General features: G+C 42.9%; 3 protein-coding genes across 4 annotated transcripts; 2 read left to right on the forward strand and 1 right to left on the reverse strand.

Moving 5' to 3' along the window:
* Positions 1-3,280: 3,280 nt before the first annotated feature.
* gsna (gelsolin a) lies at positions 3,281-21,763 on the forward strand. Of its 2 annotated transcripts, XM_070850114.1 has the most exons (17): positions 3,281-3,425; positions 10,185-10,381; positions 11,885-12,039; positions 12,267-12,428; positions 12,616-12,765; positions 12,845-12,934; positions 13,429-13,561; positions 13,766-14,070; positions 14,170-14,303; positions 15,479-15,569; positions 15,785-15,811; positions 17,344-17,514; positions 18,429-18,603; positions 19,284-19,405; positions 19,515-19,592; positions 19,686-19,746; positions 20,790-21,763. In XM_070850114.1, exons 2-17 carry the CDS (start codon positions 10,186-10,188, stop codon positions 20,957-20,959), a joined length of 2,220 nt encoding a protein of 739 aa, XP_070706215.1. In that variant the 5' UTR covers positions 3,281-3,425; position 10,185; the 3' UTR covers positions 20,960-21,763. The 2 variants fall into 2 exon arrangements, with proteins under 2 accessions (XP_070706215.1, XP_070706216.1); XM_070850115.1 differs by lacking the exon at positions 15,785-15,811.
* Positions 21,764-21,868: 105 nt separating this feature from the next.
* stom (stomatin) lies at positions 21,869-32,246 on the reverse strand. Its single transcript, XM_070850325.1, has 7 exons — positions 32,053-32,246; positions 30,912-31,021; positions 30,545-30,617; positions 27,005-27,087; positions 26,662-26,865; positions 24,415-24,549; positions 21,869-24,245 (listed from the first exon to the last, which is right to left on the reverse strand). Exons 1-7 carry the CDS (start codon positions 32,111-32,113, stop codon positions 24,057-24,059), a joined length of 855 nt encoding a protein of 284 aa, XP_070706426.1. The 5' UTR covers positions 32,114-32,246; the 3' UTR covers positions 21,869-24,056.
* A 34,607-nt stretch (positions 32,247-66,853) lies between these two features.
* On the forward strand, positions 66,854-71,573 carry barhl1b (BarH-like homeobox 1b). The gene is made up of 3 exons (XM_070850968.1): positions 66,854-67,304; positions 69,810-70,032; positions 71,273-71,573. Exons 1-3 carry the CDS (start codon positions 66,854-66,856, stop codon positions 71,571-71,573), a joined length of 975 nt encoding a protein of 324 aa, XP_070707069.1.
* The last annotated feature ends 313 nt before the right edge of the window (positions 71,574-71,886 follow it).

A 71,886-nucleotide genomic window follows, 5' to 3' on the forward strand; every position in this document is an offset into this window, starting at 1 on the left:
TCCATGGAGCCATGCTGCAAGCATCACTTATTAGAAAAAAGTAAGAGACTGGTGCAATTTCTACTAAGTAATTAAATGTACTGTTTTAGGCTGGTAAGCTTGTAACTTTTGCAAATAAAGTAAAAACCTCATGCAGGGGTTCATGGGAAAAAATGCTTTGTGTCCAAGTCTCAAGTCTCAAGTGTACAGCTCAGCCTGTTGAGGGTTGCTGGACTTCCTGCCTGTCTGTCTGAAACAGCAAGGCACAAAAACAAGATCTTCTTGTCATTTTCATCCATGACTGGAGCGCTTCAATGTGTGCATAAATTACAGCTCCTGACTTTAGAAAGTGGCTGACATAGACAATGCACATCAGTGAGAGTATTTCAGTATTGGCTAAAGGCAGCATGTGATTTACATAAATCTATTATTAACATTTTGTCCCCAAGGAGAGTTAAAGTATTTTCCTGCTGACCTAAGGCAACATGTTGTTGCCATTCCCTATAATTAGATACTGTCAAGCAAAACATACTGTTATAAATCAGTCTACCATCTTTACAGCTACTCATTATCCCTGAATACATTCATATTCTCTAAAGGTACAAAAATGACAGATTAAAGTCTAATAAATCATCAATTGTTGCTCATTTTCACATCTCTTACATCAAATGTCCTGTTAAGCAACCAGCTACCTTGTCATCACCTTTCATTCATATCTATCCATCCATCCATTGTCTGTACGGTTTATCCTTCAGGGCCACAGGGGAGCTGGAGCCAATCCCAGCTGACTTTGGGCGAGAGGCGGAGTACACCCTGGACTGACAGGGTGACCACCAATCAATCACAGGGCCAACACATAGAGACAGACAGCCATTCACACTCACAGTCATACCTACAAGCAATTTAGAGCCACCAATTAACCTAACCAACCTTTTGTTCTTATTTGTCCAGTAATTATGGCAGTAGGAGGGAAGGATACAAACCAACCTCTGTTATTCTGATTTCATCTTTTGTCCACTAGAGGGCCACCAAGATTTGAAAATGTGGGCTGACAGAAGGGTGAAGGGCCAGCAGGGTAATGTTGGGAGTCCCCATCATGTTCTATTATGTTAGCATACTATCAAAAAAAATAAAAAGGACTAAAAAGAACATGATTAAAAAAAGGAATGTGGAACATATGTGTTTAGATTTTCAACAACAAGTAATTAAAGCAATAGATGTTTGTCTTTTAGTATTACATGGATGAATTATATGGGATTTACAAGAGTCAGTTTAATCTGCTACCATAATCGCTGCATACACTGGTGAGTTTCTGTCCCCAGATGTGCAGATGGAGCAGCTAATGACACATAAGGTGGCGGTCAGTGTGACCTAATGTGACTATTCTGTATGTTACTTACAGTAAATCATGTAACTTTCATGATCAAAATGTTGAATTTGTGCTTATATCCCACACTGTGGCTTTTTTTTGTCAGACACTGCTTAGACCCACCCAGGGCTAAGCAATGCCCTCGATGTCTGGGGCACCCGAGTTGATGCAATTAAAATAAACGCCATTCATTTTCAATGCTACAAATGATCACTAGTCATTTTATCATTATTAATATTATTAGCAATTGTGCAGGAATGTGCCTTTCAAGGGGGAAGAAACAATGTTCAACAATGTAAAAATGTACAGTTTTGGTGGCAGCCTGATAGATGTGGATAACTGTGGTCTCTACTTCCTCTCTTATCCATAAGTATTTATAGTACAAACATTAAAAGCATTCTGTCAGTGGCCATGTTCACTATATGATACTGTGCCCTGCTATGGCAGTTAAAGCTGCTAAAATGCTAATATAATAAATCATTTCTGCATCAACTAAGTTTATAAATAAACAATGGACTAGATGAAACATTAACAACTAGTTCCCGTTTCTAGGATAATGGAGGGCAGTGTCTTCTTCTTGAGAGCTTCTCCCACGTTAAAGACATTCTCTGCATGGTTATTTGCTATAATGTTTTAGTATGTTATTTCCTGATATCTGCAGCAGTCACCACCTATGACTGGATCACTGAAATCTAAAAGAGCTGATGTTTCCAGGATTTTCCAGTTTTAGACGATGCTTTTGTAAAACATACACATGTTGTCCACGCCACACCCCCCAGTGCTGACTTCTCTGGCTGGCATGTGTCCAAAAAGACACATTTTTGCTTTTAGAACAGAGAAAACATCTCAAAATGATAACTTAACATGCTCTTACAAAGTCAACACATTGTAAGCTGTGCTTCCTTTTCACTTATAGCATTTGTAATTATTCAATAATGCTTCCCCTAATTTCATTGTACCGCAATGACAATAAAGGCTATTCTATTCTATTCTCTATTCTATTCAAGGCCCAGACGCAGTGTTCTTCAGGTTCTTGCTGTACATATCACTATCATATTATGCATATAACGTTATAGTTTGGCAAGAGGAGAATATACTTCAGTCTCAATCAACGATGTTTCATATAACATGTTAGGAAATAGATTATGAAGTTGCACACCCATTTTCTCATGCAGGTGTTTAAGCAAAATCTTATGAAACAAAATTATGAAATCAAATTATTTTAATGTGATTAATATGTCTCAATCACAAGAACATGCAGAAATCATGTCATCTTTGTTTAAATATAACAGGGCACCAACCCCTGACTCTCTGTGAGCACATGGAAAAACCTAAGCAACTCCATTCATACAGTAAATACTGTAGCATGCTATGAATGCATCATAGTGAAGATAGGTTCTGTTTTATCTGTAGCTCACTGAGTCACTATTTGACGATCAGCTCACATTTACACGACCTATGCACCGTTTGCAATACACAGGCTTACCTTGTTAACATCAAGTGGTACAGGCAGGGGCACTGTTGTACAAGATTCACTCTCTGCTGGACACCGGAAGTACAGACTGAGTCCTGGCTGAGCTTAAAGTTACAAACCTTGCAAGAAAAAACACGTATATATAGAGATGATGAAGATCTGGGATTTTAAAGTATGCATAATATATGGATATACACATTTAATTAAAGCATAATGTTCACCTTTACGAAACATTCCATAAAAAATACCATTGCAGTAAAAGCTTTAGAAAAGTAGGCTTAGTATTCATAGACAGTCAGATAGATAGATAGATAGATAGATAGATAGATAGATAGATAGATAGATAGATAGATAGATAGATGCAAACTGTTGAGATTGATGCAGATCATTGTGCATGAGCCGGCCGCCCCTCTGCAGGCGGTGCAGGCCAGGGGAGTGTCATAACGGGGAGTGTCCCGGGCCACAAGCATAAACAGCAGCTCTGCGCTCCGCCGCCCCGCCGACGCGACGCCTCTCTGCTCCCGCTGCAGCTAGAAGCGCTCACCGCGGCTCAGTCAGGTCTACACCGGCCGGTCAGTCCCCGATCACAACCTACACGTTCAGGTACGTCAATCCATTGTATTCAATGAACAAATCCAGCCTGTAGCACCGATTGCAGGACGTCAGTTTGATACCTTGATTATGGCTGCAGTGAGTTGACCCGTTAGTTTCCATGCAGACTGGCACAAAGGTTTGATATGCAAGCAGCGGGTGTTGAGAGTGGAATATTTGGCTTCTCTCTGTGCGGAAAAAATGTTTACTTTAAATCTTTAAATCTTTCTTTGTGTGACTCATTCAAAGGAGTGTAAATCCAGATTTGATTGTGAAAAGTGCAAAGCTGCTGCTGCCATATATGGACAGGCAGCACAGACCCTGGATGATGACTCAAAATACTGTGTGGTTACATTTACATACATCATACATCTTGTCTTTGCATACATCTTCCTCAGCTGAAGTGAGTTCAGGCCTCTGTGTGTAATAACAAATCCCAGAGCAAAATGCTTCAATGTAACTGCATTAGAGTTTAAAAGTAATTTGGTTGAGCATCTCAGGTAAAACCTGTGAGATTTTCCTCAGTAAATGTATATGCACATCTCTATTTGAGGACATCTGTGGTTGCCATAGAAACACCCAAGTAAATAATAACACTGTTCACTGAGGAAGTTACTCACAATATCCTGTATATGGTTGTTTGCAACAGCAGATGTGCGGTGAGTGATTCAGAGAGGGTGGTTGATATGTTTCAGTGTGTGTGTGTGTGTGTGTGTGTGTGTGTGCATGTGATAGAGGAAGGCAGAGAATGTATGAGGAAGAGCTATAGACAGACCTTTGTTAGCCAACTAGAAAGCGCTGTGTCAGATCCGCACTCAGCAGATGGACAGAGATTAAGGGATGCCTGGACCCTGTACTATACCCCACCTCATACTCAGATGTAAGCCTCAAACAAGTGTGTGCACGCTCTCTGTCTGTGGGTGCGTGCTAAAGGGCAGGACAGCTGAACTGGTGGGTGTTTGTATGCGAACTCTCCATATTTGGAAGAAGGAAAAAAGAAAGGAAATATTGCTTGCTGAAGCTAGAAAATCATAATTAGGGAGAGTGTCCTCACACGAAGAATGACAGCATAGGTCTTATTGTAAACATGCTTACATCTCCTGACAAGCAGCCTCTTGTGGTCATGCAGTCATGCAATTACCGTCCTCCACGTTCTCTTTCTGTGTAGAGGGAGGGTGTGGCTGGCATGTCTGCATTAACTAGTCTTAGTCTGGGTAACCTATAACCGTTGTTTCAGCATTTAAATCACAGTACTTTAGTGTAAAGCAGGTCATAACTAAATAATGAAATATAGCATTTGAATACAGACTGACTTAGAAATCAAAAGACTTCTAGCCCAGTTTTAACCAAAAATGTCAAGATGCTTTTTGGCCTGAAAAATCAATGCTTATTAAGAATTGTGTGAATGTGACACTGGTTGGCTGCCTCTAACAGTGAAGGCAACCTTTCTTTAGCCTTAGCCAAGAATTTGTTGCCAAAACCTAACCAGCCGACGTGATTTAAGTGGGTTGTATGAATACCTGTCCATGGTCATTGTGTTACTTACAGTAGATTGCAGTCAGCACGCCCCCAGTTTGGACAAGCAGGACAATAGTACATGCGGGTACAATATAGCAGTATAGTGCTGTGGGCGGGGTCAGCAGAAAACATATTTAGCCACCTAAAAAAAATGAACACCAGTTTAATATATGCTATATTTAGAATATTTTCACCGCTTTACGTTACCATCAGACAACCCTTTTAATCAGGGAACTGAAGCTGTTACTGCAAAAATGTGCATTTCGAAGTCTGCAGACTCCATTGACAAAAACAGCTATTTTTTCCGCGTAGAAGATGGGAGGTGGAGGTGGAGTTGCTCGACTACCTCTGTCTCGATCGGTTATTTTGTTTGTGTTATTGTAAGACTTTGGTGTTGTCAATGGTTAGTTCAGATCTTAAACAACATTTTAGTTTGTTGAGCGCAGCAGTGGTCATCCAGCAACTCCCCTGCTGTACGAGGTAAAATTACTGTTCTTGTCAATGGAGTCTGGCGATTTTGAAGAGAGCATAGCGATGAAATGGATTCCCTTCCCAGATGAAAAGGCTGACCTCAATCCTCCGCGACACATTGCTTAGCATCCATACAGGTAGACCTGTCTGTTTTTCCGTACTGGGGGCATGTAGACCACGGTTTCCTGTAAGTAATACTCTATCAAAGGGTAAGTACTTAATATAATTCACTATCTCTTAAACCATCAGAGGTGGAGTCATGCTTGGGCAGGACATTCACAAAACACTGTTAACGTCGTCTAGGCTACATAAGACAGTAACTTTTAAAATCATTCAAACAGATGAAGACACTGTGATTCAGTAGAAAGGTTAGGATGTTTCCCCATCAGCTTCAAATCAATGTCACCTGGTGACAGTGTTTTCAGGTAGATTGTTTGTGAATCAACCTTCTCATATCCTTTAATAACCATCCATATATCAGGACGGTTATTTATAAAGTCATAAACAGCCGCTTTGATTGCCTTTGTCTTACACTGATAAGACACTGATACACTAATATAGAGAGCCGAGTCTGTGCAGAGTGTTATCTGTCCAGAGCAAAGCTGGAGGGCAGCTGCACAGGCCTCAAGAGGCAGAGAGCAGCATGCATGGAGAAAATGAGTCATCGAGAATCCCCGTCCTGAAGGAAGAATCCCTTTTCTTGGGAGAAAATCAGCATAGAAGGCCACACAATCATATCTCACAGAGAAAACTATTATATGTTTGTTTTTGAAGTGGGACACCAACAGGCTCATCACAAGCCTCATGAATCCAATGTTGCTATCTGCACAGTGGATCAAGTTTTCACGCAGGCCTCAAGCGAAGGCAGACACAAAAGACAGGCTGGTGAAAAATGGGGGAGGGGACTGTCAAATAACTGAGGCTGGAATGACACACTCACTCCATGTTGATCTGGAGGCAAAAGAGGGGACAAAGAGTCTGCAGTGAGGGGGTAGAAACTCCACAAATACCTCAGAGGTGTGGGGTGGTCTCCAAACACCATCTGTTTTTCCCAGCATGCCTGTGAAGAAGCACAAACCAACAGTCACATGACTTGTTCTATTTAAACTGTTAGCTGTGCGTGTGTTGAGCCAAAGAAACAACCCCTCCGTGAGTCACTTTATCCAACGGTGCTGCCAGAAACACTTGATGGTTAATGTTTCATTCAGCGAAAAAAGTGTAGCTCATTGATTTTTCAAAGTGTGAGGTGATACAGATGCTTTGTATCCCCTCTGATGTCTGCTTTATTAAGTCACAGACGGGACAAATATCGAACTGTAAGGTAAAATAGCTTAGATGTGCACAGACAGAACATTTCTCTCCAGCAGAGAGGAAGATCACAGTCAAAGGCAGTCACATTTATTTAGCGCCACAAAACAAAGATCTTCGGAAGAAGGAGTTGCACAAAAATAATGTGTTGCAGAGTGAATGTATTCGGCTGTTGCTGGATGGAAAGACTTCTCAGGCAAGTCGGCTTTCCTGGATTTCTTTTTAAAAAGCAGCTCTATTTTCAGGCATTCAGAGAGCAACACACGCGGGGTGTTTTGGAACATTTATCACTACGGTCGAATGACTTTCACAGACACTTTTGTCATGAAACACACACTAGACAGAAACTGCAAAACTGCACTTAAAGTGGAGTTACAAAGTGAAAACTCTGACGTTGCTTTCACTGGTGTACTGTATGTTTGTGTCATGACTACAGTTTTAGACGTTAATGTGCCCTATGTTACCCTCAGAGACTCAAATTTAAGTTCACTTCTCTGCTGTACGTGCAGGGTGTGTCAGATCGTGCTAATGAATGACTGTATATCAATTCAAGCAGAAGTTACTGATCCATTACCAGTTGCTTGGGAACAAAAAGCTATGGTGTTCTCTCACCACAGTTGTTTAAAATGTTCTTCAAATATTTAGGAAGTAGCAGTTTTGAGGATGTGGTAGCAATCTCATTTAGATGCATTTTAGTATTTTATTTGTTCAAACCAAGTGCTAGCAGGGGTCGCTTGTGTCACTAAAGTCATTAATGTCGGAGAAATCATGTAAAGAAATAGTTTAATATTTTGGGCTTAGCTTATTAGCTTTCTATGCGAGGAGGTGAGCCTGTTTTCTTTTCCTGAAGTTTGTAGTGTACAAGTTAATCACTCATTTTAGTAACCTAAATGGCTTAATCATCTTATCTTGACCGTCTAGGCCCCCTTGTCCAATCACCGGCCCGAACAGATCTAACAGGAACTCACACTGATTGTTCTTTAATAAACTCAGCTCACAGGAGGACTGAGGTTTACCCAAACATTTAAATCATATGATCACCATTAATAAATGTTTCTTAGTTACTGTTATTAAGTAAGAAAATAATAGAAGGAATAGAGGAATAATCATTCCTGTGTCCCAGAATAAAAGTGCTCAGTGTTTAATTTAAATCAATTTATTATCTCTAAACCGGTATTTGGCTATTGGTGTCTCTGTTTCCAGGCTTGACAAATTAGGGACTAAACATTGCTCATACTCACCTAAGGCAGAGTTAAATCTTCCTGCGTGACTACAGACGCTGCAGATTCGCTGTCTACGTTTTGTGGCATTCAAGCTTCTCCAGGCTGGAAACTCCTCGAGGCTACTTTTAAGCCAATGTAGGAAAATTCTGCTTTCCACATCCTCCATCAAGCTAGGATGACCCCAGCCAAACTTGGACACAGTTGCAGACGTTGCTTTGTCATGGAAGCTCAGACAGCGCATGACCTCATATGACTCCAGGGTACCCTGCTGTTTAGGCTACATTTTCACTGTTATGTCTCTATAGTCTCAACCGTAGAGACATTTGAATGTCTTTGTTCACTTTCTATTCAAAAATCAGGAAAGTTAACTGTGAAAATGTGTTGCTGTCAAAATAATGCACTTTTCCATTCTGAAACATACCATAGCTACAAAAGTACACTGCTGCAGTGAGTGTGGCTGTTACATAGATGAGAGCAGAAGGAGGGGGGGGGGGGGTCCCCACATTTGTTGGCTTGGTTAAATGAATTCTGAGCCACTTCCCCCTTCCAGGGTCAGGAGCAGATTCCTGCCATGTTTGTGGGCAGACAGCCGCCTAAAAGAATGGGCAACTCTTGCTTCGATGTGGACAGTTAGTCATGCAAATTGAGAGGCAGCTGGTCCAAGCAGCATTCCTGTGGAAAATTGCATTCTGTGTTCATTTTGAACTGCATGACTCCCAGTTTTCACATGTTTTTTTTGTAAAACCTGACCCTAAGCTTTGTCAATAGCTCTTTACAGTTAATGGTTTGAATATCTTATAAGCACACCATCATTTAAATGAGTGAGAAAAAATAAAGAACAAATGCATCATGAAAGTTCACATAAGCCCCTTTCATAGAGTCAGGTTCTAATTTGAGAACACTGCTTCACTTCAGAGAATTTGTTTGCCCTCTCTCTGCTGTGTTTTCTGTGGAGTCATTTTATGAAAATTACTACGGTACGATTTGGAATGTGTAATCTGACGCTGCAGACATTTAAGTCTAACCATAAAACAGTTGCCGGAGGTGGGAAATGTATTCAGAGTTTTTAGTTAAAGCTGCAAAACAAGTTAAATCACCTTGTGGAGTTTTTTTGCTAACAAACGTATGTTTGCACTAGCTGTCTCTCATCTCTGGAGAACTTGAAACCTACATTGTCTATAAAATAGATAGATAGATAGAAATACTTAATTGAGCTGTCAAGCAAAGTAGTGTTAAAAGTGTATTATTAGTTGAAGTACAATGCAAATAAAATACAGGTAATTGTCCAAATGTTTTATATCTTACAAATAACAGTACTTCATTCTCTCTATGCAGGCCAGACTCCAAATACACAGTTTTTAATTCTCCTTGAAACACACCCAAACTGATAGTCATCTGATTTACTTGTTGGTAATTAATAAACTATCCTACAAACAGCTTCCACACACCCATAACAAAGAGTTTAACAAAGAGTTTAGCGGGATGCTCAACTCCCATTTTAAAAATCTCAAACATCCACACATGCTGTTCAGTAATCCAATGCAGCACAGACACCTACTTGAAACCCTTGATCAGGCGCCACATGTCTTCATGCTGTGTGATATGGCTGAAGTGAAACATGATGCTGTGTGCTGTGAGACCACAAGATTTGTTAACTGGTAGAGATTTAGAGTATTTCGATTTGGACTTGGACTATGAATTCTAATTGAAAAGGCTGTGTTACACATTAATCTAATAAAAGATTTTGGAAGTGTATTGTCCTTTTTTTTGAGCTTGACCCATGCCGATTAAATTGGCAACATTTTTTGAAGAACAAGGAGAATATCTTATACACCCGTCTTTTCCTACATATGACTGCACACTGTGTTTCTTTTCCAACCATCACTGGTTATGACAGCACCTGAGTCATACCAGCAGGGACTTCCACTTCCTGCTCTATAGAGGAAACACCCCGAGCACAGGGCAACAGTGACTCACTCTGCTCTGCATTAATATCTAACTATAACCCTAAACTTTATCTTTGTATCCATGGCAACAACTCAGCCAAACGGGGTGCGGCTTTATGTTTTCCAGGGCAAACATCTCACAAATGAGGAGTCCCAGTTAAAAGGTTACTTCAAGGCTCAACGACCCTTATCTCTGCAGTGTTTGGCCACCGACCCAGAGCCTTAAACCACAGCTTGTCACACACCTGTGCTGTATGTTTAGGGCCCAGCACTGAATCTCAGACGTGTAATTTTCCTGCAGGCAGGATGGCAGCACATCACCCAGAGTTCGAGCGGGCCGGACAGAAACCGGGCCTCCAGGTGTGGAGGGTGGAGAACTTTGACCTGGTACCCGTTCCCGAGGCACTGTACGGAGGATTTTACACCGGAGACGCCTACCTCATCCTCAACACCATCAAACAACGCTCCGGGAACCTGCAGTTCGACCTCCACTTCTGGCTGGGTGAGTGCAGTGAGAGGGACGTTATCATGTATTTATTGCAGGGAAATTAGCAGAAGTTTTTTCTAAGGTTTTTTTATTGTTGATATTAGATTGAAGATCACTTTGCAGCATTTTCCCTTCTTTGTAAATGTTTTTTTTCTGTAAAATTTAATAAAATGTATACAAGGTCTCTAAAAAAGTAAACTGGTAATGAACTTAATTATTATTATTATAGGGGTTATAGGGATTGTTTTAATGTTTAAGTGTATGTTGTCTTGTTATAACCTAAAAACAATAAAACATTAAAAAAAGAACTATTATTATTATTAATCTAGCACTTCTTGGATGGTTAAAAAAACAGAAACAATAGAAAGCACAGATAAGATCTCAGCGATAATCTAAGACAGAGCAGATAACTCAAATGATAATACTTCCAAACAATGTTCAAAGCAACCAGAGGAAACATTTGTGCATCCATTTTTCCTTTTCTTTGTATTTGTCTTGTTTCCATGGACATGTGGTCAAACATGAAAGCGCTGATCTCAGTTTTCCAGTGCAGCTACAAACCTGCTTGACTTGCACAGCAGATGACCGTCTGTATCCGAGCTCCTGGAAAGTAATTTGACTTGACAGCGCAGCTGCTGATGACAATGTGCATGTAACGTACTGAATCTGGGAGGATGAGGAGAGGAAAACATGTTGACAAAGGAAATAACAGATAACACTGTATGCTGTTTACTTGGGACGGCCTCTGAAACTTAAAGGGCTAACAAGGATACGGTTGAATTTTATAGCTGACATTTTTTTAATGATCTAAAACCAGCTAAAAACAGCTGTCGGATAAAATTATACTCAAGTACAGTACCGGAGAAAATGTAGCTGTATTACTTTCTACATCTTTATTGTAGAACACTCTGACAGTAACTTATTTTCTTAAAAATCACTCTACCTACAGTATCAGACATACTTACATAGATACAGCGGTCTGAATACCACTGAAATAAGAAAATCAGCCTTGTTTGAGATGAGACATAGGATCAACCCATTAAGGTGTTTTCAACCTTTTATCCATCAATGTAACATGCAATTTTCACTGATTTAAGATAAGTCCTGTATTGACAGAAGACAGTGTATCTGACTGGGTCAATTCTCTGGGATTCAGCTCAAGGCAAACATGAAAAGGAGAAGCTGAGCTGTGTCTTTTTTTTTCAATTATTGATTTCATGTGCTTTTGGTCAGCTTGATTGATCATGGAAACAGCATTTACCAATACACAGGATCTGATGTAACCCTCCCACATGCTGCTGAACTACTCTGTGTGACCAGAAATAGAAAAATGTTGCAACCATTAATGCGTCTGTTGGGATCTGACCCCCCCCCAACACATCGATCTCACTCACTCACTGCTCCCCTCACTGGGGGAATTCATCAAACACAAAATGTGGCTCACTGGGTAAGACGTACAGTATGACTGCATAAGGACCAGGATTAACATGGAGCATCTCTGTGCTTCCACGTTTGCAGGTGATTTTTGCACCCAGGATGAGAGTGGCTCGGCGGCCATCTTTACAGTCCAAATGGACGACTTCCTTGGGGGGAAACCCATTCAGTACCGTGAGGTCCAGGGACACGAGTCCAAAACCTTTCTGGGCTACTTCAAGTCTGGAATCAAATACATGGTGAGATGTCATGTTTGTAGCTGCAAAACGTCTATTAAGATACATGTTTTTTGAGCTTTTTTGCTTTTGTTTAACATAAAACATGCATCCAGTATATGTAGAATAGAAGATCCATGTGTCTAAATTTACCAGTAAAAAAATACTTCTTCTTTTTATTTTGTTAAGTGCAGAGCCACTTGTCCTAAAAGGCAGGTATTTTATTTTGAAATACAACTCTTATGTTGCAGAAAGGCGGCGTGGCTTCTGGGTTCAAGCATGTCGTCACCAACGAAGTGGTCGTGCAGCGATTGCTCCAGGTCAAAGGCCGTCGTGTTGTCCGGGCAACGGAGGTGGCAGTCAACTGGGACAGCTTCAACCAGGGAGACTGCTTCATCCTGGACCTGGGGGATGTGAGTCGGACTGAGCAGAGCCGTCGGATCAGTATTAGATACACATAATAGTGTGATGATGTGACTGAGTCCATTTAGCAACCACAAGCTATGAGGATAATGGGAGACGTGGTCTTAATGCTACTGGAAGTTCCCTCAGGAAAGATTTCACCCACCTACCTACTTTTCTCTTCCTTTTGCCCTACAGGAGATTTACCAGTGGTGTGGCTCCCAGAGCAACCGCTTTGAGAAGCTGAAGGCTACTCAGGTCGCCAAGGGTATCCGTGACAACGAGCGCAGCGGGAGGGCCCGGGTTTATGTCTGTGAGGAGGGTGTGGAGAGAGAGAAGATGCTGGAGGTGAATTCATCAGTGAATTATGAGATCAAATTAAGCTTCAAGCTGACTTACGTGTTAAAACCTCTGCGTCTGTCCTCAGGTGTTAGGCCCTAAACCAGACCTGCCCCCCGGCGCCTCTGATGACATCAAAGCTGATGCTTCAAATAGGAAGAGGGCCAAACTCTACAAGGTGAAAATCTGATTCTAAAAGTAGTATTTGAGGCTCAAACAGTTTCACCACCACTTAAACTAAGTTAAAGGGACTTTGTTCCATGTTCTCTCTTCACTTTTGCAATTACTAGAACTTTCTTTGCTGTGAAAAGGCTCTTCGTGCTGTTAATTATGGGGATCACTGTCCTCTGGGGAAACATAACTTTTGAGTTCACAAAATACACATTAAATAGTTTCAAACAAATCTCCTATTGAAACATTTTCAGTGAGAATTTGTTAAACATCTAAAATGTTGTGCTTTATGTAAAAGAGTTTAATTTCAAAGTCATTACATTGTGGCTTCTTCTTCTTCTCCCAGTTCGAATTTATTTATTATTTAATATTATTTATTTACTAGTTATTTAATGGCAGCTGATATTTACCAGGTTAAAAAGCCCAGGTGGAGGCACTGCAGCCGGAACAACCTGTTACTTTCAGCAGCTCTTGGATGGTAAACTCTGTCCCCTTCTGCAGGTGTCCAATGCCAGTGGAGGCATGACCATCGCGCTGGTGGCAGCTGAGAACCCGTTCGCCCAGAGCGCCCTGGAGTCCGGCGACTGCTTCATTCTGGACCACGGCTCCGATGGCAAGATCTTCGTCTGGAAAGGTCAGTGCAGGGTGCTGCAGTGGATCCGCTGTGAGTTAATTTAGCAGAGTAAGAATGAAAAGACTGATCCTCCTGTCATGTATGTAAACTAAATATGAAACTAAATAAGTAACAAAATATTCATAGCACCATTCATTTATTATGTATGTACATGTTCTGTCTTGATTTGATACTTACCTCAGCTATCTTTTCTCTGGCTTACAGGCAAAGACGCCAACATGGACGAGCGAAAGGCAGCAATGAAGGCCGCGGACGAGTTCATCAAGAAGATGGGTTACCCCAAACACACTCAGGTCCAGATCCTGCCAGAGCATGGCGAGACGCCGCTCTTCAAACAGTTCTTCAAAAACTGGCGGGACAAAGATCAGACTGAGGGCCTGGGCGTGGCCTACATCGCCAACAGCATCGCCAAGATCGAGAAGGTGCCCTTCGACGCCGCCGGCCTGCACGACTCCCCCGCCATGGCCGCCCAGCACGGCATGGTGGATGACGGCAGTGGAGAGAAACAGGTGAGAGGATGGAAATCCCTTCTAGCTTGTTGATCTTGTGCTTTGGACTGTGCCCAGAGATCTTTCATCGTTGAATTTATTTATTTTTTTTTGTGACAGATCTGGCGCATTGAGGGGTCCGACAAGGTGCCGGTGGATCCCTCCACATATGGACAGTTCTACGGAGGAGACAGCTACATCATCCTGTACAATTACCATCATGGCGGACGCCAGGGACACATCATCTACATGTGGTGAGAACAACAGAAAGATAAAGATGGATTAGGCAAGATTTTGTTGTAAAATAGTATTCCTGTCTTAACTGCCTGAATCACAAAGTTAGGTGTCATGTGATTCATATCAAATCTGCTTAAATGTGCTACCAATTTTCTTTTAGTGCACATTGACGAGAGACAATTAAAGGCACCCTTTGGAGTTTTTGACCACTGGTAGTGCTGTAGAGTAACATTTTAAAGGGTGGTTCCCTGTTTTCTTCACATCGAGGCACATGCACGTGCATTAACACGTGGGTGATGTGATGAAATGCAGCAGTGAAGACTGCAAGCCTGCAAAGATGGATGTAAACAATGCAGGTTTCAAAAAATTGAAGAAAAACCAGCTCTGCAAATGTTTTATTGGAGAGTAACTGTACTCAAAAGATACTTGAAAGTATCCACCAAATGGTGTTTCTCACCAAAGAGTTTTGGTGAGAAACACTGATTATAAACAGAAACCGTGCTTACAGGAAAACCCCACAGGGCACCTTACAATATAAATGATGTGCAGAAGTGAAAAGCAAATAGTTTTCTTCAAGTATTGTAATTAATGCAGAATTTTATTTTTTACAAGCAGTGTAGTGTTTACATTTTGGGATAATTTACATTTTAACTACATCACATTTTCAGTTGGAAAATTATACCTCGAAGATTAAGGCATCAGAGACAAATGTACAGGAATCTCATAGGCATTATTACATACATAGGCATGAGGCACCGTCAGACATAACAGCAGTCTTTTGATATATTTGATTTCTGCTTTTAACGTGAATAACATTTTGACTTTTATGTTTCTTAATGCTCAGACCTTTAAAAAAAAAACACATCTGTGTTGAGAAATTAAAAACAAGTAGAATCGAGATATTAGCAGGCTTGGAAATCAGAGCTCAGAGGAACACAGTGAGTTCAGTCGTCTATAAAGCAATTACAGTCAAAGCTGTTACAGTCAAAACAGCTCATGTGGCCATACCACATGTTGACGTTAGAACTGCTTTGACGTCTGTTCTAAAAGTAGAACACAGAAGCCCATTTTTTTGTCTAATTTCAGCTCTAATTGGTGGGATATGGGGTTGTTTTGTGAGCGCATACTGAGTCCCAGTTTGTGCCTCTGGGTGTGACAAGTTCAATTTATTATTTATTGTTCTGTTTCCCAGGCAGGGAATGGACTCCAGTCAGGATGAAATCGGGGCCTCTGCGATCCTCGGCGCCCAGCTGGATGAGGAGCTCGGTGGTGGTCCCGTGCAGGTAAAACGCATGGTTCTTTTGGTGGCTTTAAGTTTTCAAGAGCTCATAATCATCCGATGATCCATGCTGTTAAAGTCTCTGCTCTGCTCTGCCTCACTCATCACCGTCACCTCCTCCCTGACCTGTACGTCCTTTTATTCTTTCTCCTCTCCCTAATGGTTTCCCTGCTGCTGCCTCTGTCCTCCTCGGTTTTCGACCTTTTCTTATGTCTTCAGGTTGTTGGTGCTCCTATAACTACTCAGGTATTTTCCCTCCCTTCCCCCGCTCCTCATCCCCTCATACGATTTCGTCCAGAGCCAGTGACAAACATCTTGATGTTGGAAGATTTTATCTTCATTATTCCGCCTCCTTTAAGAGACAGGGAAGCTGATAATGAATTCAATCAAGTTTACAGCGCAAGCATCTTGATGAAACACAAACAGGACATTCCGACGGGGATGTTAATGGGAGGTTCCCTCCTCCTCTGTCGCCAACTCTGTCTGCTCCATGTAAATAACAGCCCTGTTTCCAAACTGTGCAGGATTACGATGGCCGAGCCTGCCAGTGAGTGCTAATGTTAGAGTTCGGAAATAAAACAAGAGCAGTCCGTAAACTCCGGGATGTTTAGAGTGAGTCCTGGCTCTGTACTTACGGGAGTTTTCATTCATGCATTTCTGTGTTCTGCATTCACACTTCACTGTGCACTGTGGCATGACTCTGTGTGTGTGTGTGTGATGGAATTTTGCATTATTATACAGAAGTGGATTTTGTCCCACATCACTTGTCTTAGTTGCACGTCTCTTAGTTGCCAGTAAGAACAGTGAGATGCTGTTCGTTTGGCCTCACTACTATAACACCTCCTTTATGTTCAAGTGTTAGAAACATCTGCAGATGTCACATTTATCTTTGCCCACTCTCACTTTCAAAATAGTGAACAGTTATCTTGTCTTTGTCAGACTTGTTAAATTTGACTTAAATAGGACTGAGTATGATTTCAGTGTTTTTTGATAGTACTTCTGATACAAGATATCAAAATGATGCTATGAAGACATTAAGACATTCATTCATTTAACAATAGAGAGCAAAACATCCCGATAAATATTGTCAGCACACAAGAACTTTGTTTTGAAAAATGGCTAAATTATGCTCAAAATGACTGAATATCCAAGAATAAGTGTCGTAGAGTAAGAGTGAGTATACAAGACTATGAATCTCAGCGAGCATTACCTGTCAACCTATGGAACCTGTTATTGATACATTATGGTCCAGACGCAACAAGATATTAAGGTTCAATATGCACACATGTCAGTAATGGACAACAAATATTTACTATACTGGAGAACAGAGGTCTGTTACTGGTTGCTGAGTGACATTTTAGCAGTTTCATATCATAGCAGATGATGCACAAAGAGTGTTTGTTGTTTTTTAAGTGTCTGATTGTGACAATAACACGTAAATGCATCAGTGTTGAATTATCATTTCTCCGCTCTCACATACAAACTCTAGGCTAGTATCATTTCCTGTGATTACTAATTTAGGAGAACTGTCTGCCATTAATATTTATGGCAAAAGCTGCACACTTCCTAATTTCATTGTACACACACAGTGCCAATAAAGGCTGTTCTATTCAACTAGTGAACACGTGGCTCAGCTCCGTGCTGCCATCTTGTGTCTGTAGTCGGGACTGCAGCAGACATTTTCCACCTACAAGGGAGAGTTAACGATGTAAAAACACATGAGGTTTTTTGAGATGACAATGACTGCCCGAGTTTTAATTCTGCCGTGTTCTTACCAGGTGAGGGTGGTGCAAGGGAAAGAGCCGGCCCATCTGATGAGCCTGTTTGGAGGACAGCCCATGGTGGTGTACAAGGGAGGAACGTCCAGAGAGGGAGGTCAGTCTGCTCCTGCAGAGACTCGACTGTTCCAGGTGCGCTCCAACTCTGCAGGACACACCCGGGCAGTGGAGGTAAGAGGACGTACATCGTTCAGTGTCTAACTTCACCACTGCAGCAAGAGATATTCTATATTTTTCTTACTCTCAACAAGTCCCATGAAAAGACCAAAACCAACAATGACTTGATTCCACAGCAGTGACAAACATTGTCTGTGTATCCAAAGCCTGATGTTTCTTATTCCTCTGTGCCATAGAGCTCCACTGTTGTCCAGAAACTATTAAAAACACATCAGTGAGCCACACTGTTACACTGGGTAACGTGGTCCTTCATTACTACGAACACACACGCTGTAGTTTACTTTGAGTCAGTCCCACATACGCAGTCCTGCTGCTGTAAATACTCACCAGAGCACCAAACGTGTATTAATCCGCAGCTGAAAACAGTCCCCAACAAATGCACCATTAACTGCTGTTTCAATAATGTTTTCTCAGTTTATTTATCTTATTTATTATTCTTTTTTTTTTAAATTAAAATTAACTGAATATATAAGTATTCAGATGTAACTATTGGGACTGAGAGGCACAAACAGGGTGGAGAAATAGGAAGGTGTTGACAAATAGACTTAGTCTTTGTATGGGATTAATTTAACAATAAGAAAAATACAGAATAACACCAGTCTTGTCCTTAAATATCTGTGCAGTGTTATAAGACACTTTTATAAAATACACCTTACCTGTATAACACAATTTTATAGTTTTCTAAAGCAAAAGAAGCCACTTTGTCTCATATTTAGTCATTTTGTTGTATTGTGAAGCAATATTCATCACAATGTATTTTTTTTTAATTGTGGACATATTATTGTGGTTGCTGCTTAATACAAACCAGCATTGGCAGAAAAAGAGCATCAGGGAGAGCAAAGTGACCAAACGGAAACGAGAGTCGGACATTTTCAAATTAAACTGTATATTTCTGTGTGTCTTTGCAGGTTGACACAGCGTCATCCAACCTGAACTCCAATGACGCTTTTCTTCTGGTGACCCCCGGAGGCTGCTTCCAGTGGGTGGGAGTGGGCGCCAGCGACACGGAGAAGCAGGGAACTCAGCAGCTGTGCGACATCCTGGGGGTGTCGGCCTCTGAGCTGTCTGAGGGAGGAGAGACGGGTGAGGCAGAGAGACGGATGCAGATGAACAATTTCTCATTTTCTGCGATTTGGCGTCAAACTGACACCCGAAAGCAGTTAACATACTCAGAGCCGTATCTGCGTCGGCTACAAACTGTGGTCAAGCTGTTGAAGTGGTTAATGTGAAATTAAATAGTTTTCTTTTTGTATTTGAGCTACAGTAAGTGCTTGTGTTCATCTATATTTAAACAAAGGAGACTTGATTTCATCACCCCTTTAGATGTTATCAGAAACCTTGTGATTTTCTTTCAAGGATCAAGAAAAAAAAATCTGGATTCTCTGCTAGCAATTTCAAATATACAACCTCAGGCCAAAACGTAGCAGATTCCATTTTTTATAAACACCCTGCTTTTAAGGGTTGGCCTGGTTCGAGGGCAACTTTAGACAAAGAGAAGCAGAAATTCAACATTTGAGCAATTTCAGCTTGTTCTTCTACCTCTAAGTGGCCATGAAACCAATTAATGCAGCTTTAAGGCAGTAGTTCGACGTTTATGGAAAATAGGCTTATTTGCTTTCTTGCTAAATGTCGACACCACTCTCTCATGTGGTGTTTCTCATAATATCAAACTACTGCTTTAAACCCTCTAAGTGTCTATATTATGATTGTCTATTGGAATACATGCACTATAATAACCTGAAATGCATCTGTCCTCTTCACAGATCAGTTCTGGGAGGCTCTGGGAGGAAAGACTGAATATCGCACTTCTACCAGACTCAAGGACAGGATGGACGCTCATCCACCCAGACTGTTCGCCTGCTCCAATAAGACCGGAAACTTCATCGTAAGCGTTTGGCTGCTGCAACTCGTTTAAAAGGATATTTCCCAACAAAGCCTTCTGGTGAAAGGCCTCGCACACAGTACATGTAACTGAATCCCTCTCCTCCTCTCAGATTGAGGAAGTGCCCGGGGAGATGACCCAAGACGACCTCGCCACCGACGATGTCATGATCCTCGACACCTGGGAGCAGGTAAAGAAACCAGAACGTTGACCATACGGATTCAGAGCACAGCCGCTGCAATGAAAAGACAAAATATGCTTAAAGCTTTACCGTTTTTTTTAGGTGTTCGTCTGGATTGGAAATGAGGCTCAAGAGGAGGAGAAGACCGAAGCGATGGCGTCTGGTAAGCTCACCTGGGGAGAAGAGCTCAGCGTCATATTAGCAGGACATGATGTCTCTATACATGTGGCACGTAACAGCTGAAATCATTAAGACCCGTGAAATAGTAGGAGTGAAAAAGGGAAGCGCCACCACGACTTAACACCCCAGTCCAGGTGTACTCTAACACCCAGTGACATCACTGTTGGGTGTAGTTACGGGTGCAACAAAGCACATTTCTAATCACACCGTTTCAAAGGTGAAACCTTCAACCAGAGAGAGGACAGAAAAACAGAAAACCTTTCAGCTGAGGCCAAGTTACTCTTTAAGTCTAAGGAGCGCATGGTGGTCGGATGGTTCTTGCACCCAAACGCCAACATCTACCAAGAGAAAATCAGTGTGGTTAGTCTTTAAACTGTGCAGGTTTTTCAGTTTGTTGAATTGGTTAAAGGCACAGTGTTCTCTATAAAAACGACACACTGCGTCTGTGTCAGAGGATTAATGCTACATTTACACTTAAAATATAGTTTGACTTAAGGTAAAGCTCAGGGAAAACTCTTCAAGTGTGTGAGCTTTGTTTTAATATAGCACAATTTTTTGCTTTTGGGGGGGGGAGTATTTTATTATTATATTATCTGTACAAAAACCAAAATGTATAAACAACAAGCTGTGGTTTTATGTTTCTTGGCTGTGAGCAATGACTTCCTTGAGTCTAGACGTCACTGTGAGGTTGCCAGCAGCGAGGCAATATGTCAGTTTTACACAGATTAAACAAATGCGGTAGAACATGTTCATTAGTGAGATTTGTTCCTTATCCTTTTGCATTTTGAGTGGAAGAGTAGAACATTTTTATCATTTATATGAATAGAAATATTTGTGTGTTTACAGTGCATCACTGGCACAAATTATTTGAACGTCATGAACATGTTTTTAGCTGTTTAATCCGATTCTTTGATTTCCTCTTTGCTTGTTTAACTTGAGGTAAATAGAAGTAAATATGCATTTTCCTGCTGATTCCACTTAGCGCTGTCCCTCGCACTAATTCGAGTTTTTCCTGGTCTTCCTCAGCGGTCCGTTACATCGAGACAGATCCGGCCAACAGAGACCGCAGGACGCCCATCGTCAAGATCAAGCAGAGCTTCGAGCCGCCCACATTCACCGGCTGGTTCCTGGGCTGGGACCATGACTACTGGACCAGTGACCCCCTGGAGCGCGCCATGGCTGAACTGGCCCTGTGAGAGGGAGCTCACCTGACCCTCTGTTCCTCCCGCTCTCCCTCTCAGCCTGTGACCTTCGACCCCACTGCTCCGCTGCAAGCACCGAGCTCCAGTCATAAGACTTTTTTAGCTGCCAATGCGCCCTGAAAACTAGATTCTTTTCTACTTTTTGTTGTGTTTTTAAGGGATACAGGCCAATGAAGCGGCCTTTTAAGCCACGTTGTCTCACTTGCTACAGTGATGCCTTTATGCCTGTTATGAAACCAGCCAATAGCAATAGAGCTTTAACAGATACACAGGATTCCTGTAGGGTTTTGCACTAAACACATTCTGCTATTATGACTTCTATCAAAGCCAATTTTTCTCAATCGTGTCATATTTTGACAATAAAACCTGTTGACTAGTGAAATGTAATGGTAGCAAACATATGGCAAGACAGTTTAAAGCCTTGGTGTGCTTCAACATTGGGAAAACTCACTGCCAAATAACACTCACAGAAAGCAATACAGCCAATGCCTTAATATTCTTTCCTTTAGTTTACAGTAAACCTGCTTTTTTTTAAAAAAAAAAACAACAAAAGGTACTGTTCCAGTTTAAGATGCCTTTACACATCAGTTGTTTGTACCCTCAGTTTAGATGCCTCTTATATTTATTTTTTAAAAATGTCACAGATTAATACCCAGGAAAACTTGTGTGATGCTGCATTGGCCAACTGTAACTGGGAAACCGACGCTTTGCTGCTTTAAAAACCAGTTACGTCTTACTTGACACTTTCTAAGGTTTCCTAAGCCTCGTTATCGTTTCAATAAAACCAAATGAAACATGTCACACGTTTCATGTCTGTTTTTACTAAGACTTACATGCAACACTAATCTGCAAAGAATATAATCCATCCACAAAAAAATGCTTCTTGATAGCGTCTTTATTTAAAGAGAATATATACTGATAATGACAAGATAAAACCATATCAAACATTAGCAAATTGTACAAAAAATACTGATAACTGCAAAACTAACACAACCATCTGAATAAAACTATATAAAAAATAACCTAAGTGAGTAATATTTTTAACAAGAAGAAACTTTCGTTCTACTGCACTTTGATGAACAGGGTTTTCCTTTCTTAGGTCAAAGCCAAATGTTGAGAGAAGTGAGCTGAAAATCTACCTTCTCTGAACACAAACACTCCCTGAGAAAATGGACGAGACGCAACAGTGTAGCCGCAAGCTACTGATGAAACAGGACCGAGCAGCTGCTCAGACATGAGCAGCACAATGTGGTCGTGCTCTGGGTGTGCGTGTGTGATCACCTCTCTTCCTTCTGTGGCAGACTTTCTGCAAAAGAGTTCAAACTCAGCTTAGAGCAACTTTACACAATCAATAGCACTGACTAAAATATACAGTTACTTTAATAAAGTAATGCAACAGCCTCTGTATTCCATAACAAAAAAACAAGGAAAAGAAACATCTCTAGTGTCATTTTAAACCAGCACTCACTTCCGGCCAGCGCAAAACTACTATGTCATAGGATATATGTATACAAACATGTATAGTAGCACTACTACGTCAGAAACACACATATATTGTAACATACATTTACCAACACTCCTGTCATTCATATGTTAAATGCAGGAAAAATGCAACAACTACATGTCAGTTTTTAGATAGATATAAAGATGTGTAGCTTTTTGGTTTGTTAACACTGAGGATTAGCATACGTGATGAAGTAGTGCTTAAAAAGATAAAAGTTAATTCAAATCATTCTGTTATTTTCATTTGAGGTGCATAGAAATGTGATTTTAGACTGTAAAATGAGTCGATGGCTGTAAGTTAAGGCTTTTGGCTGAAATATTTGCGATATTTTGCTACATAAGAGGAACATCTCGCAGCCCTGTGATTACTGCAGCACCACCGGTGGAGCTGGTAACGTTCGCCTTTTGTGTCAGAGGGAGTCGACTCAGCGGTAATCTGAGATGTTCCTAATATTCTGCCCATCCTTCTAAATATAGCATATACTGTGTTTTAATAGAGAGCATACTGTAAACACACACTAGTAACATCCAGCCTGTCAGCCTGACTGTCCACCTCTCAGCCAAGGTTTAGCTTGTAGTCTGGGACAGAAGTGTTGGTGGTGTTAGTGTGTTTAACAGGGAGGTAAATGTGTATGTGTGTCTGTGTGGGTGTGTGTGTGTGTATCAATCAGGCCGATCAGTACTTTCTGAAAGAGCTATCTTTAAGGTGGATTCCTTCCCCTTGCGCTGGTTAGTTCTGTGATAAAGCAAAAAAGATTTCATCATTGCAGCTTTGGCATGGATCCATCTCATGACTCTAAAGACTGAAATCAGCCTGTTTATGCACCATGTTTACTGTACTGTCAGTAAATAAAGAGTTGGGTGGGCTAAACTACAGTAGAGTCTGTACTGTACGTTCTGCTACACGTTTGAATCTTCAATGCTGTGATGTAAGTTCAGTGCTGAGGTTGGAACAACTTTTACACTAAAACTGTGAAAATAAGCGATGGCACAGCTAACATCTAAAAACATTTTGATTGATTTGGAGGAACAAAGCCACTGCAGCCCTCATATGGTTATCGCACTTTTAGGTATCCAATGATCAGAGCACTACGATGCTGGCAGTAGAGTCACAATACAGGGAGATACTAGATATACAAGTACAACAGTGTGTGTGTGTGTGTGTGTGTGTGTGTGTGTGTGTGTGTACATGCAGGTGTAAGGCCACATATCCAGCAGGCACTTTCCTTTAAAGCATTTGTAAAACAGATGACGAGAAGGTTTGAGCTTCCTGCTTCTACTTTGACACTCCGGGAACTGTGCATAAAATAAAATGAGTATAAAAAAAAAATCAAGCTGCAGATTAAAAGCTAAACCACTTGCTGCACGCTGTTGGCTAAACTCTTTCAGCTGTCAGTTGTTGGCAGTTGGAGCGTCCGATTAATCTATACGAATATTTTTGCATGTAAAAAAAAAAAAAAAAGCTATTTGAAGTGAAGCAACCAAAGACCCACTTGTTAGAAAACAGTTTGTGTGGTAGTTTTCTTTTCTACGTGTGTGTGCCAGATGCATGTTGTGCGTGTGAAAAGTGTTTGGAGAGCGCCCTCCCTCAGTGTTTCATGAAGGCTTGCATCATCTCCAGCGGCAGTGGGAAAATGATGGTGGAATTCTTCTCGGCGGCGATGGTGTTGAGGGTCTGGAGGTAGCGCAGCTGCAGGGCTGATGGAGACTCGGCGATCACCAGGGAGGCCTCCTTCAGCGCCCGCGACGCGTTCATCTCTCCCTCCGCTGCGATCACCTTGACGGGAAAAAACGGGAGGAAAGAGAGGTGTGTGAACAAGACAGAGGGTGGGGGGGGTGTCAGAATGTACTCAGGAGGGAAAGAACACTTTTTTACACTAAAGACAACTGATCCTAACACCAATTTACACTTTTCACACTATAGTGGTGCGTCAGAACCTTCGTACCTTGGCTCTGGCCTCGCGGCTGGCCTCGGCCTCAGCAGCCATGGCTCTCTGGAGCTGAAGGGGAAGCTTGACATCTTTGATCTCCACCCGCTCCACCTTGATCCCCCAGTCATCTGTAGCATCGTCAAGACTGGACTGTCAAGACAGACGAGAGACGAGTGTTCAACGTTTTTCAACACGGCTGAAAATGCTTTCAGGAGCCACAAATGAAATATTTCATTTTGTCACTAAGATTTAAATACAAGGAGAAAAAAAAAAAGCAGCCACTTCAATGTCAGGTACACCGACCTGTAACAGGGAGAATGGTGCCTCTTTCCTTCGCACTTGTTTTAAAGCACTACATCACACACCACCAACTATAAGTCTGTGGGTCTTCATGCCGTCGGAGCAAATGTTTTCCTTTGCTCTCTGGCCTGGTCTCGTGTCAGAGTCTCTTCCCCTTTAAAGATTTTCCCTTTGTCACTCAGATATTAACAGAATTAAACATGCCAACAATTTGTGGCAGTGGAGGCTGCTGTTGCTGCTCTTCATCTTAAGTTACATTGTCTTACTTTAAAAGCCAGCTGTCTTGTACTTTTCAAAACCGTCCAGCAGATGGCGCAAGACCTCATGTTTCAGGGCAAGTTGGTGTGAAGTGGAAATATTAGGTTCATTAAAAATGGATGATGGCAGATGTATGTAGCATCCTCACACCATAACACACACTTCTAAAAGTAGCGTCACAGCCCTGCAGTCATTTTACACCTACTGTTATTATGCTGTGGATAATAAGCACTGAATGACGAGCGAAAAACAGATCACATGGCTTATTTTTCACTTTAATGCATCCAATATTTCATGCAGGATGTTTTCGCATCATCACCTACATATTAGAAGCCTTGTAAGCATAAAAAACAGATGGGGCTCTGTACTTAGTACAGTGGCTGTGTTGGAGAAAGGAGCTTTGTTCTTGCTGTATTTAATCAAATGAGACAAAGCCTCCTACTGTGAAAGCTACTACCTACTGTGAACTGCAAACAACTGTAGCACTATCAAACACTAGTTCGATCAAGGCTTTTAATGCAGCAGAGCCACTGCTGACTCAGAGCTACTTCTATTTAAGCAATCAAATCATTCTATTATACTTCTCCAGTGATCTGACAACTGAACCACAGAAAGAGGTTGTGGTTGTATGTATTCAAACCAGATGACCAAATGGCAATTTATCAATTCAGCCCCGCTCTATACCAGATGATGGCAGCAATGCACAATTTGCTATTTGCAAGCCCCTGGAACAGTGCATGAGAGGCATGTTTCTGTAGGGTTTCAGTGAGGATAGTTAACTGTAAATGCTGGTGTGGGGAGAACCCCATTTGACACATTAACAGTGTTTATCCACATCTGTCTAAAAACAATGTGTACTGTAATACTGAACTGAACACATTAAGTAAAAACTGTGTTTGACATTAATGAACAGCCAACTGATCGCTGACAAACCTTCTGACTGTGTGTGCATCAGAAATAAATATTTAATCGTACACAGAAGCTCAGCATAAACTGGAAGTAAAAGTTTAATGAATAAATGAATAATTGAACTCAAAGGCAAACTAACATCTGTGTCTACAAGGAACACAGGATCACCTAAGGTTTTCTTAGTTTACAGCTAATGCGCATTTGAACTGCAGTTTGTTGGTTAGGAAAACCTGGCCCTCAGCGAGCAAAGTGGCACCGTAATCCTCCATTCTGTTTTCTTTGCGAGTCAGTCTGTGTTATGGAGCCTCGTGTTATTGCCTACGTTTATTTTTACTGACTACATAATACTTTTTCACATAATGCTTTAGTGTGCTTTATTTCAGGCTTCCAGACTTTCAGTTCCAGCATATTTATGACATTTTATTTTCTAACAATCATGAGAACTTTTCATTAGAGTGAATGTTAACATACTGGCTGAATGATCTTATATGGCATATTGGATAAACTATGCTTACCAACATGCAGTATCTAGAATCTAAAATGCCAACCTACCACCAAAAGGTATGAACTAAATCTGTCCCTTTTTCAAAAAGTCAAGGTTGAACAAATTAAAAGTAACATGCAATTCATCTGAATTAATGTGCACAGTGAGCTGTGACTGTCACAGGAGCACGTGTGACTTAGTGTTTCGTACGCTTAATGTTACACCACTCAAATTCAAGGGAAGCATCTTAGTTCTAGTGTGTTGTTTTGGATCACAACGCCAGCAAACTGTGTAAAAGCGCTGTCCTCTACCTGCATACTGTGTGCGATTTCCTCACGGTCAGACAGGATCTCTGCCAGGTTCTTGGTGCCCAGGACGTTCCTCAGGGTGGTCTGGGCCAACAGTCGGGTAGCAGCATCAGCATTGGTGATGTTAGCCACGGCCAAAGTAGCATTCTGGACCCGGTAGTACACCACACCATCAACACTCACGGTCACAGAGTCTTTGGTCAAAACCTGAGAGCAGGACATTGATTGAAGATGCATTTTAGGAAAAAGGATTTGTATTGTTTTATCTGCCAAAATCAAAAAAAAAATAAATACACGGAGTGTGCAAAGTATTTGTTTAATGTAATTGAAAGCGTGCATGTGATACCTCTTGCGGCGGGATGTCGAAGGTGATGGTGCGCATGTCCACATTAATAAAGCTGTCAGTGCACGGCAAGATGAAGAACAGCCCTGTGAAATCACAAGAATGCAAATAGTTTTAACAAAGACTAAAGCCACTGTAAACACAATAATGAGGAAGCTTCATCACAAATGTTTGAAAACACCGGGATGAATGAAATTCGGGCAGGAGGCCAAGTCAAGCTCTCTTTATAAGACTGCAGCTGTGCTGACAGCGAGGCAAAGCTGTGGATATTTGCAGCTTTCATGAGTCTGTTTAAAGTCACAATGATTGAATTAGTGCATTAAACAATACCAGGCATGTGCCTGAGTGAAACAGACATGTGCTAGGTGTGCAAACATTTAGCAAACATTAATGCCACGCCAGTTAGAGACTTGTGGGCTGCATTCCCTGTCAGGATATTGTGCATTTAAATGGTGAGATAACAGCCATCTGTGCAACAGCAGCGTCCTCCCAATGCCGTTTCCATCACGACAATTTCAGCATTCTCAACAATTGGATTTCCTGTCAGTCAAGGAAAGAGGCCTCAGTTGCTCTCAGACTCTGTAAACCATCTTGTAATGCAGTGGAAAATTCCACTGATAAGCAGCCTGAAAAAAAACAAAACTTGTTCATCTATAACCATCTCTGTTCATGGCAGAGAAGAAGTGTAAACAGATACGAGTCCACAAACATACCCCTTTCATTTTATGACAAATAACTCCCCCAAGCGTTTTAAAGTAAGCATACAGGGACTTGATCTGTGCCACTAATGTATAACAGCTGCTGTAGATGGGGAGGGAGCCGGATTTTGAGTCCGAGGGTAAGGGGCTTTATGGGAAACCAAATGCTGAATTCAACATTGGCATTGGCTCCTCTAACTCCTCAGGAGTGTTAAGTTTGCCGGAAGAGAGCTATTATTACCCCACACTGTCATAAACAGAGTCCCCAGGCACTCTGAGGAGTCGTATTTCAGCATTTTGAGAGGACACTGCCTGGTTTTTAGATCCCGTAAAACAAGAAATCAAAGATAAAGAGACAGTGAGTTATGAGATGTATGCAAATTATTGCTCGTGGGAGTCTGTATTTTTTTCCCCTTCCTTTACTTAAACAAATACATTGCCTTTCAAAACAGAAGTCACATCACTGACAAAAGAATAATTAAGGCATTCAGGCCTCAAACAGACACACATGCAGCAGACATATGGCTCTGTGGACTGGGAGCCCTTATAAATGAGGCCACACCGAACAATGTGCACGATGGGGCTCATCTTCGCGGTAGCGCGCCACATGGTTGAACTTTGGGGGTGGACATCTTGTTAACAGTGCTACATATTTAGCCATTTTTAATTTGTTCCACAGACTTCCCCTTTGTCATTGTGACTACCAGCAGAAGGGGATGGGTGGGAATGTACAGTAACAGAGCTGCTAGCATGGTTGTTGTCTTCCAAAGAATATTGAAGGTTCATTCATATGAGAAACATTATGTATGTAACATTCAGGGATTCCTTGCAGACATCAATTCATATGATTTGGTTTTAGAAGAAACACCTATTTTACACCTATTGACAATCAAAAGTCACAATTAACACTAAAGAATAATGGCTGCATATATAAAATACCTCCGACAGCAGACTGTCACCACTACACTGCACCACAGTGTGCTACAGGAAATCCTTTCTTCCCGTGACAACCAAACCTTAAACCCTTTGTGCCTCATGTCAAGACAGGGACATCAGATGCACAGAGGTGGCTCCAGAACCCATTTCAGCTCTGTTCAGCTCTGTTTATTTAAAGCTCTCCCTTTCTTCCTGGATTACTGTCTCACTGTAGATTACAATCATCATGACTCTGATTTATGGGACACTACATTGAATTAACCATGTAGACTCAGCTGTACTTCAGCTTTGATACTATTTGCTACTTCTCATAGGCATCTATAATCCTTCCATTAACCTGTTTGGATTTGCACCATATCAATATTTTCATATTTGCACACTATATATTCTCACACCTCCTAGCTCCTTGCATCACAACTGCTGCACAACAACAACAACATTTCCCTCATGGTAAATTTCTATCTTAGTTCATCTGCATTAGCCTTAAATATACATCTAAGAAAAAAATTGAAGTTAACATTTTTTGCCACAGAAAAAAAGCCCCCACACTCCCTTTGTGAAGGCCCCCTGAGATCAGCAAGGTCTTAATGTAGCTGGATTGTTTAGTACTGGTTGACGAAGCTAATGCCTTTGAGGTTTAAATGTTGTTTGTGTTGGACAGTGTGTATTCATACACCTCTGAGAAGGGTGCATAAATGAGAAACTTTGCTGTTCTCTGATTAAATAGCACAACAGTTACAACAACAAGCGTGTCGACATCATTCATTAAAGGGAAAACAGTCCTGCAACGTCACGTGAGTTTTGCACAGGAACACTACAGCAAACACAATCATTTGATAGGAATACGTAAGGAGACACATATCTATGCCTGAGGGTTTGGTTTTATCTCCTTTCACCACAGTGGGTCGGTTGCTGCTCAGTAGAAGACGCAGAGAGCTCTATAAGCAGCCTGACCACACTGCAGTCAAATGCACCCTGCGCCCTTTTGGTTATGTCATGAACAGGCTCCTGTTGCACACTGGTGGCACCTAGGTAGGTATAACACACTGTATATTAGAGGTGGGTGTGAAAATCATGGCCAATTACATTCACTTCTTTCATTTGGTGTCAACACAGGGCTTTCACAGCCAATGACAGCTTCAGAATCCTGTAAAGGGTTTTTCTCAGATAAAACGTATTGTTTTCTGGTACGTCTGGAATAGCTCATGTCCCGTACAGTAAACAGTGCTGCAGTGCAACATGAGGAGTGCTCAAGTCTGTTTCGTGCCATTGTTTAGACATGCGTACAAACACGTGTGTGTGTGTGTGTGTGTGTGTGTGTGTGTGTGTGTGTGTCAAACTAGGACACAGACAGCAGAGGATTATTGATTATCTGCTAATTGATCTGAAAAACAAACAGGAGATCTGCACTGTCCACAACAATCGCATCGGTTTTGTTGTGGTTTCTGTTACCTGTGGGTAAGTGGTTTGGATATTAGTCAGAGGCAAAACCTGACAACAAAAAATGGGAGGGGAAGCTCCAAGTTATGACCTTTAGAGGAGAATGCAAAGCAACTTTACAAGCAAGGAAACCTGAGAACCCAACCCTGAATGTGTGATGTAAACGGTCCAAAAGATACTTTACTTTTGGAAAGTTCTTTATCTATCCGCATCAGATGATAAAGTGTAATGACCTTAGATGTTATCATGTACTTTACCGTATCTACTGGCTCAGAACCAAACTGAGGCTTGGTATGTTTAGATTAACACTGTAACAACTTTCAGTTGTTAACAAATGTCAGAGATGGAGATAACTGTACGATAATCTAGTAGGACAAACCCCCACTGGAATCAGGTTTGAAGAACATTTCATTGAAATATCTGAGGATGGAGTAACAAATATACGCTGGGATATAAATGATGTTCTGACCTGGACCTTTGGCTCCTCCTCGTAAAATGCGCCCCAGGCGAAAGATAATGGCTCTCTCATACTCCTTCACAATCTGTGTACAGAGACAAAACACGTGAATGGTATCTCTGTTTCTCTTATTTGACATTCTCCATATATAATTTAGGATACTGAGATACACCTGGTGATACTTATTTTGAAAAAGGTACTGAGCAATTACATTCTCACTGAGGATACCGTAATTCAGTAAAATCAAAACAATGGTTCACCAGCTGCTAAATAAACACACATAACACAGCGGACGAGTCTCCAGTACAAACCCTATCATTTTCAACACATAATTCACTCTACTATACCAAATAAACACTGGATGTGACCAGGAGCTGACCTTGATGCACATCCATATGGAGATGGGAAGAGTAACCACCATGAGAAGAATGGACAGGAGGACCAACATGAAGCCACAAAAGCCGATGCTGGTGTCTGCATCCTCCAAAGCTGGGGGAAAGAAGAGAAATACATGCAGCGAAATAAATTCAACTGATTCAAACAATCTGTGGGGTTATATCATATATACTGAGTTTAGTACATTATTCTTTCTTAAAAAACCCAAAGTTCTACTCCAGTCATGCACCAGAGCAGCTTTCTTCCATCTCAGGACAACTCTGGTTAGCAAGCTTAACAGCATGTTATGACACAATGGTCTTAGGCATGTGTTAGATGAAACACTGGCAGTCACACCACGCGCCCTGCAAGACATGCAACCATTCAATGAATGAGATCCCTACCTTCATTACGATCACTAGCATGTAAACCATGCCTGCTTGGACCTACAGACAAAGTTAGAGGTCAAAACGCCATTGATGGATTTATATTAACGTTAGATTAAGTTAGGCATAGCTGGGCAGCTACTAAATTATGGTGACAAATTTCCATTCTGGATTATTGGTGATGAGGCCTTATATCCCTGCGTCACTGACATGGTCAATACTGATCACAACAGGGCTCAACAGACTGATCCCATCCTGTGAATGAGGGTAAATCTGCTAGATTTCTAGGTTAGCCATCAATACCTACACACACTAACTAACTAACTAACATACTTTAAGATGTCAGATATATGAAATTAGCCAAATATAGCACCTAATTACACAGTGTGTAAGTGTTAGCCAGTACTGCTACCAGAACACCTTTATATTGATCACTAAACAGCTAGTATTGGGTGTCACTGTTAATCTTATAGTCTCTATAAAGGCTGATGGTTGCTGTTACACCAACTCTACGTTGTTAGCTTATCAGAGGAATGCGTTAGCTTTACATGTTGCTCTGCACAAGCTAACTATCATAAGCTAACGTTCGCCGCTGCGTTTGATATTCTCTTAAAACTAAACATTACAACACGGGCGAGATGTAAATACAGCAGAAATAAAGTAACTTTGCTTTACTGTTGACTGTCGTTGAAAGTCCACTAAACGCCGCCTGGGGCCAAACTGAGCAGCACAGCTAGCACACTGGAGGAGACCGATTACCTGACTGACGCTCTCGTCTTTTGGATTCTTTCATTGACATTTCTTCGTTGTCGTTTTCCATAGTGAACGCTGGATGAATTATCAGACGGTGGCAGCGGGCAGTTTTTTTGCCTTGTGTTTGTCTACCACAGTGACACAAAGCCCTTCACACAGACTGTGTATCTCTCTGAGCTGGAGCTGCTGCTGCTGCTGTGATGGGCCCCTTTCACCCTAAACTTTGACTTGCAGGTCCTGTGACGCACATGGCAGACTCCTCCATGCTGAAGTGGGCTCAGCCTTCAAAACATCAGACCGCTTTCATTTTGCTGCAGCACGTTCACAACACTTGTTTTTCATGTGCATTCTCTCATCCTGGCATCCATAATTCACCCATGAGAGACAACAGTTGCCCACACTGGTGTTACATTACACTTCATAATACAGTGATGACACCTGAGCGCACTCTAGAGATGTGCTTGAAGGCATCTCAGAGGAAAACTTGAATGCAAGATTATTTAGTCGAACCTTATAGAAGTTTCTTCATGATAATGTTTGCATGAATTGTTAAAAATAATACTAGTGCTTGGAAATTTAGTGGCGCAATGAAAAGTTTTATCATCTATCATGCCAGTCTGGATGGCTGTGCCCAGAAGCAAACTGTGACTATAAATACACTGCAGTCCACACCCTCAGCAGACACCAACACTGCCTGGGTTTAGGCCAGGGCCCCACAGGTCAATTCTTAAAGGCTTCCCCAGATACCACTAGTGCAGTGGGAATATAGCTTCTCTGCTGCAGAAGGCATCTAAACTAGCCAGCACTTTTAACTCAGCTGGCTATTTATAGGCTGCAGCGCAGGATTAGTTAACAGCTGAAAGAAGCTTCCATTAATAACCTAACAAACCAACTTTCTGTTGTAAGTCTGTCTGTTCATGTTCAGCTTTTACGGCTGCCTGACTCCTGGGAGGTGACAATGCACTGGCAAATTCTGGCTACACGTTTCCCTGCAACCTGGAGCCGTGCCTGTTTCTCTACAGCCGTCCAACAGTTTTGAGAATAATGAGTAATGTCACCATATACAGCAAAATAGGTGCTTTTTGGCTTGACATTTAACTTACAGTGAGCGAATAAGGAGTTTAGAGCATTCAAAGCGGCTACATAAAAAGAATATTGATGAGGAAGACAAGTTTTTGAGACATGTGTTGAACTGCACTGGACAGATGTTTCGCGATAGTGCATTAAAAAAAAGCAAGCAAACACTTGCATGTATTTGAGGCATCAACAACTGAGCACAATGAAAATGGGAGTGACAATGGCGAGGAGGCAGTGGCAGTGACGGTTTCACAGATTAAATTTCCATTATTATTTATTATAATGTATCTTGTTTCTTATTTATTGTGTAATTTCCATGTTGAAGAAGAAGAAGTATTTGGATGAAAGTCCTGCTATAATGACTGTTGGTTTCAGTAGCCTGTGTGCAGTTGCCTAGAGGGCTGGTCTCAGTCAAGCTGCCTGCCAGTCGTTATGCTGGGTAAAATATTTCCCAAGAGCTCATCAGTCACGCCCATGTTTTATGTGCTGAGAATGTTATGTGTCCTGGTTGAATTGTGTCCTTGTTCTGGTAATCCTCAAGGTGTCTTGGTATCCTTGGTTTACATTCTTTTTTTAGTGTCACTGAAAGAGATATAAACAGATTCATTCTTTGGTGACATGCATCATAATTTGTACATAAAAGTGAAGCAGGGGGGAGAGGAAGGAAAATGCACATAAACTCAGTTTTGCTCATAGACTGTTTATGGTTTTGCATCCAAATTAAAATAAGTCATCATGTTGCAGCAAATCCTAAGAACTAGGTACTTTCAAGAAAAAAAAACACTTTACATATCCCCACAGCACATGCACAAATTATGCTAAAAATAGAAGCCAACAAGAGTAAATCTTATAATCACAAGCAGATTTGGAGTCTAGCCTGTAGACCATATGTAGACATGAGTTGGGGAATTGCTACAGTGTCTGTTTTTGGACCAATCCATATTTGTAAGCCTCTTTTTTAGTCTTAGCACCAACTATTTTGGCGAGGAACCCATTCAGTGAGTTCAGGTGGTGGCCTGCACAGAAAATCCAAGCAATTCCACTAAGTGCGATTATCCTGGGAAAGCAAAGGGATGGTGGCTATGCATTTTGGAGTGGCCTAGAGAGCTCCATCCCATCTAATCCTCTTTTAATTAGGGTGAGAGAAAATGCGGGAACCCTCCTGGATTAGTCACAGCACATTGACAAAGCACCAAGCTGGGACCAGTGTACAGGACTGGTGGCCAGTGTGGCCAGTTAGGTACAGCAAAGACCCTCTCAAGTGTGAAAAAATACCCTCTCATCTCCCTGCGGCTACCTGGACTCTGGCCTCTTTCCTTCGATGAACTAAAGTGTCTTTGGTCTCTGGTGAACTGAGGGGGATAAGTTACACCACATGATTCGCTCATTTCCAGTCCTTCTCCCATTTTTCACTCTCACTTGATAGGATACTGTATCTGTGGTCACACTTGCTCCCTATTATCCACTCTTTTTGCTAATCCTACAGGGTACTTTGCCCTCCTCGTTATCTCCCCTCATCCCTAACTATCTCTCTTCATGCTCTGTCCATTTCTCCATCCCTCCTCCTTGTCTTGGCCAATAATGAAGGTTCAGCCTCATGCTGATGGGGACTGAGGTGAACAAAAGAATCAATTAAGAGCCAAATAGTCTGTGCTGCCCATTCACATATTTGAAAATGTACAGATAAGGTTTACAGTGGTCAGTTTAGTGTATCATGGTCCAAAGCAATACAATCAGCACTAGATTATTTAGCTATTATAGGTCTACATGCAGAAGATTCTGGATGCAAGTGGCACATGTAGAATAAATAAATTAATGTTCCATGCAATGTTAATTGTATGTTTTATTGTAAGTGTTACCAAAGATGTTTTCTTCCTGGCTTCAGGAGGATTTAAGGTAAATGGAGACACACTACTGGAAAGATTTAGAGCTCAAAAAGTACAAGTGATTGGACAAGTGGCCACTGGGGGTCACTGAGGTGGTTCCATTGAGTTCCCAGTAGATGGTGTAATATCAGCAGACAACAGCAGTGAGCAATGAAAGGCTGGGACTGATCGGCTGATTAAGGTCTAATGATTCAGTCTGAAAAAAGAAGTCAGTAGGGGGTGATTGTTGTGGGTTTCCTTTTGCTGGGCTATATATAGACACTTGCTGTATGTAGTATCAAATGATACTGATAAACAAATGAATTCATCAGATCTCTGAATAAAAACTTCACTTTTCGCAGATTGTCATTCATCACACTTACACGTTGATAAGTACCAACTGAGATTATAAATCATATTTAAAAGAACACACATAATGACCTATAGTATTTTACGAGATAAAGATTCCCATAATAATGGTATTCTCTGTGATAAATGGGACTTAGTATCTCATATCATAAGTGAATAATTGAGACAGTTTTCATAATAATTAAATAGGCTACTCTGTCGTACTTTCCATGTCTCATAATTATGACATGCATAATTCATGCTTAATTCTGATTTTAATATCTTATAATTGCATAATAATGTGAAATACCTGTTTATTTATTAATTTAATGTATTAATGTATCTTTACAGGGACAAGAACATAGAATGGACCATGCCACAAATTGGCAAACACAGGTAACTACTGGGTAGTTACCAAGAACTGTGGTTATTTAGGCTAATATTAGATTTTTTAAAGAACTAATTTTGTCTCTTAAGAACATGCAGTTATCAGTGTCCTATTCGAAATTCAATTGCACAATACATCATCCTTAAGAAGCTTAATTATTGTAGTAGCTGTTTGTGACACTGCACAATAAGTTATATAATGCATTAGCTGAGCATTTAGCAACATCAGCAAATCAACTGTGCGTCAGGGGCTTCATGAAATTGGTTTCCATGGCCGAGCAGCTGCATGCAGGATCAGGATGTGCAATGCAAAGTGTTAACTGGAGTGATGTAAAGCATGCCGCAACTGGACTGGACTGGAAGAATCACATTTCACTATCTGACAGACCCATGGACGAATCTGGGTTTGGATGCTAGGAGAACACTAAAAGAAGTGGAGGAAAGACAGAACCCTGTGGAACTCCAGGTTACTCTCTAAAAATAACAAATTTTTCACATCATTTTACGGTTCAGAAAAACTGTTGAGGATTTGAATACTTTAACATTTTTTGAAATACACTTATTGGCTTTCTTTCTAGATAAAAGGACTTCTACAGCTCACTAATTAACACGGTTTATCTCATTTGTTTAACCTGTGCAAAATCCAAAATGTATAAATGACAAATTGTGGTTTTATAGGGCCTCACTTGTTGAAACGTCTTGGTATTCACAAAAACATCAGAAGTCGTACAAATAAAATATTCTGTGAAGAAGCAAGAAGTTAGTGTGTGTTCCCAGAAGAACATCACAGACCAAACAAGATCGCGTGCTCTGCTATACAGCTCATCAAAGCTGAGGAACAGTTTATGTGTTTATGGCTAATAAAAACAAAAAAGTGATGCAAGAGGAGGTGGTTTTGTCAGTAAAGGGTCACACAGGTGTCGGTACATGTATACATGTCTGGCTACTTTACCACCTTGAAAAGAAAAGCCCAGTATGCACTGAGCGCTCGTTTCAAAAACTGGAAGGTGCACAACCATTCACTGCCATGACTTGAAGAGCCTACGTGCTCAACTTAAGAGGTTCAATGATGTTACTTCTGGTGTGCGCCAAAAATGGACGATTTCACTGTTCCACCTGATATCATGACCTCTACATTAAACAACATTTCATGAGCCAATGTGAATTCCTGAAAATCTCTCTGGAATGCAAACCAGAGAAACACCTCTTGGTTAGAGACATGAACCAGGTGATTAAAAAACACCCACTGCCTTGAAATACAGTACATGCACCAGGGTGCATATCTTTGTTTGAGTCTCTCCATTTTTTTGGTCAGATTTTTTGATATTCTACAACAACTGCAGAGTATTTTGAGAGTGAACGTGAGATGAAAATCTTAAATATTTAAGATATTTATCTAAAGATGTTATTTATAGAATTTGAAATTTGTGGCTTTGTTGCCCTCATGGTAGAATGAAAAAGACAGAGGGGCAGACAGTAATCCTGTGTACATGTTCATCATAGGCCAAAACTGATCCTCCTGCCATTTTGGTCTGTAGGTCAAGACAAGATTTGGATATGCCTGATAGGCTTATTATGTGAACTCTAGGCCTGGAGCTTATACGCCTGTTGAGAAAATAAAAAGTGACGCTCTCTGAGCAGGGTAATGTTCTGTTCTCTCATTTCATTATAAATATGCAGCTCACAGTGGTGGATGATTCTCAGCATCGTTCTCAGTTAACGGTTAACATTAGACAGGATGATTAATGCTAATGAGGATGAGGTGAAGTGGCTGCTGGCACAAACGGCCAAACTTCAGTAAACCTCAGCTCTTCCTGCCTCACAGGCTGTAACACTGGGTGGCAGTGTGTCCCTCTAAACAAGAGTATTTCACCTCCTGTCTCCAGCAGAGGAGCTCAGTCTGTGAGAAGTCAGTCTCTAGAGTTAACTGTAAGAGAAACCCCATTGAGCTATGACCAGTATTCAAATTAATCTAAGTTTAAATATCCCAAAATATTTTCTTTTATTTATTCAAAAACTATGCATGAAAATTGATTTGAGTCTATTCCAATGGTGTGCTCTATACTTTAACTGACGCCTGCAGACTCAGTCAGGTGGAAAAAATAAATAGTACAATAAAGTGCCTTTGCCATTTTAAATAAATGCCTGAGGCACAACAACATTTAAAGTCAGTCGGTGGAAAGTTTTAATTGCTTTAATCTATCGAAATGTATAGAAATACACAATAATGCTTGGTGGATAGTTGTGAAATGTAAAGGATTCACTCATTTTGTGGGCTATGTAAATATCCCTTGTGCAAAACTAAAATGGTAATTCATTTAAAATATTTTCATATAGACTTTTTGTTGCTCAATTTATTGGTAGTTTGCTTTGGAATTTTAGTTCATATACTACATTTAATGGATTACTACGATTTAATAATCTGGATGATGTATAACCCAAGAATGTGTTTGACATTTGAACAAAATCAGTTTAAACTGTAATTTTACCCACTTTTACATTTTAATGTTTAACCCCAACATCTAAATAGCTTTGAGATTTTATTCCTTTGTTTCCACTGAACTTTAATTGGCATTAGCAGGAAGCAAAAGTGTGCACATTACATTTTGTTAAGATAGCATATATGCTAATGCACACGGCAGCCTAATCTCTCAAGGAGCTGCTCTGTACCCACTATGTTCCATACCAGCAGTGTATTATATTCCAACAGTCACAGAAGAAGCCTGAGGGATTTATCAGCTCTGCATGAAGGAGCAAGTAGGGTCAATTATAAAATCACACTATGCATTTCTTTCTCTTCTGTTTTGGTTCCACAGAAACCAAATGCAACATTGGAAAAAAAAAAATCAATTTACATTATTATATATAATACCAGATTATCCTGGAAAAGTCTGCAACAACTGCGAATAAGCCTCCAACATGTGATTTTACTCCAAAAGTTGACAGTGAAGATTGAGGTCACAGAGGTCAGAGCGAAGATAAGCTGAGAACTTGTAAATCCTGTCAATCTGTTTTCAAATTACTGCAGTAACAGCATGCGAGGTGTTGTTTCCGTGTATTATGGTAATGTAATAGCAGAGGCAGGCCTTGGTCTGCAGCTCCTGTTTGTTCGCAGGTACTGCGCTTGCTGCGTTTGGCATTCTGCTCCACTTCTCCCACTGAAATGAGTTCTCTCTCTCTCCCTCTAAACTTACAGAGGATGCGGCGCCCACACAGCTGTTCTCCCCTGAGCTGGCGTACATAAAACATAAAAGGCGAGCCTATATGAAAAATGCACAGAGCGCTGGAATATAATGTGCTTGATACCCTGCTGCTGTCGGGCAGGCGAGGGATAAAGAGAGAGGCCTGCCCTGGATAGATTCCTTTTCTGCAGAATTCGTTTGACTGCAGGCTTGGATGGCTGCCTGAGCAAACATTTACTCACTGCGCTCAATCCGTGGATCACATTACAAAGATTGATTGTTCACTTGCCTCTCACCCACCACTGTTTCATTGGCCAATATGAAATCAAATGGGATTCTTGAAAGAGGAGAATCTGAGGGGTAGACTTGTTATGCACAGAATAAGTGACTGTGCTCCTCAGGCAGACGTGAACGAGCTGGGCGTGTGCGTGTTTTTCGAGCAAATTCCTCCCATTGTTCCTGTGTATTTGAGATGAATTGAAATGCCAGCGTGCCAGGCAGTGAAAACAAATCAAAATGATTGTTACAGTTGAAAGAGTGGCACGTTGCACCGTGTTCCTCTCCCTCATATCGCCATGTAAATCAGCAGAGCTGGCGTGCGAGCTTGCAAAGCAATTAATTCGCGACGCACAGGTGCCTCTCTACCTACCTCAGCGTAATTGCAAAGTTCACAAAAAGCGAAATTAAACAAGGCAAACACGGGATTGCGTGTGCTCTCTTTGGAGAATTTGTAGTCCAATTAAAGCTCGGTAGGTTTGAATTGTGGTGGCGCACACGCTGCGTCCTGTGGTGTTGCCAAACTTTGGCTCATAATCATCATTTCAGCTCGAGCAAATGCCAAATATTTACTCAGTTGTTTTTAGGGCCTCTGGGTACTGTATCAAGAAGCCTAACTAAGAAAACAATTGTTCAGGAGGCAGAGCGAGAAAACTCATAACGAAACTGTGTGAAAATGCCTCCCGGTCCCTTGGTGCGCTTCGAGAACAAGATCGAAACAGACATTACTCTCAGTTCAAGGTGACCCTCAGCTTTTAGCCCAGTCTTTTCCGACCAACTACACCAGCCAAAGCGGATCACATCTATAACATGTCATTCTCTGCAGCAGGCAGACGCGCTCCCCGCCTGTTTTAATCAATAGGAAAAGTGAAAGCAGGTAAAAATGAGCGCAGGCAAGGCAAAAAGTGTTGGTGTCGGTGTGTCAAAACTGCTCAAGTGGAAGTGAGGAGCCAAGCTCAGGTGCTTTGACCCCGGGGTCAGCACGCAGGATGCCGGGCTTTCTCCTCAGCTAACCTGCTTTCAAAATAACCAAACTGCTCCCGGAGACCCCGAGCAGCAACAGATTAGCCCCCCTCCGCTGCATCTTGTCCTCTCCTGCCAACACGCTCGCTCTCCCTTTCCCATTTCCCCTCGGTGTCTTCCTCCCATCATCATTTTCCTCCCCTCCTCTCCTCTCCTCTCGCCCCCTCACATCGTTAGCATTTAGATAGTTGAGAGCAGAGGAGCTTGGGTAATAGGCTTTTCCCATCCCTCCATCCCTCTTTCCCCTCTTGCTCAAATCAGCTGAAGTAAGAGGGATTAAATCAAAAGAACAACAGTGATGATGAGAGCGACTGCGAGGGGGAGAGAGGGGGAGTCAGGGGGTGGTGGGGGTGGCGGTGCATAACGCTTGATCGGCTGTGAGCTCATTAACCCGGGCCTTGGCAGAACTGATGTTAGAGGTGATTGGAGATTATCACATTTAGGAGATACTTCATCCCCTTATCTCTCTCAGCTCCCCCCTCCTCCCCCTCCTCTTCCTCGCCTTCTCTCTTTTTGTCCTCCCTCTGCTCTTTCTCTTCATTTCATCCAGGTCACCTGTCACCGGTTCGATTCCCCCGGTGCAGGGATGCTTGGTGGGGGCTGCTTTCGGGTACCATGAACAGCAGCTCCTGTGTCTGCTTGATCTCCTAATTCTGCTTCATTTAAACTTCATCAACTGTTCCACTGGACCGGAAGCGGAGAAGAATGAAAACAGCTTATGTGGAAACAGCTTTTTCTCCCTCGCTCCTCTTTTTGTTGTTCCATCTGATATGATATTCCCCAAAGCTGCTGCAGCAACCCCAACCAACGCCCACACACACACACACACACACACACACACACACACACACACACACCCCACCACCACCACCCTCTCACTCTTGCAGACACACTGACACTTTCACTGCAAGAAATGTCCACCCTCATCAAGTGATTTTTCTCATGAAGTCCTAAAAGTTGTTTTCTTAAAGCATGTGAACAAATCCGCCAAAATAAAGAATTCAGTCAGTCAGTCCTTCCAAACAAGACAGAATAAGACACTTCACATTTGATTTTAGTGCTGAAGTGATTAATAGATAAGACCTTCACCAATTTGCCACTTTAAGATCAACAGGATTTACAAGGCAAAGACTTTTAATAAAAAGATACTATTGAGTTGTATTGTGGGGATTGTAGTTTTGTCCAGTGTTTTTTGGAGTCTGGACCATATTAGTGGCTAAAAGTTAACATATCTTGACTTCTGCTTCTTTGATTTTGACCAAACCTTTAAAAAAAAAAAATGCCTCTTGTGAATTCAACTTGATGGAAGCTAAATAGTGACTCACTGGAGTGGCCCTTTATTTGACAATAAATGGTCTGTGGTTCTTGACTGTGAGGTTTTGCTGCTTTTCTCTGTTTTTCATCACCGTGAAATTAAAATCTTTTGGTTGGACAAGACAAGTCACCTTGGGCCAAGACAGTTGTGACGGGAAGTTTTCTTTATTTTCTTACATTTTGCAGACTATTAATAGATTAATCTGGGGGAAAAAATGACAAATGAAGTTGCAGCCTGAGTTGATATTTGAAAAATTAAACTTGATTTGAGCTTTTTTTTGCACTTGTTTGAAAGGAAAATTCCACTTTATTGCAACTTGGGTCTCAGTTTTGATGACACTGTAATCTCCACAGTTATTGCTGAGATCGGGAAATCCGGCGTCGCTGTAACAGACTTCAACAGGCCAAGAAACCTGACAGATCAGAGAATCAGATGAAACAAAAGCCAACATTTTAGCCAGAGTGGAACACCTGAAATGTCACTATTAGTCCCCCATTTCTCGGGAAAGCTTTGTACTCACAATTATGGCGAGTACGGAAGGTCAATTTGAACCAGGATATTTGTCTGTAATAACTCAACTGTTTATTTTCTCTTCCATACAAGTTTGAACCCAGAAGTTTGTTTACAGCCTGTCTGATCATCCCACTGTTCGTGTCTCTTGACCTGTGATTTCTGTCACTGCCAGCTTTTAATTAATTTAACTTTAAGAATGATGGCCATAACTACAGGAATAAGACCCAGATTGTAATAAACCTGGTTTTAGACTTAAAGGACTCAATTGCAGTCAAAAATAGATTTTTTTTTTTTTGCAGTGTGCCACTAGAACAACCCCACAAACGCAGACATGCACGCAGATTGGGAAAAGTCACTAATCCTGCATGCCCTGGATGCCGTGCACACCCCTCCCTCCTCCCTTCACACTGGGAAATTTAGCATGCCCCCTCGGCTGAGGCAGAAAATGAGATTACTGTATTTAAATGACTATGGTAATGGCGAGCATGCTGCCGGGCCCCTGTAGGATAAGGGATTTCTCCTGTGCTCATTGTTAGCAGTTTTGCAAAGTGCCATCGTCCTGCGCCGGCTCACAATGGGGATGTCATTTAAAAGACATTTCTCTTTCTTCTTGCTCCCCCCTCGCTTCTTTTTATGCCCCTTGGTTCCCCCATCAGCCCCGTGTACCAGTCCCCAGGAGGGCCGGTCTCTGAGTGTGTGTGTGCTTCAACCTTCCCGACCCACCGGCCCAGACATAAGGTGAATATTCTTCATTCAAAGCAGCACTAGAGTGATTGGACACGGTCAGTCTGTTTGGGAAGACATAATCCAATCTATGTTTGTAATGAAGTGTACTCTCTCAGGACTAACACCATGTGTTCCTTGGAGAACGCAGGGGCCAGGTGGCCGTTAGGTCAAGTGTTTAGTCCTACCTGCACGACTCCACCTTGATTTCACAAAGTTGTGATGAACACAAACACTGTACATTTTGCTCCTGAGTAAGAATTAATATATATGTACAGTCAAAGTGACATTTGTGTTAATACCATTAGTTTATTGGGAGGAAACCATGAAACCCTTTTGATTATCAATAAAAGGATGATGATGTGTGTGTGTTGTCTCAAGCAATTCAGCAAATTACTTAATTTACTTAACTTTAATTTTTGATGTCGAAAAATCTGATTGATTCTGATTGGACACTTAAGCCAGAATCCATAACTCAATGAAGGACGTTTTATCCGAAATGCTGGCCGTAAATAAATGTGTCAGCAATAAATGGGACAGTTTGCTGACGTTCAGTTATTTATCAAACAAAATGGCCATAATTCACTAGTTCTAGCCTCTAAAATGTAAAGAGTTATTTCTTCCTGTAAATTCAGTGTTTTGGGGACTGTTATTCATATTTGGACATTTTTTTTTCGCAACTCTTACAATAAACTAACTTTTAAGCAATTGTATTTAATGTCTATAGGTTTAAATGCAAAACTTAATAATAGGAATTCCTTAAAAGTCTAAAATCAGATCTGTGTCCACATAAAACTGTACTGATGAAGGACAAGGGCACTTTTTAAGCCATTTTTTTCTAGAATACCCAGCACACGCTGCTGGGATGGTGGCGTTGTGTCCCCGGCCAAAGATGGTTTCAGTCGGAAAAACTACAACGTGGTAATGAGGTGGAAGAAAACATGGATGGGAATATTCATCATATTATCGCTATAGCTGATACATGTGTCAACATTTGATTGACAGTTCATTTGGTTGTGTAAAGTTTGTCAGATGGCCACGCTGTGACATCCCCTCTGTGTAGCCTACAAAGACTAGTTTTACTCAATGCCCATTTATTTAAATGGAAAAACTACATTGACGCCATTTATTTTCTCTATATCTACATGTAAGTTATAAACCCATCTCATTGTTTTAAGACTGTGGTGTTTGTACGAGCCAAAAGGGTTTTTAATTAAAACGCCATATCATTGACTTTAATTGGTTCTTCAAAGTGATATGTAGACTCGAGCTAACTAGCCAAATGTTTGTCCACAAACTTTCATACTACATCAAATACTAAATTATGAACACTGGATCCAGGAAAAACATGTTAGGAAGGAACATCTTGGATCATGGAACTGAAGAAGCCTCTTGGATGAGAGACGAAACGTCTTCAAGTACCTTCAACAAGTCCAGTTGATTTTTTGCTCAACTCCTACGGAATAACTATGACCTGGATGACTGAGAATCTTCACAGACATCTTGGATCATAGATTACATCTGTACAGCTGTGATAGTGGAAGGGGCTTTTGCTGATGCTCACGTTACATCCACAGACTCTTTGCTGTTAGGAGTGTTGTTAACGTTAGCTTGCTACTCCCAGCCTGCATTTAATACTGCAGGAGCTCTGTTGTGTTATCTTTTGACTTTGTTTGTGTTATCATAGACTGTATATGAGAAGTGGACGTGGCCACTGTGATGTCATCCATTGGTTTGTGGACTGCTGTGTTGAAGCCTCAAGTCTGGTATCTTGGCTGATGCCTGCTTATTTTTTTTGGAGCCAGGAAGACCACCTCTGATGTTTTTGGTTTAGGCATGACCCACTGCTGACTGGTTAGTCACAAGGCAGCCCTACCCTAAAGCATACGCGCTTTTACTCTAATTGGGAGCATCATTTCAAATGAGCATCATGCTGTATTGAAGAATGCTTGAAACTCGTGACTGGGACCATAAACATTTTTCATTTTCTCATAGACTTCCATACAATATGACTTCTATTTGGAGCCAGTGGAGTTGCCCCCTTGCTGGCGACGAGAAAGTCTATGAGCGCAACTTAGACAAGCCACCAGCCAAAAGTAGGAAGATGAGAACGGTAACAGGTGAGCGTCACACAGAGCCCTGTGTCAGGCAGTTAGGGCCTTTATGAATCTGAGAACCTGGTACTGAGAGGGCAGGAAAGAGTAATGGCAGCTTCTACTTTCTTGTACTGGTGCACATAAGAAAAGTCACAGTGTAGGTTCAATCCAAATTCAGAGAGACTAAAAAGGTACAATGCAGTGGGACGGTTTCATTTGTTACTTTAAGGGAGGTTACAGTCTCCTCTCCATTGCTCCACACAGATATAATGCTTTTGTCTGCTGCCACTTTTCGTCTCTGAAGCAGAAGCTCCAGTGGTCACATGCGTCATGTACGTCAGGACTAATTCACTTTTCATTCACTTTTTTCTGATCTGCATCAGATCAGAATTAGTAATGGTGTCCTGTCTACATGCCCCTGTAGACAGGACGCCCACGGAATTGCTACGAATCACGGTTGCAATAATAAAACAGTTGCCTGGTCTGACACTGTTATGGTTTAGGTTTGGTTAGGATTAGGAAGCAGTCCAAAAAAGAAAAAAAAAAGCAACTTACACTGTTGGTAGAAAATGGGAGGTAGAGAGCATACTACAGTGGTCAATGGTCGCCATTTTGTCGACCCATTCAACCACCCCGACTTACCCCCTCTGCCCACTTTTTTGCTGTATAACAACGTCTGTCTGTTCCTTTTCTCCACACAGACAAGAGTAATTGGGGGAAGTTGTACTCACGATTGCAGCATTTCTAAAATCCTGCCCCATTTCATTTCAAGGATCACTGAGCACAGTGCAGTGATCCAAGCTAATTGTGGAAATTATCCCTGTGCTAATGCTGAAATTCAGTCCTTATGGAGCAACCGCAAACAGCTTTAACAAGGGAGGAGACTATTCATAAAGAAAACAGATGAGACTAATAGTCACACAGAGGAGGACACTGGAGAGAGGGCTGCACAGAGATGGAGTAAAGGAAGAAAGAGGAATGTGCTCAGAGGGACAACAGGACGCCGACTGCGTGCTGTAATGTTGCTGTTGCTTTTCCTCTGCGTCACAGAGCACTTCATCATAGGTGGGTTTTTCTCCAGGTCTCCTCCCCTCCCATCCAGCCCCGCTACCAACATCCCCATCCCTTGTCCCTCTCTGCCTCCCGGGCCCCCCGCTGCAAGCCTGATCTATTGGTTTTCAGCATCGCGCGGAGCGATAAATCATGGGAATGGGGGCCGGCGATGATTAGGTTGCAGGGTGCAGAGAGAGAGAAGAAGGGACGGATGGATTGGAGGAGGAGAGGGAGAAGGTGGAGGGGGGGGGGTGAAGGTGGGCCCAGCAGCCTTGTGTACAACAGACAGGTTACTGATGGTGTTTGTTTCTCCCAGGCCTGTACCTGTGCAGGGGGCAGATTCTCCTGGGTGTTACATAAAGGAGCTATGGGTCTGCCGGGGCCCGACGCAGCCTCGAGGACATATAAACTGAGTTGGAATTACCCAGGCGCCGAGATATATACGGGCACAGCAGCATTGCTTATTCTGGCCAAGCCCATTATATCAGCCCTGTTCCTCAGACGAAGAGGAGGAGGAGGGAGAAGCTGAGTGGGAGCAAGATGAGCCCATGGGAGCAGAAAATGTAGATTAATACTGTTGCATATTTTACCACAATTAAAACTTCATTTATCTAAATGTGTGGACTTTAGCCTCATTTAAGCCTTGGTGGCTCGGTAGTTTTTTTAGCAGGCGAAATTAAGAGATTGACCAGAAAACATTTACAGCTCACCTGGAATAAATACTTCAGATACTATTTTTGTTATATTCTCAAAAATGGATAGTTACACCTTATTTTGCCCAACTCCTGGAAATTGAGCTCCCTGTCAATTATTGATACTCCCACCAAATCTGATTATATAAATACTGGGAGGAATGTTGATGAGATTTGTCCAGAACTTGAGCAAAACTTGAGTTTATTGCCTCATTGACAGAGATTTGCCAGTCAGGCACCCTTTAGCCTGTCACCTTTTCTCAGGTAACAAATCCCCCACAATGCACCCAGCCGCCATGTCTGGGGCTCAGAAAACACAAACACGAGCAGGGATGATAATGAACAAGCGTGTATGTGTGACTGAAAGCGGGATGTGCCACAACAAGCCCCCCTCACAATGTACAACTCGGTTTTACCGCTCGCCCATTTAATGGCTGTTCTCTGTTACTGTATGTTTCATCAGCGGCGCAGGGTGGCAGGTGGGAGGGATGCTGCCTTTGGAGAAGCGGAGAGGGGCTTTGTTTGCTTTAGTTTACACGCTTGCTCGTTGTTTGTTGCATGTTGGCGCGCCAGCTCTCTGCCGTCAGCCTCACTATCATCGAGCCTGACAGCTCTGCAGCCATGTTTTGAAGGGAGAGGAGGAATTAAAAGATAGAGATGGGTGAGAGAAAAGAAGAAAGGATCCAGGTGCTGTGCTTTAACCTCACCTGCCAAGATCTTACAAACTGGTTTTTCCTTATCCAGGTTTGAGGTTCAGGGTGAGGCTACAGAAGGCACCTTTAGAGCTAATGTGGGTGATTCTCTTCCTTTTCTTGGGTGCAGGAGGAGGGGGGGGGGGCTCGGGGGGGGCGGGATTACAGAGATGATCCTGCCATTCATCCTAGCTCTAAACAGAGCCCCGTCTTCCCTCCCCAAACCCTGCTAATTCCCTTTTGATGAGGCGTGCTAAATAAATCCTATTTCCACGCCTTTATTCCCTACCGACTCCTGGAGCGTAGATCAGGGACGCAGATTTTAGGGGCTTCTGCCGCCGTTTGGGACCCACAATGGAGCCTGTCTGCATGGCGGCCCACTCCGTCCAGTCAGCCTCATTATGCTTTCACCCAAACACATGCCCAGTGGCCCACAAACACACACACACACACACACACTCACGCTCACACACACTAGCAGACTGACACACTTACACATGTAGTTTCACACAAATACACCATGATGGCTTTGTGCAATTGCTAGGACAAATGCCGGACATCATGTCATGTACTTCAAATTTGTGGTTGGAGTGTAAGAGGATACTCCAGGTGACTATGTGTGTGTGTTTGTGTGTGTGTGTTTGTGTGTGTGTTTGCGTGTGTGTACTGTACATCTCCCTCCTGTCCTGTCGGCCCTTCCACTCTCACATGCTGAGCCCCTGCGCTCGGCTATGACGCTAACAAGCTCCTCCGTCTCTCCAGCTCTGTCTACACCGGGGCCCTGTTATTAATGGGGACCAGCTGGGAGTGGTGAAGGTACATGCACAGCCAGACAAAGCCCCATATATAATCATAAAGTCATAACAAACGACCTGATGTAAATGAGGATGGGGGTGTTTTGAGAGAGGCTAGGTTTGGAGAGAATAGGGCCACGGATGCTGGGGAGCAGTAAATGGAGAATCGAGGTGTCATCTGCCATCAAAATGGCCAGTGCCCTTTTGGCTGGCTGGCAAAGACCTACCCTGACCTTTGACCTCCTCCTGGACGTGGCAGACTGGAGGTCAAGCTTTGAGAGGTATCGCTGAGTGCCTCTGTGATGGCTCACTTCTGTGCTGATGGGGCAGTTAGCTTGAGAAGAATGCTGCCTCCGTACGTGTCCAGGCAAACAAAAGAGCGCTGATAGCTTGGCCTCTTTGACATACGGCGCCACTACAACAAGCCCTTCAGGACCCGGCCGGCTTGCAGAGCCTTGGAGAAGTTTTGATTTTGAGATGAAATGATGATTATGATGTTGCGTTGCAAGCGGTGAGAATCCTGGCCTGCTCATCTGCAGTGTGTCTGCATTGGTGAGGCTTACCCAGACACATGCTTCCAATTAGCTGGGCTTCTTCATGTAAATGCTTCATAAATTACCCCCCACCACCCCCCCCACCCCGGGATTAGGTGCTCATAAAGAGAGTTAGCATCTCAATAAACAGCAAAGGTTGTGTAGGGAGAGCAAATTAGAGGGACAGTGAGAGGATAAAGGAAGAAAGGACGGAGGGAGGGTGATACTGTGTGCTGGCAGTTAGGGTGGGGGTGAACTCTGAACAGTCCAAACTGTGTTTATAAAAACTGCAAGAGATTGTTCTCTATCAGGGCAATTTGAAAGGTGTCATGTTACAGAAAAGTGCCTGGTGACGCCCAAACTCTTCATATTCTTTTACATTTCTGGCTGTGTTTTGGGACAGCAGGGTGACCTGCTGGTCAAAGATACTGACTTCTAAAGCTAAAACAATATTACAACTTTTAATTATATTAATAATGTTTACCATTTAATAACAATCAGCCTTCAGGTCAATATGAATGGGAAGTCCTAAAAAGGAAATTACAATTAAAAGACAACTGAGCAAATTCAGTATGGTGATGAAGATGACATGATAGGATTGAAATCCCTGCAATCAATGGACCTTGTAGGGACATTATTTTGATAATTGATATTCCAAAATAATCTAGTAAACCTAGTTAATGACAATTTAAAAACAAGCATGAGAATGAAGATGTATATTATCAATAACACGTATGATAGCAATATATAAAGGCACATATAAGTGTACATTACATGTTTGAATGGGTAACATATACAGAGTATTTATATATATACTGGACATAAATAATATCCAGGCTACATTTGCTGAAGTGCATGACCTGCAGCTGAAAGCTCAGGAAAGTGCTGGACATCTGAACTTCTCTATAAACTGTTCCCATAGGTCAAGAATACGCAATGTCTGTGTACTTTATATATGTGTATTGTGTGTGTAGTCATTTATACTTATAAATAAATACTAATTCTTTATAGGATTGTTCAGCAATATCAAGTTAAATCTTGTTTCTGCAGTTCTCAGACTGATGATTTGACGAGAATAACCCCAGACATACTGCCTTAACTATACATTATATTAAAAAAATAAAATAAAATCTCAGACAATAATATCACTATTTCTCAGGGCCAGAGGTAACATCCTCAAACTGACTGACAAACTGCCCGAACATTCAGCTGACAATGATAAAAAAAAAACCCAGCTCCTCGTGTTTGGCATTTTTGCTTCATAAACGACTTAAAGATGAGCTAAATTGTTGTTGAACACTGTAACTGTCGATCTGTCTGACTACTCATTTTAGCACTAGTCAGACATAATTTATTGGTGCCTGTCATTTTTAAGCTGAAGCAAACCTGCTCAGCGCTCTGTTTAAGACATACAACAATAACAAAGCTCCAAACTGCCCGCTTCTGAGAAAATACTGATACAGAGCAACTCTCTCGTCACGCAGGCGTGAGTCAATCCATGACTGCTGTGTGCATCCACAACTTCTCCTAAATGGCACCGGCTGTGTGTGAAATACGTGACGGGATAATTTGATAAAGCAGTGCGCCTCCATTCAATCCAACAGATAATAGCCGGGGCATTAGGCGAATTAGGCCGTTTGGTTTGTGCAAAGGTGCGGGCGAGCGAGGGGTTTTTGAATTCTGCCGGGAACGTAAAGCGTCTGTAAACACGAGGCACAAAGAGCTTTAACGCACTAAACCTCAGGCCACACTGGCCATACAATGGACTGTCATATTGAATTGGCCCAGAGCTGTGGGAGAGAGGCTGTTTAAGAAGACGCAGGGTGGGAGTTAAGCTGAGAGAGAGAGAGAGCCCAGCATGATAGACACTTGTCCATGTAGCAGCTCTGCAGAAACTCACACCGGGCTCTCAACAACACTCTGCTTTACTGTCGATCACCAAGACACTCAGCAACACCGGCTGTCACACATACATGTAATATAAATGCAATCTCACTTTTTCTCTGTGATATATATCGACCATCTCAGAGGGGCAGACAGAGACTGACACACATGCACACACACTCACTTTTGAATACAGCACCATACAGACAGTCAATAACAGAATGGGGTGTGAGATTAAGCCTAAGCCCACCTTCTTTTCATGTGGCAGAGCAGCCGCTGCCCCGAGATCTGGCACCAGATGGCGCTGTGCCGATCGGTGCCAGGAGATAATCGGGACAGATCGGGCCGCATTACTACCCATTATCTTCTAATTATTCTTGTGTGGAGCGCTGATCCTGCCGTTTGTGTAAGTGGATGGCACAGAGAGCCTGTCGCCCCCGGCAGCACAAAAATCCTCCCCTCTTCCCTCACCCCCTCTGGGGATGGAAGGAGAGATCAGCCGGGGGAGAGGAGGAAGGGGAGGGAAGGAGGAGCTGGTGGGTAAGGCAGTCAACCTGATGGAGGGGAGATGCATCTTTGTGAAATATGACACAGCGTCTAATTTTCATAAGGTGACTCTGGCGACGTCAGACCGGGGAGATCTCGCTGACCTTCGACCTCTGAGATGATGTCACATAAAGCAACATCTTGTTCCTCGACAAAACCAGAGCAAGAACAGCATCCTTCTCCTCTGATGACTCTATAAACCGGTGATAAGGATACAGTTCAAGTCTCACAGGCTCCATTTGTACTGTGCCTGTGTGGAACCAGGCCCCAACCCCCCTACCCCAAAGGATAGCGCTAACTGCGCAGAGGCATATGGCTTACCATGTGCTGAGTCCCACGTGCACACTCTTAAGCGCGATTCTACCCAGAACATCTTCGCTTAATTATCAGCATTTTGTTCAGCATCCTCCTATTTTGCATATTAATATCTGTCAGCTCAGTGTGTAATATGAGGAGATGAAGGCTTAGGCTACGCTAAAATACCACCCTAAACACAGGCTTCACCAAGCGAGAATATACATGTTCAGCCGCATCAAATCCCGTGGGGTGCACAGTCCAAGATGATGTGTGTGTTTTCAATACCTTTTAACCAGGTCTCAAGTGTGCACGTGTGCATATATGTTTGTAAAGTGTCAAAATCTGGAGGCAATGTACGAGCTCTGTGTGTTTTGTTTGTGAGCTTGTACCCGTTGTGCGCGTGTCACAACCAACTCAACACCCACCGGTATACACGCTTGCATGTGCTCACACACGTGTGCCCGTGGCGCGCGGTACCCTGCCTTCCGACTGACATGTAATAAAACACGGCATTGTTGATCAATCTCACCAGCCCACAGGCCGCACAGCGAGGGCATGTACATGCAAATGAGAATAGCTAAATGCCACTGAGGGGGCGGGTGAGGGAGGCAATCACTTCAGCTGACAAACTACGCAGGAAGGGGTGGGGGGTGCAATTGGAGGGAGGGAGGGAGGAGGGGGGAGACTTGATATCCAGGGGGAAATTTTTAATGCAAGGTGATCCAAGAGAAATAAAGACAGCGGGCTTAATTACAGGAGGCGCTGCGAGAGATGAGTTTATCTTCTCCGCAGTTTAAAAGTACAGGTTAAAGAGAACCATCATAACATCTACTGCGCTGATCATTTTGCCTAGTGGAAAAAAAAAAAACAGTTCTGTGTGTCTTTCTTTGTGTGTGGCAGCAACAGAAAACCAGAGAGCTGTGATTAAAATGTAAGAAAGGCTGCGACTAAGACCCGAACCATTCTCCGCCAAGCTGGGGTCAGGTCAACTGATCTGGGGGCCACTTGGGCAAATCCCAAACACAAACACAGCAGAAGAAAGGCACAGAAAGCGCAAGGAGGTTGGTGGTAAAAAGACTGATAGAACGCGTCCATGGGAAGATGAACAGCCAGGGAGATCATGAAGGGAGAGATGATTAACTGGCTTTTAGATCTCTGGGAAATATCTGAAGGATTGTGCCTGGAGCTCCACAAATCCTGACCCTTAACGCTGAATCTATCAACCCTGGGAGCCCCTGTACAACAATGAGAAGTCTATAAGCTGCTCCAAGCTGCTTCATTGACGGTTCATTAAGCGACAATGAGAACAGATAACCACTGCATTGCTGTATCGGTGGCTTTCACTTTACACTCAGAAAGGGCTTTTAGCTTACGTCACCCCAGCTTTGAAGCAGGGGGCATTCCCCTTATGCTAAGCCAGGCTAGCGCATTCAAGAGACAATAGGCAAAGATTGGAGCAGGTGTTTCACCTCTCACACATGTGGATGCGGTATTGCATGTTATAACTGTCAAACATGTCATCATCAGTCTTCCTTTATCTGTCTGTGACGATGAAATGGTTGGACGGCATCAAGAGGGAGATAAGGAAGGACGGAAGTTGGATGCTGAAGCTCGAGCCCCGGGGCTTCATCCCGCTTCAGAGGGCCTCTCCCTGATCAAAGATGGAGCAGCAGGTCAAAGATCACAGAGCAGCTGGGTGGAGTACTGGTTCAAGAGAGATTGTCCTGAAAATGAAGGCTGCAGGTTTCATCCCTGTAGCAGCCGGCATGCCAGCACCTGTTAACGACTGCTGTTCCCTGACAATGCCGAACTGAGAGTCGCCCCTTGAGTGTCGTTGAGTGTCCCCGTAGTTTTTGGTGATATGTCCATTGATGTCGGAGGCAACGTCTAACCCTTTGTGCAGGCATTTGCAGCTGAAATGCACCACAAACTCGCCACTTCCACAAAGTGAAAGTGTGCAACTGTCACTGCATTTCACTTAAACTTCAACAGCACGCTGCTTTCCTTAAGGGTGGACGACGCCTGGCTATTTGCTTTGCTGCTACACAACACAGAAGAAGCAGAGCAGCAACACACATCAGAGCATTTGAGTTCTGCATGGCATTTTTTTTGTAGTGATGATTGATAATTTGACATGTGATCTACAATTCACTTCCCTTGCAAATGTCTGTACATGAGGGGACAGTTCCGGAACTAGCTGTTTAATCAATGACGTCACCGACAACCGTTCGGTCTCTCCTTGTTTTTTGCCTCTGCCTTTTCTTTTATTCCACAAGCTGTAGACCGCAGGCTGACATCGCTAGAGTAAAGTTAAGCAAAAACTTTACAGCGCCAGTTGCAACTTTTTTAAAACTGGATGTGCCTCAATCTCCATTCTGAGCACATGACGAGACTGTGTGTGGAAGTGTTTGTCAAGGATGATTTTGCTCATCTCTAAGTGATGTTTTCTGTACAAGTGCCGATTACTTAGAAGTTACTATAGAAGGAGCAGAAAGCACATGCATGTCAGCGATCAGATGGTCACCGGCAGCTTTAAGACAGAAGACCCACCGAGCAAGATGCTACATCCTTTACCTGCTCACACATTCGTGAGCTCTGCTGGGTATCAAACCTTAACAGTTTTTTGGTGCAGAACAAAATGTGTTCATATCACCCGGTGCCAACGAAGAACGAGTTTCAGAAAAATATTCTTATTTCTGGTATTTTAACAAGTATTAGAACATGTATTCCTTTGGCATGTGTGCCCAAATGTATTAGAATAAGTTTTTAGACACATTTCAAACCTAGCCTATATTCTAAATATTTCTAAATAAGAGCAGCCTAAAATATAAGAGTAAGCCGTTCCTATGTGCACGCGCAGTCATTTGTGTCATACGCTGCACACTCCAATCTTTGATTATAACGGCGTTGACCTCAACTCAACACCCACACAATCGTTCACCAGACACCTCTGTGTTCGCCTTCAGCGGAGGAGGTTCCCCGACCTTCCCATGAGGCTTTGTGTTCACTCTAAGATCGAGGTTCAGTGGGAGCGGTGGGGTCCACCTTGTAACAAGAAGTCACAGCTTTTTTTTCCTCCTTTTTTTCTGCCTGTGAGTGTCAATCAGTGGCGAGTCACGACCCGTGTGACAGTAATCAAAGTGAATAGAAAAGTGAGCCAGGTGGTAATTGTGTATTATTCAACTTACGGGGAGCACGCCACGCTGCTTTAGCCTGTTGATCGCTTATGTATAATTTAATGCAATCTGTGCATGTATTATAAATGAACAAGGTTTGCGAAGTGGCAAATAGAGTGCAATTAATGTCTCGGAGCTCGGAGCATGCAGATTGACTGTCTTTAGCCTATTTTTTCGTTGCTCATTTCTCTCCTTTCGTCCTTTTTATCTCCCCCCCCTTCTCTTTCACCTCCCTCTTTCTCTCCCCTGTTCCCCAACCTCTGCTGTCTCCCTCTTTCTCTGGGAGTCAACTTTATAAAGGAGTATGAGTGAGAGTGAGTGAGTGAGCACTCTGGAGGCAGTCAATACCTTATCAACTCCTGCCGAACGCTGACACCTTGACGTCCTTGACAGCAAATTATTACTTTTTCATGACGCAACCAGGTGCAATTACAGCAACATCTTTGCGCTGTATCCTGCTGCTCCTGCAACTGTCAAAAGGCGTTCCTGGTGGGATCCTGGAGGAGCTGAGACATCAGTCTCTCAGTCCCTCCCAGATCTCTGCAAAGACAGACTGACAGACAGAAGCAGGGTGGGGGGACGGAGTGCAAAGAGAAAATAGAGGGAGCCATTCAAACATGCCCAAAGATTCAGTAAATAGTTGCATTCTACTCAAATTCCTTTTCTGGGAACACTAAGACATTTGTTTAGAGGGCTGTTGACTGACAGGGAGAATGTGGCAGAGTTTTGTTGTTGTTGTTTGCTAGACGCGGGTAGCGAGCTAGCTGCTGCTAGCAGCCCAGTAAACAACCGTGTTTGTAATGTCATCACACGCTCCCTGCTTTCCTCGCTTCACACTCGAAACCCTGTAGGCTTGATTATAAAGTTTAACCACACTTTAACGCTCAACAACACTGAGGAAAAAACACCAGGTAAACCTCAATTAAGACTTCAGAGTGTCACTTTCTCCCTGTAGCGCAGCAGCAGAAGAAGAGAACACAAAGAGCCCACAAGCCTGTGATGCCACCCCTGTGAATATGGGGATGCTGGGTGGTGGGGGAGAAACTTTGCCTTCCTGGAGGTGGATGTTGCCTCATGTCTCTTTGTGTGTTTGGTGTGTCCCCTGGTTGGGAGCAGAGGGGGGAGACATGAGGGTGGCGGTGGCAATAGTGTGTGTGTGTGTGTGTGTGTGTGTGTGTGTGTGTGTTTGTTGCTATATATGTATGTCATAGAGAAGAAGGACAAGTAAGAGGAGCAGAACAAACCGTGAACGTGCTACAGAGACACCTGAGTGTCTCGTCTTTCATCTCAGACTCATCACCCACTGATCCTCACCCCTCTTCCTTCCATCCTCCCCCACTCAGCCAATTTCCACAGTTTCCCTTTAACACTCCATGTGCCTCGCAGATAGTTTTTTAAAACACACACACACACATCTGACTTATGTAGGTAATGACACCTCAGTGAGCTATTGGTTTTCCTCGGCCCTCTGTGTGTTTTTTCTCTCCTCCTGTCGCCCCCCCCCCCCCTCCCTCTTCAAGCACTGCCTTCTCTCTCCTTTACTCCCTCAGGCCTCCCTCCTCCTCCTCCCCTCTCTTTTTTCCTGTGGTGTCAGACACAGATTTATTCTGCCTGTGATGCGTGTAGAGCAGAGGAGTGTGAGTGAGTGGGGAAGGGGGGGGGCAGGGTCAACGGGGGGGGAGGTGTGTGTGTACAATAAGAGATAAGATCATGGCTCCCCAGGGGCTTGTTTGGCCCTGTACCCGATCCATCAAACGCCGGCTCCAAGTGCCAAGGTCAACTCTAATGAGCATTTTCTGGGGTCTTATTCTCCACGCTGAACACCCCCCAACACCAACACACACACACACGCACACACACACTTGCACATGAGAACACACTCTCTAAACACACCTTGGACATACCTGCTTAGCTGTAGGATGGATGGTTGTGACAGGAGATATAACATGCTTGCATGAATCCCAACAGGTATTTTACTCAGAAATCAGACATCGCTGCAGGAGAGCAGGTGCTGAAGAAAGCCAGCCGACGTGAGTGATCCAATGTCAGGTGTGAGCTGTGGCAGGTGTGGGGACGACTAGCCAGCCTCAATATTTTTTGGAGTACAGACCAAAAGATGTCCATAGCATGGAGTATCAGAAGCTGTGAAGTGTCAGAAGCTGCTATTGAAGTCTTGTTTACTTGTTCTTTCATCAGATATGTTCTGATCTAAATCATAACTTTGTTTTTGTTTTGTTTTTAAGCACAGCTCTTCTTCTGGTTGCTTGTGGCAAGATTTTAAGGTTGGAAAAATCCTTTTCCATAGATTGATCCAAATCATCACTGAAGCTGTTTGATGTTTACACTGAATTAAATATTCCAACCCAAGATGCATCATTTTTTTTACACAAAATTCAGCCTGAACAATTCGGTGTGTTTGGAAACTTTGGCATCTTCACTATAACTTCTTCGTGGCTCTTCCAACAAAAAGAAGGATTTTTTGTAAGAAACATGTTCCTCAAACTAAGGCATTAGTACCACAACTCAGGTATTATATTGGCTAGCCCTTTGGCAGGTAATCTCATCTTCTGTGAGTTTTCAGGTGTAAATCCCAGAAAAAGCCTTCACCCCAGCTCACCCAGCTTCCCCTACTTTCGGCATTACCAGGTTAGGCGCACACTTGGACAAAAATGGGCCACAGCGCCAAGTAGGTGGGCTTTTAGTGGAAAGAGTCCCTCATCATCCCCTCATCACGCACTGATCTGCCAAAAGTTGTTAGGGTTTGAAGGCTCGCAGAACGTGGGTGTGCGCCGGAGCATGTGGAGCATACTAATGAAGCAATAAAAGTCACGGCGGGAGGGGTGAGGGCGGGGGGTGAAGGCATGTTGGAGGGGAAAGTAGCGGCGAGTGGAGGATTGGGAGCCCCTGACAGGAGGTGTGATAATTGAGATGTTGCGACCCCACATATTACCTGCATATTGGCCAAATTAGGAAGCAGGTAGTTTAAGGCCAGAACGCGATTGTGGAGCCCCCCCTGCCATGATCCACGTAGCGTGTGTGTGTGTGTGTGTGTGTGTGTGTGTGTGTGTGACGAAATTAAAACCAAGCCTGACATTCTTTTCAGTGATGACTGCTCAGTTAGGTGTAGGAGCAAAAATGGAAGTATGCAAATACAATGTACAATAAAGTATTTGCAGTAAATTGCTTCCCAATTTGCATAATTATACACAAAACAGAATTCTGCTAAATTCAGCACAGGCGACAGGGCTGGAAAACATCTGTATCACAAAATGAAAAACACAAGTATGCAAAAATCACATATAAAGTGCTCACACTGCTCAGTGCAGTTTACTTTTTTGTATCAAACTCCGGCAACACATTTGGTAAATTGTTTTTGCCTTTAAAATTGTTAATTTTGACGATAGAATTGTGCAAAATGATATTTCCATTCCACTCAAACTTGAATAGAAATGTCTCAAAGTGTCTTGACATTTTCTGACTAAACAAACAGATTTGTTAGAAGAAAATAATCAACAGATCGATGGATGATGAAAATATTTGGTAGCTGCAGCCCTGGAGAGGAGCTGAGGCCTGAGAAGCCCTCAGTAACAGCATCTCACAGTTGGTTTCAGTGCTCTTGCATAATTTGTGTGCGTGTGTCCTGAGTGACACTCGAGATGTGATTCATGGACGTAAGCATGGCCTCCCCGACGCCCCCTCTTCCCCACATGGAGAGAGAAGGCCAAGGGCCCGGCCCGCCTTGGTCTCCCCTGGCACGGTAGAAGGTAGGGGGCGAACCTGGACCCTGAGCTCCCCCCTCGAGGTAGGAAGTCTCCACACTGTCTACCAGCTTGTGTGTGTCTCCCTGTGGCAGCTGCAGGGGACCCCCTGCCCAATGTGAGCCTACCAGTACACCATCACTCAGGGGGAGTCTACATGACAGCTTAACATTGAACTATGACACCTTGTGTGGAGAAAAGGACTGTCTGTTATCAAGCACTAGTTTGGCTGCTGAAATGCGCCATTCACTGGTTCCTGTTTCTCCAGTGTAAGAATTGGCTACTTTCCTCTGTTGTATAATATTCTTAATCTTTTGTTTTTAAAAATGATGGGCTGCTTTCACATTCTCACATTTTAGGGAAAAAAAGTATGAGTAAAAATATTTGTCAGATCAATCAGTAATAAACATAACTGATGGTTGCAGCCTTATTCTCAAGTACTAATAGTTAGCATTGGATGCTTGGTCAGATTCGGAGTCTTATTGAGTATAATTAATGAGTCCTACTTATTCCTTGATTCAATATTTCATGAATAAAATCATGATTTTGCCACTTTGATTGTATTTTCTATTAGACTGCACAGATGTTTGCGTTAGGACAACAGTAAAAATTGGAAAATGTGGCTTATTCTGTAAAATGAAAACAGGATTTTGTGGAAAAATGCGTTTAAATTTCTCAAAGCCAAGAAGTTACTTAGTTACCATGGTGGCCAACAGGTCCTCCAAACTACAGAGTAAAATGCACCATCTTCCAAAAGGGCAAACTTTCTGTTACAGATATAAAAGCAAAAAATTAACTAACTACTCTTTCAAAAAGTAAATACATAACTTTCCTAATAATAAAGATCCAATACATTGCTCGCTACATTACTTTTGTTACTTAGCCCAGTCCCAACAAAAGTGCTTTAAAACAAGTCCAAAGCCAAAGATTATCCTCAGCTTTGCCCCAGAAGTCCCGTCCTCATATGAAGGCAGACGAAGCGAGAGTTGGCAAAGCTACCAGAAGCTAGCTGCCAGCTAGGAAGACACCACTTTTCACTTAGGTTGAGCCACAAAAGCTACTTCATAATTTGAGTTAAAATAACTATAGTTAGGGAACTTTCATCATCATCAGTTGAGAGACAAAGAAAAACAGGAAACAAACAGAGCTATGCCATATCCTAGTCACACCATCCAACCATCCTGACCCCCCCCCCCCCCTTCTGTATACGTTTTGTGGCTGTATAACTACATCATGCTACATCTGCCTCCCTCCTGATAGATAAGAGTCAATCATTAACGGCCATTTAAAATAATCATTAGTTGAAGCTCTACTGCTAATAAACACCATCAGATCCTAATGGCTCTAATCATCTACTCGGTTTAGTCTCCAGGGTCAAAGGTCAGCGAAAGTAGGGTTGGCCCTAGTTTGAGGGAGCTGGCATTCCTCATGAGGGATGGTTATGATGGATGGTCGAAGGTCCTCGTCCTCCGCCTGCTCACACCCCTCTCCATTGGCTCCTCACTCACCTCTCCGCCTCTTGGCACCGTCCCTCCATCCCCTCTTATCCTCTGACCAGATGTGTTCGATGAACTCTGTCAAGAATAATAAAACACTGGCTGCTGCAAGGGCCGTGCACATCGAGAGCAGGGCGGGAGGGTGCATATCGCATGCATGTGAGGACCTGCAATTATGAAATACACACATACACCAGTGAAGACCGCCAAATCAGCCATTCTAGTTATTATAACTATTAATTAGCTGTGGTCTTATTTGATGGTGGTGGGGAGGTTAGAGGCATAGACGCTGATGCTAAACACATTCAGAACTCATTTGAATTGCACTACTATTAGTTTTAGCTCAAGATGACCTTGCACCTGAGGGTGGTGCAGGGGAATACTGCAGTTTCAAGATGCTGCTTCAGTATCTACTGGTGAAATAGTGACAAGAGGCTGACGTAGCCACCTTAAACATGGAATAACTTCTGTCAGCCTTTAACTATTCATGGATGAAGATATTTCACATGACATTCAGTTGACACTTCATTCCAAACACAATGTGGCACCATGAATGCAAATATTTACTAAAGGTGTAAGTGGCCCCATGGGAAACCAGATGAGGGGAGTTAATGAGCTACACAAGATGTCCACCGCCAAACGGTCAGGTAAAGCTGGGGTCAAGTTCAATTAGTCCGTGCTATTTTGGATCCAGTTCAAAAATACGTGGAGTCAAACAAATCTTTTTTCCAGTCTTTAATCTTCCAGCTTTTTTCCCCACTGACAAAGAGCATTGTACACAGAGCTGCCAGGCCCACAGTTTTACCGCAGCCACGGAGTCTATAAAGAAATATCCATATTTCAAATGAAATAATTTCTAACCAAATCCTACCAAACTGACTCACCACATATGCACGAGCATGGGACACGCCCTCAAACCCACCCACCCACACACAGACACAGACACACACACGACATGCTCTCTGCCTGACACCAACTCTGCTGGTAAGAGAAACAAACACGTCAATGTCAACTAGCTTGCTAGCAACCCAGAGGAGGAACATGACACCCAGTAAATGAGCAAAATACGGGAAGAAATCCACATAAGGACGGGAAAGTGAAAACAGAATTAAAGGACGTTAGAACGAGAGGCTGGAGATGACAACGCAGCTTTTTGTGGATTTTTGGTGCTACTTTGTAGATATCATAGTAGATTTGGCAATGACAGCCATACTGTTGGAGCATGTTTTGAGATCTGGTTCTGGGCTGGTTTTGATGACGAAACTATTTAAAGTACAAAACATCCAGGTAATAATTTTGCTAAATAAACAGCAAAGTTAATATGTGGCCACAAGTATGTGGACACCTGAACATCACGCCCATGCCTGATACAGCAGATGGACGGTCCAAAACCATGGCCGATGAGCATTAATCTGGTGCCGTGACATCGTCCACTCCTCTGGTTTCAGGCTTGCCACCAGATTTGGGATTTTCTCCACACAAGAGCATCAGTGAGGCACAAGGTCTGGCTCGCAGTCGCCATTCCAGTTCATCCTGAAAGTACAGGCCAGTCAAGTTCTGCCACACCAGTGAACCTGGCTTTGTGCACCGGGGCAGGAAGTTTGCTGCCCAGTTCCAATCAAAACAAGAAAGGAGATAAATTAAATTGCTTCTCTATCTGCACAGGAGCATCAACTATCTTCACATTCACTTCACAGTCTTTATGGTGCAGAGCCACATGGACACAAGCGGTGACACAGTCACCTCCGTGTGACATTTGCTCTCATGAAGAGAAAAGTTTATGATTCACCATTTCCTCTGGTCACAGGAGTCTCAGTCGACAGAGGAGCAAGGGAAATGTCAAATATTGCTCATTCTGTTTTGAAAGGCTGGTATCTGCAGCAGCAAGCCAACTCTGTTGATGGAGGATGAAGAAAAGGGGAAAGATGAAGAGGAGGGAGAAAGTGTTTTTTGCTCTGATGTTACTGCTCAGGAAGGCCTCCTGGGACAGAATCAAAATCTGCCTCTCCTGAAACCCTCTCACCACGGGCGACCGGTGACCACTCGCCCCCAAGGAGCTGCCGGATGAGAGCGAGGACGAGGAGTGATGGCAAAGATGGAGGCAGGGTGAGCACATTGATGGCTAGAGTGATGATTTCTTTCACACACACACACACACACACACACGTGCAGACACACACAAATGCCCCCACTCATCCTCACACCTCCTCCCACCTCCCCGTGGCCCTGGCCCTGCAGGCTACACACACACACACACACACACACACACTCACTTTCTACCTCTCTCTCTCACACACACACACACACACACACCATGGTTAGGCCTCCAATTAAATCAAAAGTGGTTTGTTTTTATTGGTCTTTTGCGCTGACAAGTGGGCTATCATTCTGACGGCTCTACCTGTCAGTGAGCAGCTGAAAATCCTCCGTTGACAATGCCCAATGCTTCCAATTAGGGGAGAATCAGACTCCTGGCGCGCTAGCCATCTTTCCACCCTCCCCCCCAGGCCCACCTTCCCTCCCTCTTTTCCTCTGCACTCGCTCCACGATCCTCTCCCGTTCCCCTCTATCTCTCTCACTTTTGCTCTCCTCTGTAATATCTCCCTCCTCCTCCTTCTTCCTCTCCTCCTCCTCCTCCTCCTCCTCCTCCTCCTTTCCTCCCTCTCTCCAGGAGAAGGGGGTCTGTCTCCGCTGCAAATTACCGACACAAAACGAAGGTGGTGGCGACGCTGGCGCTGGGAGCTGCCGGTCCAGGGCCCTGTCAGCATTAATGAGACGATGAAGGTTTATTTCGCCCGCATGCATGTGCTAAATTCTTTCTTGTGTGACAGCTGACTGGGAAATGTGAGTGTTAACCTTATAAAAGATTCAGCGGGTTCTCATTATTTTCTGTCAACTCCAGTACCTGATGGCGTTAAGGTGCATCATTTGCATCCCTGACTGGTCCAGGGTGCAGCACCAGCTCCAGAGCGAGCACCTTTTTCTTTTCTTTTTTTTTGTGCCTTTTTTTAATGCTGTTTGTTTGTTGAGAGGAGTCATCTTTTTACACATATCCCCCTCGAAAGACACGCTTTACTCCATGTTCCAAAACGACAGAGATGCCAAAGTTTATTCAAAGGCGACACACATTTTTACAAAACATACCTAGATATATATTTAACACACCTGCTCAATTGAGCAGGTAAATAAAATGTTTTCTCTAGTTTTTTCCGCACTAAAACCTGCGAAGCAGAGGAAGCCCAGCAGGCATTATTAGCAGTAAAGCATATGGACTGGATTCCTGTAATGCAGAGGAAAAAGAGCAAACCAAAATAAAGCACATGTCCACAGGTAGATTATTAGCACTGACAAGTCAGTATGGACTATTACCATGAAACTTCACCTGGTGCCAGTTACATCAGTGATTTCAGCTTTATCATATTGATATTTCAGTAAGTATTCAAAGACAAGTAGACTGATCAGAATATAATATATTATCAATATTGGTGTTAAATACAAGGAGTTACATTAAACTGTACAGCTGCCAGCCCAGCCAGAGGACAAATGGCCCAAGGGTGCCAACTTTGTTTTGGTTAAAATGTGAGTGGAAGGCGTGGGGCTGTTTAATGTGGACCAATAATGGAGCATTATTTAACTACCTGATAAAAACAGATGGACAGAGAAGTGAAGAGACAGGCAGCAGCTCACTGCTCGCTGACCATTTCCTGGGAACATTCCTGTTTCCTGTCTTTAACAGGGATCAATAACATCCTCCCAGAACATCAGTGTGTGTGTGAGAAAAATAGTGTGTGTGTGTGTGTGTGTGTGTGTATTTCATCATCGGGGTAACAGTTACACTGGCTCTAAAATTCAGACCAACTCATGAAAAAAAAAGAAGTGGTAAAAAACAAAATAAAACAAAATCAGCAGCAGCATGAGCTAAATCATTACACCACACACACACACACACACACACACACACTCAGTTTAGCCACCTAGCTGTCAAAAAGACAATTCTCAGATTTTAAAGGATTTATAAACTTTACCAAAAGCCAATATTTTTACATTTGATTGCAAACATTTTATTTGAACACACCCGTACACTCAACAATTATTTAATCTATTCTATTTTTACAACTCAACTGAATAGTAATTTAAAAGCAAAGATGTTTCACACCATCATCTCTGCTCTGTTAAATGTCATTATATATTGAATAGTTTTTGAATATTTGGGTTTTGGACTGTTGGTCTGAAGACGACACATTAAGTTCAGTGGACTTGAAGTTTCGTGGTAATTTTTCCACATTTTTCTTCACTTTTCTGACATTTTTAAAAGGTAAGTGCTTATCAAAGGTCAGTAATTACTATAGACAGTGTAATTAGTTATGATAACAATTCATGAAAATACTCCTCCAATGCAGCCATAGTCTACATAATTTAAAATAATCACTATTTTCTTAATATGGTAAGAAAACATTGTATTACAAGATGTTTTCTTTTTTTTTTTGGAAATCCTTCAACATTAATAATGATTCTGTTTTATTTTCTCAGCTGCTACAACTAGTTTATCTCCAAACAGATGCATTTAATCTCAATTTTCCACCTAATATGACCCGTTTTAGACATAAAATATGGTAAAATAAATACAGAAACTTAAATCAGCGTGGATAATAAAGAATGAAAATTTAAATTTAACAAATGAGGGTTTGGGTTGTTTTTTTTTTTTTTTAAAAAAAGACAAATCAAAATAATTTAAGCTCTTCTATAAGTTTCACCTGTCATGTGATGATCACAAAGAGGAAGGAGTCAGTTTAATCGCCCCATGATTTATTTACATTAGTGGACAGCGGCTCGGGGAGGATAAAGGGGGGGAAGACAAAAAAAACTCTGAGGGAAAGCATCAAACCACTGCTCCTTTTCATGCACCAGCAGAGGAGAAAGAAACAGCTAAGTCAGGGTGGGTGTGTGCTGCCTTATATCTGTGTTGTCCCCGCCTCGTATGTGACAGCTTGCAGCCGTGATGGGACCCCATGGGAGCGGGGAGCGGATTCACTAACCTGCCGGTGTCTGAGACCGACGCGCGCCTCCAATCTGGTGGTCACATGGGGTGGAGGAGGAGGAAGGGGAGGGGGGGGGTCGATGATGATGAGAGGGGGGTTAGTTAGATTATTAGGGGCTGTCGGGGCCGCCGAGCGGGGCAAACTGTTGTGCAGGAAGGAGCTAAAAGTGCACACAATGGTATTTCACGCATGTTAAGGTGAAAAGTGCGCATAATGGCGCTTCACGCGTCTCGAAGTTTTGCGTCACGCTGCTCCGACCATTGTGTAGAATTACTAGGGACTATTAGATAGTTATTATGCTCTAAATGACGCCTGTTCAACGATGAGACATTGTGCGGGCTCAAAAATAAAACCTTTATTATATTTTTTTTTTATGATTTTGATCCTCATTTTTTTCTTATTTGTAAGTCAACATAAAAACAATATGTTGTCACAGTGACCAGTGTATCTTCAAAGATTGTTTGGGGATTTTAAATTTCCAACTGTGGGCAAAATGGTTTAGCAATATAAAGGTTAAATAATGATAAGCTTCAGCAATAATAGTAATAAAAAATAGTAAAAAAAAAAAATAAAAATAGAGACCTTATTTTAACAATAAAATCACCACCTAGCAAGAGAAATAATAAATAATAATAATAATAACAATAATAATAATAATAATGTGTCTGTATTGGCGATTTCGTTCATTCATTTCGAAATATAAACAATGTCAAATCTGATAATCCAATAAGTGCATAATGAAAAATAGAAATAAAATGAATGATCATAATATGAAGTGAAATGTCGAAGGAAAATCTGTAAAAACTGTAGCTGTGGAGGTGGAAATCAAATCCAGTCACAGACAGGGAGTCGAGAAGAAAAACACGGAGCCGCTTCACATAATAACCCCATTATAAGCCTCATCAATGATGTAATGAAAGCAAACAGTGTGAAAATTGCCTGTAAACAGTTGGATCTGAGTCTCCTGATGAATTCAGTGTCTCTTTTATCAAAGTGAGGATGAGCCAGGGAGGAGGGGGGGTGGTGGGGGGTGTGGGGGTGGGAGGGAGGCAGGAGTGAGTGGGCGTGTAGGGAGGTCCACTTCCAGCTCCCCTCAGCCAATGAAGGCTTGTCACAGGGGACTCACGTGGACGAGGCGCTCTTAAAACCTAGCTCCTGACTTTTCCTCAAGTTCAATTTTTTGGGATTCCCTCCCACCCCCATCACATCTCGTCCTTTTACTTGCCAGTTGTGACTATTTAACCCAGTTTACCTCTTTTCTCGCTTCTGCGACGCGCATCGCATCGTCCCGCGTCTTCCTCTCCTGCTGCAGCTCCGGGCTCCTCTCTCCCTCTCTCTCCCACCCTCCTCTCTCTCCCTCTCTCTCTTTCTGTGTGCGCTTCGTGTTTTTAGTGTTTTGTTGTTCTACTTAAAAAGAATGCGATCAGTCTTCATGTGTCGCCTCTGTGGCCGCACGACGAGCTGCCCTCAAATTTCCCCCCCGCTCCTCTCTCAGGTCTGACGCGCCTGTACCTGTCCATGGTGCTGAAACGCTTTCCCCCCCCACCCCGAAGACACCGGTGCGCTGCTGCTCCCAAATCTCCAGAAACAGTATTTCCGCATCTTTTCGTGTTCCGCAGGTGAGATCGTTTCAGCAATAACCGGTCCGCCTTCACTGCGAGGCTCCTGGACTGAACACAGGAGGAGTTGCTGCTAAAGGAAGCAAGAAGAATCTCCGACGAGAGACTACAGCTGCTGCATCGATTTCAAGAGGACTTGACAAAAAAAGAAGAAGAAGAAGATCGGAGGAGAGGACGGTAGTTGTAACGCAACTTAGCCTGGAGATATTTTCTCTTTAAAGAACCAGTTGGGAAACTGGAAATAGTGGATGAATTCTCTTCATTTGTAGCGCACCCAAAAACATTTTTCTTGGTGCGGGGAGGGGGGTTCTTTCTCCTCTGCTGGATCAACTGAGACTTAAGCAGCCCCCCCCCCTCCCCCTCCCTAAAATAAAACTTGTCCTGAATACCAAATGGTAGTTTGAGGAGGCCTCGATCAAGACAATGGAGGCGTCCGCCAACGGGTCCAGTTTTGGCATCGACTCGCTGCTGTCCCACAGGCCTGGAAGTCCGGTGTCCAAAGGGGACAGCCTGGTCGGGGAGTGCCGCTCGCCTCTGGAGTTCAGCCCGAGATCAGACGTGGAGAGCGGCTGCTCGTCGCCTCCGTCGCCGCGGAGGGAGTGCGTGGAGGAGGTGGCCCAGAGGCAAGGTCACGGCGTCGGCCTGCCGCCGCACCTCCAGCACGCGCAGATATCTGCGGGGTCGCAGCAGAGGACCGTGACCTCGTCGTTCCTCATCAGAGATATTCTCGCGGACTGTAAGCCTCTGGCCGCCTGCGCGCCCTACTCCAGCAATGGACAGCCGACTCAGGAGGTGGGGAGGCTGGCCTCGAAGATAGCGGACGACTTTATGGAGAAAATCCACAGCAACTCGTCGTCAGACAGTGAATATAAAGGTAAGGATGGGGAGCTGCAGGGCTGTAGACACGGTGAAGCAGAGCTGCAGAGAGGAGGGGAAACTGATTTGGTCTCCTGCTTTCATGTCGGACTTTAGGCTCCTGTAGAAAAATATCACCTATTTTCAAACGCTGTTCTAGTTATTTCTGCTGTAGCTTGTTATTTCCCACCACAAGGAGACGTGTCAATGTGGTTCTGAGATTTTCTTGTCTTAGTGCTTCTTTTTTCTGCCTTTAAAAATTATTTTCAATTTGGACAAACCTGATTAAATCATGACTAAAACAAAAGAGACAAAAAGAGTCCTGGACAGCTCTGGTAGGCTACAAAATTAGTCGTGTAATTTTGTAAAAAAAAATTAGAGTAGCCTTGGGCATGAAGCAGGAAGAAAAATAAATTAAATTTCAATGAAAGTCAAACTATTATTCGAAACATTATTTAAGCATTTTTCTGCACTGGGAATTAAACAAATAGACAAAATGTCTCAGGCCTTTTCAGATTATGTTATAATAATAAAATAAATAACAATAATAATAATAATAATATGTTGCTTTGCTGTATAAAAATAATTTTTTGTTTATATTTGTTTTTGGGCGAAAAGTAAAACAAAACAAAACATATGATGATGTGAATCCACAAACTGACACTATTCATTACTAGCAGACCACCAGTGAGGTAAAACCGAGCCGATCCTCTGCTGCTGCCTCACGGTGCCGGAAACATTTAGTTATTTGGACTAATGGAGCTCATTTTCATTTGGGTTTTACACTTAAAAGATCGGCGGCAGCACTCGTGCGTGCGCGTCGCGTTTGGAGCTCCGCACGAGCGGAATATCCAGAAAGCATCTGTTGATGTCAGGGAGGCAGGAGCGGGAGAGATGACAGGGTCGCCTCCAGATAAATGCCATCAAGGGCCTCTCTGTTTCCAATCATGTCAGCCATAACAGACATGTCACCTCCATTGACAGTTTAATGAAGCGGTGCCTGGAAAGAAGCAGACCGCTGTAGGCTACGAGAAAAACACACAACTGGATGAAATATAATAGTCTGGAAAACACCAGCAATATCGTTTGGTTTTATTCACGGTATTTTCTTCTGATTTCACTTTTCTTGTAGCCTATTGATGAGGCGTCACGTCACCAATTTGCTCGACAAACCCAGAGTGCGCGTGCGTGTGTCACAGCTCGGATGGAGACGCTCATCGACGCGCTGATTGATTGAGGAAGCCGCGGGGCCCACAGCGCGCCTGTACGGTGGCTTTGATTTCCACGAATCCGCCTCCTATAATATTTCAGGGATTTGATGCAATTTGTCCCCGGCGCTAATCAGATTTGTAAGCGCGCGCGGCCGCCCGGCTCTTGATTTCCACTCATTTCCACGCTCCTGTGAAGTTTCTCCGGTCGCGGTTGAAAGGCTCGTCCTTCCCTTGTGGCTCAATTAGGCGGATTATTGTGCTTCTTGAGACGACTCAACTATTCAACTACCAAGATCTCTCGCCTGGCTCGCCCCCCCCCTCACCCCTCCTCTCCTTTCCCCTCTTTTCTTTTATTCCCCCTCTTTTTTTTAGTCTCAGAATTGACTATAAGGAGTGTATATCAATGCTCGCCCTGACATGACACCACGCAGAAAAAAGAACAAAGGCTGCGGCTCTACTGACGGGAGGAAAAATCAGATTGGAAATGCGAATATTGGAGGAGCTTTTCATAACAATTTAAGGCCAAATCAAATAGCTGCGTAAAGCCCATAGGCACCGTTTCCAGGGCCGTGATCTCACACTCAGCAGCAGAACCAGCCACTTCCTCTCAAATGCAGATAAACAGTTACAGATAATACAAATAAAACTCGGTATGCTGCTAAAAAATCTGACATATTTTAAACATTTTAACAGCAGAAAAAAAAAAACATTATTTAGGTTAACAGTAGCTTCCGCATTTGGCTCAGTTAGTGTTCAAACCAGTGATTTAAAATTATTCAAAATAAAGTTTCCGCTTTTATTTCCCCGCTGTTTCCCCCATTTTTCTCACACTTAATGAAATTACATTTAAAAACGAAAGAAGCTCCAAATAATTTCTATTATCATCATTATCATTAATCTAATCAATAATCTATCAATCTAACTGAGCAATGAGCTAATTAAGCTTTAGTTTAAATCACACCTCACCCACAGGAGCTGTGACTGTTTCCTATTCAAACACACGTTATTAAAGTTAGTAGAAATGTTTCTCAACGAGTTTAATTTATATTCCACTTTGTTTTTTTCCTGAATCAAACCCTTTTCCTGACGCCAGCAGCTTCACACGAATGAAAAGCTGCATCTCCATAAAATACACCTTGTTTTATTATTATTTGAGGTATTTCTATAAGGCACAGATTGGTTCATCCCTGCATGGAGGATCCACACAAAGATGGATGCAGCGTTATGTTCCACAGTCTGAGGCCTGAGCGCTGTTTTCACCTTCCTCTCTTTTTTTTTTTCTTCCTTCTCTCGGCTCTGTTTCTGTCCGCCAGTGAAAGAGGAGGGGGACAGGGAGATCTCCAGCAGTAGAGACAGCCCTCAGGTCCGGCTGAAGAAGCCCAGGAAGGCCCGGACGGCCTTCACGGACCATCAGCTGGCCCAGCTGGAGCGCAGCTTCGAGCGGCAGAAGTACCTGAGCGTCCAGGACCGCATGGAGCTGGCGGCCTCCCTCAACCTCACCGACACACAGGTCAAGACCTGGTACCAGAACCGGAGGTAAAGACACCGCTGGTGCTACTTAAGAAGGAGGGGGGAGGAGGAGGGGAGGAGGGGTGGGGGGGCTGGATAATCTGGTTTCTCATGGCTGGCTCATGACTAGATGGACCAAGGGACGCCATGTTTTCCTTTTACCATCACCCTGAAAGGTGGCACGAGTTCACCTCGCTTAGTTTAGTGCCACTAGCACTGCAAATAAACACTGTTTTAATTATTGATTCATTTGATGGGTTGTTTCCCCTCTATTAAATGATCGCTCCATTAAAAGTCAGAGATGAGTGGAAAAGCTCCATCACAGTTGGAGGCGTTCAGCGACAACATTTAGAGAAATTCAGTTCATCTATAGAGCTGCTACAGAAGAAAGGAAAAGCTCACTTTAAGTGGAATAAATTAGCAAATTAAATTAATTTATCATCAAAATAGTCTGAGTATATTTCCTGTCAGTGTCCTTTCGTCATTAACCATCAATTAGTTTGACTTTTACTTTAAAAGAAATTTACCACTGACAATCACTGATTGACAGTTGATCTGATCTCTTTCTAACACCAACACGGTGACATTTGTATCGTTCTTTTTATTTTGTTTGGTACTGTTTATTTTAGGCTGTTCATTTTTCCTCTCTATTAACAGAAAATATTACAAGAAGTTTTATTAAATTTATCTTTTTTTTCCCTTCGCTTCAACATCTTCACCCCCCCATGGTCTACTTTGAAGACTGGGGCATTCACTGTCAGTAAATAAAATAGAACCTGATGCACCTGTAAGAAAAACCCCTCTTTGTCAGTGTAAATACAGGTTTTCTGCAGTCTTGGGCTGAATTAACTTTGGCTTTTATTTGTTTACAATTTTGACTCTCAGGCAGATAAATGACAGAAATAAATATAAAAACACAACACTTTGGAGAATGAATAATGCATAGTTGCATGTGTGCATATCAATAATTCAAATAAACCACTATATCTACTCAATTATCTTTATTATGAATTATTCACCTGCATGGAGTGCATACTGGCAACCTAACAGACATCCTTGGGTGCGAATACAAGTGGCAGGTTGGAGATTTTGGTGATTTAAAAAGAAATCTTAACAGATGTATTCCTGACTTCTAATTGGCCCCCAGGTAAACAGATGGGAGTTGTTTTGGCGTGTGTCAGATTCAAACACACTCACTAATGCTACATGCGTTCATGGATCTACACGCTGGAGGTTAAAACGGCGCCTTTTTTCCCCTCTCTCCCAGGACAAAGTGGAAGAGGCAGACGGCGGTGGGCCTGGAGCTGCTGGCGGAGGCTGGAAACTACTCCGCCCTGCAGAGGATGTTCCCGTCCCCGTACTTCTACCCGCAGAGCCTGGTGTCCAACCTGGACCCCGGAGCGGCCCTCTACCTGTACAGAGGGCCCTCGGCGCCCCCGCCGGCCCTGCAGAGACCCTTGGTCCCGCGGATCCTGCTGCACGGCCTGCAGGGGGGCAGCGAGCCGCCCCCTCCTCCGCCTCTGCCCCCCATGTCCGGCGTGCTTCCCCGGCCAGCTCAGCAGCGGTGAGCCGGCCCCGGCAGAAAGATCGGGTTTGGTTTTGTTTTTTTGTACGCTGACTTTGGCAGCTTTGGACTCAGTAGAAGAAACAAGAGACAGAAAAAGATAAAAACGTGACGAACAGGAGAAAAAGAGAAAGTGATGAAGGTGATGAAGGTGATGAAAAGCCTGGACGGGGGCCGAAAGGACCGCTGAACCCTGGGGACGGAGCTGTGGGACTCTGACTGTCTGCGTGGAAGGATCTGTTTTCTGTTTTTTGGGGGGACATGAGCTTTATTTAAAACTTATTTATTTTTCAATATGAATCAAAGTATCTAAGTTA

This window comes from Pempheris klunzingeri, chromosome 19, assembly GCF_042242105.1.
Source record: "Pempheris klunzingeri isolate RE-2024b chromosome 19, fPemKlu1.hap1, whole genome shotgun sequence".
NCBI classification, from domain to species: domain Eukaryota; kingdom Metazoa; phylum Chordata; class Actinopteri; order Acropomatiformes; family Pempheridae; genus Pempheris; species Pempheris klunzingeri.

What these genes read in the sequence shown, in the direction of transcription:
- gsna (XM_070850114.1), top strand. Translation starts at nt 10,186, where the DNA reads ATGGCAGCACATCACCCAGAGTTCGAGCGGGCCGGACAGAAACCGGGC. An exon ending in CAAGATCTTCGTCTGGAAAG is followed by an intron (nt 13,562 to 13,765) that starts GTCAGTGCAGGG and finishes TCTGGCTTACAG; the next exon opens with GCAAAGACGCCAACATGGAC. An exon ending in GGACACATCATCTACATGTG is followed by an intron (nt 14,304 to 15,478) that starts GTGAGAACAACA and finishes TCTGTTTCCCAG; the next exon opens with GCAGGGAATGGACTCCAGTC.
- stom (XM_070850325.1), bottom strand. Translation starts at nt 32,113, where the DNA reads ATGGAAAACGACAACGAAGAAATGTCAATGAAAGAATCCAAAAGACGA. An exon ending in AAGACGAGAGCGTCAGTCAG is followed by an intron (nt 31,022 to 32,052) that starts GTAATCGGTCTC and finishes TCTTTCCCCCAG; the next exon opens with CTTTGGAGGATGCAGACACC. An exon ending in TCGACATCCCGCCGCAAGAG is followed by an intron (nt 26,866 to 27,004) that starts GTATCACATGCA and finishes TCCTGCTCTCAG; the next exon opens with GTTTTGACCAAAGACTCTGT.
- barhl1b (XM_070850968.1), top strand. Translation starts at nt 66,854, where the DNA reads ATGGAGGCGTCCGCCAACGGGTCCAGTTTTGGCATCGACTCGCTGCTG. An exon ending in GTCAGACAGTGAATATAAAG is followed by an intron (nt 67,305 to 69,809) that starts GTAAGGATGGGG and finishes TCTGTCCGCCAG; the next exon opens with TGAAAGAGGAGGGGGACAGG. An exon ending in ACCTGGTACCAGAACCGGAG is followed by an intron (nt 70,033 to 71,272) that starts GTAAAGACACCG and finishes CCTCTCTCCCAG; the next exon opens with GACAAAGTGGAAGAGGCAGA.